The following is a 60,948-nucleotide window of genomic DNA, read 5'->3' as shown; positions in this document are numbered from 1 at the left end:
ATTTGGAGAAAGACATACCTTCCCGTCTCAATTCAGTTACTTATGGATGAGACACAGGTACTAAAACACTGTGATGTCTTAATATTACGAAAGTATTACAGGCCAAGGGAAGAGGTGCTTGTGAGAAGCAACCACTGCATAGTAACAGCAACATCTGGGGGAGGCAGAAAGACAGCTGCAGTCTCATTTCAATCATAAGAAACCTCTGAATTACTGGGAGACATAGATGATCCTTCCAAGGGTCTGAACATTCCACAGGCCCTTTAAGACGGAATCCAAAGAACCTTTGGAAAAAAGGCTCGTAGAGTTGGATTTCAAGCCTCTGGCCACCAGTCCCAGGAAAACCCTCCAGGAGACCAAGTTCCAACGCCTTAACTTTGGGCAGAGGGTTTCCAGCCTCAGGAATGCTCCCACTCTTTTAATGAAACACCCGTCGGCATCAAGTCCTCTCCTCCAAGCCCGCGGCCGAGGAGCAGCTGCAGTCATCAGTCCCTCACGCACTTGGCCGGAACAGCACCCATCCTCCCCGCCTTGTTTCTCCAGATTAAGCTGCAGTCAGGCTCTGACCGCAAGGTAAGCAACTTCTGCACCCTCCCCACCAGCCTGGCCTCTCCCACACGTAGCTCAAAGCCCTGCCCCTTGCCCACTGGGTCATAAAATCACTCAACTACACAGCAGTGCCTCCTCAAACACACAATCTGCTTGCCATGAAGTAGCACCCATCATGCACACGAGGAGCACCTAGGATTTCTTCTCAAACAAGCAGTTATTTTTAAAAGTTCCTTTACCCAACCAAAAACTATGACCGCACCATGTAACATTTGTTAGAAAAATTAGTTTGAGGACTTCCCTGGTGGCACAGTGGCTAAGAATCCGCCTGCCAATGCAGGGGACGTAGGTTCAAGCCCTGGTCTGGGAAGATCCCACATACTGCGGAGCAGCTAAGCCCGTGTGCCACAACTACTGAGCCTGTGCTCTAGAGCCTGCGAGCCACAACTACCGAGCCCACATGCCACAACTGCTGAAGCCCGCACGCCTAGAGCCCATGCTCCACAAGAGAAGCCACTGCAATGAAAAGCCCACACACTGCAACAAAGAGTAGCCCCCGCTCGCCCCAACTAGAGAAAGCCCGTGCGCAGCAATGAAGACCCAACGCAGCCAAAAATAAATTTAACCCCCCCCCCTCAAAAAAAGAGAAATTAGTTTTTGGGGAAAAAAAAAAAACAGGAAGAAAGTTGGCATCCCATCTCTGATCATCACCAGCTTCTAAAATAATTTCACAAATCTTGTAACTTCCGAAAGCAAGACGCTTTGCTCACTCCGCAGTACATTCCACTAAATTTGGACACTACTTTCCAAATTTAAAATTAACTTCACAAGCAGCTAAAAAACAACTCAAAAATAAAGACAAGCATTAAATATTACGTAAGGTTTTCTTTTATTTAAAAGATCATTCACAAAATACCATATCCATAGATTTACTTTCTGTCATATAGCTGAATGTGTTAAGTGTTTGGAATTCCATTCTTACATTTAAAAGTCAACTGGATTGCCCAGAAGTTTAGATGAATTTGTTTTGTTCTTAATCTTTTCCACACTGAAGATGTAAGTAGGTCATCTGAAAGCATCAGGTTTGATTACAACCACATAATGCATGTCTTTCTTAAGGTAAGTATTGGTGTTACACAAATGGTTCTTATTTCAGAAGCAAACATGACAGGTGGAAGGAAGGAAAGGAGGGAGAGTTCTGTAAATTGCTGAGACCTGGTGACAAAGACAAAGTAAGAGGGGCCGAGGATGGCAGCTAGTGAGGAGCTACTTTCTAAGCACACTGCGTGGGCCAGCCTGCCCCCGGCCCTCCAGTCATGCTGGTGAGGGTCTCTCTTTTCCGGGGCTCTAGCTGACCCTGAACTGCTCCCAATTGGATGAAGTGGGACTCGGGCGCTCAAGAATTTGTTCACACAGAGGTGTTCAAGCTCAAAAGCTGCTGCCTAGCCTGGGTGAGTGCTGAACACTGTACGTGGCAGTGAATGTCCTAAAGCTGAGAACTAGTGACCTCAAGCCACCTACCAGTTACCTGACAGCTCTGCATAGTCAAATTCTCAATTCATCAAGTGAAAGAGAGTAATTCTAGGCCCATTCTTTCACTCTAAAATTAAGAGATGGTGGGAAGCGCAGTATCTCACTATTACTTGTATCAGGGAACAGATAAACACAGGGAGTGATGCAGAACACACGACAACAGGGGTTTGAGAGGAAGCAGCGTCCGCACTAGGAAGTGAGCCCAGCACCGCGCTACCACCTGCAGTGCCCAATGCACCTCTGCAGCCAGCAGAAAGGAAACCAGACAGCAGTTCGCTACATCCAGCCACAGAGGAGCCTCTAAAACGGCCAGTGAAAGAAGGGAACCAGTTTGGACACGGTATTGAAAGAACAATAATAAAGCACGTGAACACAGCAGTGTATTCAATTTATCTCCTATGTGCACCCTGCCAGCAGTTCACATTATCTTTTTAGGTTTTGCTGTTTGAAATGTAAGCCTATTCTCCCATCTGGGGAGGGAGTAATGGAGTCAGGACTATCTATAAATAGTTACAGGAAGGAATTTGCAAAGATCAACAGATATTTTATCCTTGTTTTGAAAGCAATGTGTCCCAAATTCTGTATGTTGATAACAGCTGAATAAAAACAAGATGCTATCCAATTTGTGACTTGTTTTTTTTTCTTGGAAGCCACAGCAATACAGAACTCAACATGCAGGTTGCTGAGAAAAATCAAAGGAAACGCCCAGTGTGGCTAAAGGAAAAACAGAAAAGCAAAGGAGAGAAATGAAGCAGCATTTCAATATAAAGAACTCCCGCATGGCACCTGCCTCTGTCCCTCTAGAGAAACTCATGTGCTGGAAAGAAACAAGGAGCGAGAAGGAAAAAGGACAGAAGGAAAATAGGAAAGGAGTGGCAGGAAGGAAAAAAAGAAAAAAAAAAAAGCACAAAACAGGCACTAGGTAGATTCAGCAAAGCCAAGAATGTACTAAAAACCACTTGTTAACTGCTGACATGCACTCACAAGCTCTGTGTTTCCATTGTAAGAAAGGAGGACAAAGGTCAGGCGCAGGAATGGTAACTGCAGGACTGCCGGTCTGGGGGGCAGCCAGGCTGTGCTCTCGCTCGAACCCCCCCCCACATCCCATTCCCTCCCAACCGCAAGCTCATTCTTGCTCCTTGTGAACGACTTCCTCTCTGGGCCTGGCTCCCCCGAAGATAGCAGAGTTGGGGTTGGCTACTTGATTGAGGGGCGTTGCAACTGTTCGAGGTTTAAGCTGGAGCCGTGGTCTCTGTGCTCTTTCCTCTGGGGGAGGGAAACACAACATGGCTTACAAATGTGTCACGAAAAGACACCCTTCAGAGCTCCATTTACACGTTCACGTTATCGTCATACCTTCTGTTGGTTCTCTGAAATCCATATTGGGCCCTCGAAGGGGAGGGCCATCTCTGAAACGACTTCCCATTGGGGGGCCTGTTCGCCGGTCACCTGGGCGACTCCCTCCCCTGCCTCCTAAGAAGTCATCCCTGAAGCCTGAAGGAGGAAGATGACATTTAATTATCTTTTAAACTACTGTCTCAAAGCTGATAACATAGCTTGTGTGAATTAAGTTTAATTTTAAATTCTTTAGTTTGTCCAGCATCAAAAGTGCATACAAAATGAGTCCAAACGTGAATCTGTTGGGTAATTTCAATGCTAACAGACTTCTAAAATAAAAAAAGAATCTTAGGAGAGAAAAATAAAACGAGCTGTAAATTCTTAGCTTGCAGGAAAAGTCCGTAATATTCTAATATGGCTTAACACGAAAATGCTCAAAGCACGTTTTATTGTTTTCTAATCCAATCTATACAGTTATTAAAAAAGATAAACCTGAAATTTAGAAGTTATAATTTAGAACACAAAATCAAAAGGAAAAAGCTAGATATGAAGACAAAATAAAAATACAAAGTCACCTCTGGGTGACATTCCCCATTTTTCTGTTTCTGCTGCGATTCGGGTGTGGATCATTCTAAAAGCAAAGCACCTGTGTGTAAACAAAGCTGTGATCAGGCCCACTCCCTTCCCAGAGAGGGCGCTAGAGAGCAGGAACCGCAGACCCAACCCACACCTCCTCTGGCTGCAAAGGGTTCCCACACCCCATTCATTTGTGCACCGCTAAAATAATTACCAACAGAAGTAAACTGCATCTCATTTAGAATTAAAAAGTAAGTTGCAATTTGGACTTCCCTGGTGGCGCAGTAGTTAAGAATCCTCCTGCCAATACAGGAGACACAGGTTCGAGCCCTGGTCTGGGAAGATCCCACATGCCGCGGAGCACCTAAGCCCATGCGCCACAACTACTGAGCCTGAGCTCAAGAGCCCACGAGCCACAACTACTGAAGCCCACGCGCCTAGAGCCTGTGCTCCGCAACAAGAGAAGCCACCGCAACGAGAAGCCCACGCACCGCAACGAAGAGAAGCCCCTGCTCACCACAACTAGAGAAAACCCATGCACAGCAACAAAGACCCAATGCAGCCAAAAATAAATAAATAAGTAAATTTATATTAAAAAAGTTACAATTCTCATCAGTGTGAAGAATATCTTCTCAATGGACTTTAAGAACCTTAAGCCTTATTTAGTTGTGCATTTAACTGAAAGTCATAGGGGGAGGTTAAGATAATTAACCTTTTAACAGTATAACCAACTTAACTTTCAGTAAAAATTTAAGCAATAAGACTATAATTAAACAAATGAGCTTGCCCCCTCTGTTTAAGCTCCTGAAGGTGACTATTTTTACTCACTCCAAGGACAGTGCGATTGCTCAAAGCTTTGCAGGAACTTATCCTTGAAGAAGGATCCTGAGCTTGAGAAATATTCTTCTACTAAATAGTTGATTCCCATTATTCATAGATTTCACGTTTGCAAATTTGTCTACTCACTAAAATTTATTTGTAACCCTGAAATCAATACTTGGGGCCTTTTGCTGTCATTCAGACATGCACAGAGCAGTGAAACGTCTGTCACCTGACACATACATTCCCAGCTGAGGTTGAATGAGCCAACACTCTGCCTTGTCTCAGCTCAAACAGTAAACAAGTGTCCTTTTCACAATCTATTTAGTGCCAGGCTTTCTGCTCTTTTGTACTTTTTGTTAGTGATTTTGCTGTTAAAATAAAACAGCACCCAAACATCATGCTGAAGTGCTGTCTAGTACTCCTAAGTGCAAGGCTGGGATGTGCCTTGTTAGAGAAGCCTCACGCAGGCATGAGTTACAGTGCTGCTGGCCGTGAGTTCATTGTTAGTCAATCAACTATATATATATTAAACAAGGCATCTTTAAACACAAACACATAAAGCAAGGTTATGTATTGAATGGCTGACAAAAATATGACCAGAGGCTCACAGGAGCCTGTGTATTTCCTCTATGAGCGATGGCTCCGTATCCGTCAATTTGCTGTTTGCAGTGGTTTTAAAGAACCTAACTACTGTGAATATGGAGAATCAACTATCTGCAATGGTGGGGTTCTTTTGTTCTTTAAGGGTAGCAAGGAATTTTTAAATTGATCAAGTTATCTGAAACTCAGTTCAGAGACTAAATCGAACAATTTCAATTTTAACAAAACAAGTAATAAAAACAATTCTAAGAAGGTTCAGACCAACAGGAGCACTGCTTTGGGGGAAAACCCATTTTGGAAGCACATCATCAAGTATAAGTTTCTTTACAAAATCTTTTCTATCAACCAGAGAGGATACACCATTCATTAAATAAGCTTAATTAGTATTCAAACATTTAACCTGACATTTCCCCCAAACTAAACTGTGTGTACCTTTCCACGCTGATTATGAAAGTAAAGTTACTTCCCTCTTAATGAGATTAATTTTTGCTACCAGTGTTTAGCATAAAACAAATTAGCTCACACCCACACTGACAAGGCACATAAACACAACTGCTACTTTGTCCAGGTCCATGAGACAAAGTATAGTGGGGAAAAACCCCAAAACCTAGTGTACATTAACATCAAGTGACCACCTCATTTCAAAATTCTTATGATATGAGCGATGGGAAGATTATGGGGGGGGGGGGAAACCAAGGTTTGACACTAACAATTATCTTTTCATCAAGTTTGATGACAGATTTCTAGGAGGCACACTATTCATGAAAATCTTCTGAGCTTTCTTTACGAAGTTTAGTTTAACACACCGCCTAGGGACTTCCCTGGTTGTCCAGTGGTTAAGACTCCACACTTCCACTGCAGGGGGCGCGGGTTCGATCCCTAGTGGGAAACTAAGATCCTGCATGCTGCATGGCACGGCCAAAAAAAAAAAGATAAAAAATAAATAAAAGCACACTGCCTATTTCTGGTTGACAGGGACTTTCTTATTTGTTTTCTTCTTTATATATTTTTTTGTACTGCTTGAAAAAAAATTTTTTTTACAATGAGAGTATGTCATTTAAAAAAAGGCATTATTCTAAAGAGTAAAAATGGTCTACCTATACAAATAATGTATATAGGCCGTACCCCACCATGTGCGCACTGCTGGTTTTAGATTATTACCAGAACACTGTAGTTTACACTGGTTGGTGGCAAGGTAGCTTCTCTGGCTATGTTCACTATATGTCTTGCTTCAGAGTAAAAAAGCCCAAGCTAAGCCAGCAGTAGAAAGACATCAGTTCCTTTGGTAACCTCCAAAGCTGTGAGCTCACTGTACTATTTCTACAGGACTAGGAAAGGCAAAACTGGCAGATTGGAGACCACCACTCATCAAGTCACTAACTACTACACCTGAGGTGGCTTTGAGATGACATCTGTTGCATTTTTCAATCAGAGACTAGCTTATACATAAAATTACAGGTTTACTGGATTATACTGTACTTTTATGAATAAGCTCATTTCTGATTGGCTATACGACTTTTAGGAATTAAATTATTCAACAGATATAAGCAGTAATCTGTTTAGCTAACGCAGTACTGGAATGAACTTTTAAAAAATTTCGACTCACAAGACAAGTTCCTCCCATACTTACCAGTTACTTTCTACTGATTTTTGTTTTGATTGGGGGGGGGTGGTGATGGGGGGGGCGGGCACTAAAGATCTCATCTTATGTGGTGGCAAATGCAGAGACAACCTCAAGTTTGTAGGAAAGAAAACAGACTTGTTTTTCATTCTCTACCTTATGGTTACAATGGACATTTTTACCATATGATTTACCTTGATAATTAAAAAAAAAAACAAGTAAAGAGATGAAGAGATGTTTAGGAGATCAATCCTTCAAAGCCTGGCATGCAAACTGACCTCTTGAGTTGACACAAGGAGGCACCCACTGGTATGCTTTGATGAGTTAAGAAAAGCAATGATAAAGTGGATTATGTCCACTTAAGGGACAGGTGCTCCACGCCCTTTAAGAGACAAAGAGGTCATCAGGACTACCTATTACCATCTAAGAGGGAGCCACCAGGAACCATTAGTATGAGGCTTTCTGTAAGCTTCTAGAACCTTCAGACTTCTAGAAATAATAGTACTTCTATTCATGCCATACACACAAGCATCATCAAGGGGCTCCCCTGGGCTAAACCCTGAGAAAGACTCAGCATGAGACACAGGCACATATAAGAACAGTAGACTAAGAAAAGGTAACAAAATAAGGCGGATCAGTCCAACTTGCCCACGATGTGGAAGCTTTCAAGTCCTAGCCCAAACACTGAGGTTCTAACAGAGGCTTATTGCATGCCTGGGTACCTTTTCGGAAAGTTTCATTTGTGAAAGGAACTAAAGTAGTCCGGCCAGGCGGGCTACTCACAAGAAATGTACAATAGCAGCAAGGCCACTGAAAAGGGTAAGTGGTGATACTTTAAATACTGATACCGGAATTGCAGTCATCCCGGGAATCCCATCCACCTCTAGATTCTTGAGAGCCACCCATTCCTGAGGATACACAAAAAAGATAAAGTTGAGGTCGTATCATTACCTTGCTGCACAAACATGGAAAAATTCATTGGGAAGACGTACAACTCATGTGATGGGAAGTTCAATGAAATTATAAGAGTTTTTGCTGCCAACAGGAAGAAAAAAACCCAGGCTTGCAGAAGCATCATCCATTCTTTCTAAGATTTTACACATTTTTAAAAGCTCATGAACACCTATCAGACCTACAAGATAAGAGTTCTTCTGGTAACCTTCAAGAGCTGTAATCAGTGGGCATACAGCAAGTTTTATGTTCAGTTGTAGAAGAACCAATCACCTCTGTCATCTGGTCCACCTTTCCTGAATCCAAAGCCGCCTTTATCTTGTTTTCTGCCTTCTGCAATGTCCACACGAAGTGACCGGTCACCCAAGAGCTAATAAGTGGAAAACACTGTAAGTACTGGCAAGAAAAAAATCTCAACTACTACCACCACAGAGAAAACCTGAATATACTTACTGCACCATCGTATGTCAAGGCTTCCTTAAGGGAATCCACTTCATCAAATTCTACATAGCAGAATCCTGTAAGAGAAAACAAACCCCCGATTTCCTCAAGGAATTCCGGGTTAAAGATAAGGTGGGATCCCTGTCTGTACCATTTCCCTACATCATAACTACCACTTCTGTTGCATCGAGATGGTAGCAGACTTGCAGAACCTGAAAGAGCATATTTTACTTTCTAATAAATAGAACTTGACTGGTATTCCTCCCTCTTAATTATATTCTAACAGAAAGTGCTATTCAAATAGGTACTGAAATAGTAGCTGTGTTTTTATAAAGCTTTATGTTTTAACCATAATATTAAAACCTTCCTTGGGTCACTGAAGAGCTGTTAGTTCTGACTTCTGAACGACTTTCATATAACCTAACAGGGGCTTTAAGACACAGACTTCAAATTCGATACCAAACATGCTTTGATGGAACAGGCTGAGGGCGCCATTACTTACTACTCAGGTAGCTGGTATAAAACTTGTTTTACAAAGCTAAAAAACATACCCTCGGCCACAAGCACATCCTCCTCAGGATGCTAATTAATTAAAGACAGATGGCCTCGGTGCAGCATGCTTTATTGACAACTTGAGTCTCTAACGCTAGATTCTGACACAGGCCTGTAAGCAGAGGACACTCCAGGCAGAAGAAACCACACCCTCTCTCTCACCTCCAACCTCTGAATAAGCTTTTCCTTCTAGCTGCAACACTCTTGTCCATGCCCTCTCGGTTAAATCTGGGTTAAGCACTCCCCCTGCCCCGTATGCTCACACTGCACCCTGTATTACCACCCTCCCGACCCCCATCCTGTACGACGATTACACTTCACCTTCAAAGCCCACTAGACTGCAAGTGCTTCTAAAGCCTGGGTCCAAACTTTTCCTGTTCGCCATTTGCTTACACAAAGAATGTACTGCTTGGCTGTAGAGTTCCCCGTCCTCCACCCCCAACCATACTCCACCTCCCCATCCATGCCTTTTCCCCTAAGTGGATTCAATGCTTAGAAGAACTGAGAAAACTACTTGCAAGTTCAAAGAGGCAACAAGAGCCTAGTCACTCCAGAGCTCCCACTCATCTCACACTCCAGAGCTGCAGAAACTAAAGATGCCCTTCTACGAGACAATCTCTGCTGCTGCTGACTCAGCCCAAAGGCTGGCTTCACCCACACATTTTTACCTTAAATTTGCATTCCTAACGCTTCCTAGCAGCAGGACTTACTGCTCCAAGCTTAACTGATACATTCTTCTTCACTGTTTGATCACTCACTATAACAAGGCTCCAGGTTCTTAAGTCAGAAGGCTTTCAGAACAACAAAACTATGGAACCGCTCTGCTGAGCAGCACCCCTGCTTCTTCTACAGCCCCACAGCCTGTGTGCCTTTCATGGATGTACTTCTGGGTAAATAAAGCAAACCAAATGCCCTTGTATCTGGCATCACGCACTTAAATACAGGGCACATTTCCCTTTAGGAAGCCTTGGAAGTTGGATAATGCCCATCTGGTTCCTCATTCTTACTCCTCTGCTCAAGAACGTGAAAGACTAACCTACAGACACTAACTTTATCTGAAATTTGAGCCAATCATTTCCCTAAACACATGCTCTGAAGTCACAAATGTACAGTGACAACAAGTACTAGGTTACCTTTTGGATTTCATAATAAACTAGATTACAGAAAAACTACCCCCTAAAAATGCAGGAGTCGGCCAAGGTGATATGCACCTGAAAAGTCCTGAGTTTTATCTGTTCATTTCTTTCCTGGTAACTCCTTTTCTGGCAGAGACAGGATTGCTATATAGGTCAGGAAAACGCCAGATTTACTTGGGCATATGCCACATATTTCTACAAACTAGATTATGTATAACACTTTCCCCCCCAAATAGAACTGAAGGCCTATGCGTTAAAGCGCTAATAAATGTTTATTTCAACTGCGTGGAGTAGGCAAACGTTCGGAACACTTTCATTGAAACACTTTAATAATTAGAGCCCTCTGGTTTAGACCCTCCTCCCCTTACAATAATGCACAGTAAAAATCCCCCAAACTCACCTTTAAATTTGTCTGTGTCTTTGTCTCTGACTAGCCGTACACTCCTTATGCTGAGATCCTTAAAGATAGCGTCTATGTCGCCCTGCACCGTATTAAAAGGTAGATTTCCTACATATGCTGTGTAGGGGGGCTCTGTGGGCAGCTCCTTCTGGCTACGGGAACCATGGCCACCAGCACTGCCACGGGACCTAGGAGGGGAAACAGACAGGATTCAACTCTGCCCCTGTGTACTTGCCCCAGAGGGCCAAGGAAAATGTCTCCCACTCAGCCACACCACCCAGGCAAAATAATCCTATATAATGTATACAGTAACATCTCCTTGAAATAATAGAGCATTCCAAAATATTTATGAAAAACATGCTTATTTCTGGATGACAGAAATGTCCACAGAAACATAGAATCTCTGTGAATGTACCTTTCCCTGGAGAATCGAATCCAAACATAACATCCTCCTACAGACAAGTGGTTCTCTCCTATTCACTAAGAATAGGAGAAAAGAACCTAAGCCAATGCCCTCCTTCACACCCGATAATACTAACACACACAGAAATGGAGTGTCCACTTATTACCCTGAAGCTGAAGTTTAACTCATTCACAATACAACTGTTTCTTGCTGATTACAGATAATATGCTCTAATAAAAATTTTAGATTTTGTGCAGTAAGTACTATGTATTGTACATATTACTCTCCACTCCCCCATGCACTACCTCACTGGGTCCTCAAACACAAGGTGCATATTACTAATTCATTTAAACGTCAATGTCATTTCCTCAGCTAAGTCAAGAGGTGTTTACCTTGTCCATGGTTACAGAGCTTAAAAGTGGCAGGACCCTGACTCCACCATATCATGGCTAATCTGCGTACGCACTGGTTTAAATCCGAGCTCTACGACATGCTTACTCCACCATATAATCTTGAGGAGTTACTCAATTTCTCTAAGCCTTATTTGGAAAACTGGGTTAATACTAAGAGAGACCTTGAATTATTGAGAAATAACATATGGTGCGTCATACACTGCCTGTCACATAGTTCACATGTGTAGCGTAACAATGTCTAAGACCTGAGGTTTACAATGTTTTATAGATAATTTAAAAATAAATGAAAAAAAAAAAATAAAATAAATGGGACCAGCTTCCCTGGTGGCACAGTGCTTGGGAATCTGCCTGCCAATTCAGGGGACATGGGTTCGAGCCCTGGTCTGGGAAGATCCCACATGCCGTGGAACAACTAAGCCCGTGTGCCACAACTGCTGAGCCTGCACTCTAGAGCCTGCGAGTCACAACTACTGAGCCCACGTGCCGCAACTACTGAGCCCACACGCCTAGAGCCTGTGCTCCGCAACAAGAGAAGCCACTGCAATGACAAGCTTGCGTACCGCAGCAAAGAGTAGCCCCCGCTCGCCGCAACTAGAGGAGGCCCATGCGCAGCAATGAAGACCCAACTCAGCCAAAAAAAAAAAAAACACACAAAAAGCAAACAAACAAATAAATAAATAGGGCCACGGGACTTCCCCCTGGTGGTCCAGTGGTTAAGACTCCACGCTCCCAACGCAGGGGGCCCAGGTTTGATCCCTGGTCAGGGAACTAGATCCCACATAATGCAACTAAGAGCCTGCATGACGCAACTGAGGATCCTGCGTGCCTCAACTAAGACCAACTGCAGCCAAATAAATATTTTAAAAACAAACAAAAAAATAAATGGGGCCATTATACATTTGTCAAAACCCATAGCACAGAATGGACAACACCAAGAGTGAACCCTAATGTTAACTATGGACATTGGGTGATAATGACATTGTCAATGCAGATTCATTGATTGGAACAAATGTACTACTCTGGTGCAGATGTTGGCAGCAGGGGAAGCTGTGCCCCTGTGCATTTGTGAGAACAGAGGGCATGGGAACTCTATACTTTCTGATCAATTCTGCTCTGAACCTACATTGCTCTAATAGATAGTCTACTAAATTAATGAATGGGAAGGGAGCTCTTCTTTACATCAATAAGGCTGTCAGCTAAAAAATGTAGGAGGAATCATGTAATTAGAAAACCACTACTCTGCAACCACCAATGTAGTAGTGACTGATTCAGGCAAGGCTCAAAGGATGCCAAAACACTGATAAAATGAATCTACCAGTCACTACTGCAACCAGGTAACTGAACTTAGTATCACTAATAATGGGAGAAATTTAAATGTGCCTTCTATTTTGGCACAGATTCTTCAAATATGTAAAAGTCATGAAAGACAAAAAAGGCAGGGGAACTAACGAAATGATAACCAATGCTACATGTGATCTTTGGATCCTGGAACACACAGCCATAAAAGAAAAAGCAGATGGAGAAATCTGAATCTGATGAGTATAAATATTATTGTGAGCATTAAATTTCTTAGGAGTGATTAATTGGTACTGAAGTTAGTAGGATGCCTCTGTTCTCAGGAGAGACAAAGTACTTAGGAGTGAAGTGTCAGGACAGCCATTTATTTTCAAAGGGTTCAGCATAAAGCCATGTGTGCATGCACGCATATATAAAGATAAAGCAAGTGTGAAACTTGTGACATCTACCAGTGTCCATCGTATTGCATTCTTTCAACTTTACTGAAGACTTGAAAAATTTCAAAATAAAATGTTTGCAGAACACAGGAGAAAACAAATTTAAAAGGGGGAGGTGGTGTTTTTCTTTAAGAGACATTTAAAGCAAAAGAGTCTCCTCACATCAGTCAAAAATCTGCTTAAAGTCAACCTTCCTTTCTTTTGGCAGAATATATATTAATACCAGGTCTTCGAAAGTAACTTGATTTTTAAAATTCATATATTGCTAGAAATATCATGAAAGAGATTCCACATCTTGCCTGACACAAATTCCAGATATCTCAAATATTTGATAATAAATACCAGTCTTTAAGACAACGCTTTCTTTTTTTTTTTTTAAGCAGAAGAACCAGGCTATGAAGTAATTATTAGATGGCTAAAAATTTTAAGTTTAATTACCTCAGAACTGCTGCTTCCCAACAGAAAAATCCTGCATTCTGTCCTAATACCAGAAAAATAGGCTTACAAGTGAATGTGACTTATTTTGCATTTCAATAACCATAAAACTGGGACTTCCCTGGTGGCGCAGTGGTTAAGAATCCTCCTGCCAGTGCAGGGAACTAGGGCTCAAGCCCTAGCCGGGGAAGATCCCACATGCCGCGGAGCAACTAAGCCGTGCGCCACAACTACTGAGTCCGCGTGCCACAACTACTGAAGCCCACACGCCTAGAGCCTGTGCTCTGCAACAAGAGAAACCACTGCAATGAAGAGTAGCCCCCGCTCGCCGCAACTAGAGAAAGCCCACGCACAGCAACAAAGACCCAATGCAGCCAAACAAACAAAAAAACCCACCACCAACAAAAAAACCCCATAAAACCTAAAATATTTTCAGTAAGATACTCTTTGGGGCTGGGTACTGAACATATAAAATACAGTATAAACACTTGGAAAACTGTCAAAACAGGGGACCAACTATAATTAAAAACACTTTAAATTCATCTACTCAACATTTATTAAACATCTGGTGGAAAACAGCCCCTTGTCCTGGAATAGCTTACACCTGAGTAGCACATATAAAACATAAATAACTGTAAATGCACACATGCATGTTTGTGTATACATTTACATAGATATGTAAAAAAGCAAAGGGCTACAATGATTTTTTAAAAATTCAACATGAAGGTGAGGAAGAAGAAATGATAAATTTGGCAGGTGTCTGTTTGATGAAGCAAGAAAATGGAGGTAGGAAGGCTTGCTAAAAGGGCACATGAGAACTTCTGTGGGGTGCTGGACAGAGGACTGAAAAGATAGGGTCAACCGACCTCTGACTGAGTACAGAAAGCCATGTAAGCAAGCCTTGATAAGGACCGCTGCCCAGGTGAATGCTACTGAGGGGGGGCACTAGCAAGAATGCAGCAGGATCAGAAGCCAGCTCTGTCTTTGCAAAGATAGAAAAATCCTGCTTCAGGCAAGCAGTACTTTAAGAGCTGGAGATGTGGAAAGAGCTAACCCAAGCCCATCAACTTGCTCATTTCACCCTAGCCTCACAAAACTGCCAGTGGCTTAACACTCTAGATTTTTTCAAGACTAACCGATGCAGTCCTCAATACTGCCCTACCTGATCTGGTCAGTTCTACAGGACTTGAGTGGTTTTTAGCTTTTCGTTGAGTAGTTCACTGAAGACATTACAATGCAGTGGGACTGGGGCCAGCCTGGTAGATTTCAATTTATTCACTCTATGAAGAGTCTACAGTGTGCCAGCAACTTGAGAGACAAGGGTGAAGAAGACAAACCCCAGAGAATGCATATGGACGTAATAAAAGGATACATTCTGTCATCAATCAAATAAAAATGTCAAATGTCAGAAATTCTTTGAGCTAAAATTCTTATGAGATACTTCTGACACTAATTTAAGTTTAGAGGGGACTATTATCTAAATAAGCTATGTTACATGAAAGCACTTTCTAAAACAGGTTAAAAACACAGAAGACACACCTGGCACCTTACTTAGGTTGGTGTAGGACCTCTTCCAAATCACCTCTGTACCTCGGTTTTCTCATCTGTTACTTTATAAATATTTCAAATTTCTATGTTATAAAGGAGTTTGAAATTGACCATAAAAACACTTCACAGAGACTGATTGCTTTACAAAAGTTTAATAATTCTAAAGTGTTATGGGTAAATTAAACACCCTACAGGATACACTGCTTATACAGAAGGAGGCTGACTAACAAGCCATGGATGTAAAGCAGGCAACAGATGAAGCAAAGCTGCAGGCCTGGGCACACACCCCCACCTCCCCACCACCCTGCAATTCAGAATAGAGACCTGAAGGGCTGTGCTGCAAACTCCCAGGCCATATCGCTCCCACTGAGCAATGGGCTTGCTCGCTCATTACTGCTGCACAAAGGGACAGTCTATTGATTTAAAAAAAAATACGAAAGTTTTAAAGTAATAATCACATCCTCAGTCATTTAGGAAATCCAACTTTCAACTCCAGGTGTGACCAAAATCACACCTGGAGCTACAGACAAATCACGTTTCTTCACTCAAATCAACAAAGTATCTGAATGTCTATTAAATACAGAGCACCATATTGAGGGCACAAACCTAAGACTTGTTCCTACCCTCAAGGAGCTTATAATTCAGCTAAGGGGGTCCAGGCATCTAGAAAGGAGAAGTCACATCCCAAGTAAAAGACTGCAGAAAATTCAGGAGACAGCAACAAGCACTGTCTCTGCAGGGTGGAGCAAAAGGCACTTGGACTCTATTTTCCAGGCAGCAGACAAAACACTGAACTTTTAAGATGATAATGTGTGAATAAGCAGAGATATATAGGAGTGAGAGGAAACTGGAGGAATGGCAACTATAAGAAAAAAGAAGAGAAGAGATTATTAGGGCTGGGATTAGAGTCAGTAAGTGGATGGAACAAAATTAAGTGCTCAAGACTTGCTTCCAAACTGTAAAAGATAATAAAAAATGAAGGCCACATGCTATTATTTCTGGACAAGAATTTTACGAAGATTTCTCGGTGCATTAGAAACTATACAGAATTTAAGTACTGTTGCTGTCATTCTTAAAACTTTCAGACCAGTGCCAAGATACCATGACTATACAGTATTAACCTCTCTTTGGTATTTGGAACATTAGGTGCTCTCCCTCTATTACTTCTAGGTGATAACTGAGTTCGTTTCATTGGGGCTGATCAACAACTTTGGTCTTTCATGCGCCACCTAGAGCTTATTAGCATATATCACATGGCCTGAGGCACTATCCTAGATCCTACATAAAATCACAGTAAGACTACCTTTATGAGAATAAAATCCAAGTAAGCAACAAAGACAAAATCCTCTGAGCATGCAGAAAGAAAGAAAGATCAAAATGTGTAACCTACTTGGTTTCTAGACAATAATCAAAAAAGGTTAGGCTCTCAAAAGCCAAGCCCTTATTTCATAAACACCCTTTTACACTACCTATTAACATCTTACATTAGGAAGATACACTGGTTAAAATCACAGAACCAACATCAATACATTACCAACTAATTCATTACTAACTAGTTCAGTTTATTCAGATTTTCTTAGCTTTCACCTAATGTCCTTTTCCTGTCCCAGGATCCCATCCAAGATGCCACATTACATTTTAGTTGTAACTTAGGTTTTAAAAAACTAGCCCAATGAACTTGGATTAAAGACCCTTCAGTTCCAAGCAGATCTTCCTCTAAGTGTATGTATTTTCCAAGGCCTTCAATTAGCACTCAAAATTAAAACCCTTTATCTTGACAACTGTCATTCCTACAGGATGTGCATGAAAGCCTCTGAAAGTTTCTGGTAAACACTGGGGGTGGGGAGGGAGCAGTGTCTATGGTGAATTCTTCAATGAGCCCTATTTCAAGGAGCTCTTTTCTGCTGTGAATGGGAACTTAATAATTCAATCACATCTGTAAGGTATAAAAAGAAATGCAGAAAAATGCAAAGTTGTTCTGAGGCAGGAACTCCTGTCTTGTTCACTGCTTTATCTCCAGAACTATTACAATATCTGAGACTTAGGGTGGAAGGAATGAAGCCACAGGCCTACCAACTACTTTAGGGTTGCCAATAACTTCTTCACCAATGTGGGTCCGCTTATTTGGAAAAAAATTTAGATTATAAGAGAGGGTTACATGTATTCAGAAGACATTCCCAATTATGTACTTAAGTTTTTTGTTTTTTGTTTTTTTTGCGGTACACGGGCCTCTCACCGCTGTGGCCTCTCCCATTGTGGAGCACAGGCTCCGGACGCACAGGCTCAGCGGCCATGGCTCACGGGCCCAGCCACTCCGCGGTATGTGGGATCCTCCCGGACCGGGGCACAAACCCGCGTCCCCTGCATCGGCAGGCAGACTCTCAACCACTGCGCCACCAGGGAAGCCCTGTATTTAAGTATTTTTCAAAAAATTTTCAGGCTGTGTACAACAACAAGAAATACATTTTACATCACAACTTAATACATGCATACATTCCTGCATGTTAACTACACAAATTAATTTTAAAAAGCTTGCCAACAGTACTAACTCATAGTATAATGCACACTATTGTCTATTCTATTTCACCTTAAAAGATGCTTACCAGGACCTACACTAAGTTGATTTCATCATCTCCCAACAGGACACAACAGGCAGTTTGAAAGCCTTGTTTTAGATGAATAGTGAACACGAAAGGGACTTCTGGTTTACACAGTCTTTTAGGGAACTTTTCTTACTGGGAAAAGGTACTTATCATAATGAACTAAAATTTTGGACTCCTAACATGAAAGGAAAGAAATGCGCTTAGTAATTTAATAACTTCATATGGGTGAAAAAGGTTACTCAATCCAAAAGTTCCAGATTTGGGACTTCCCTGGTGGCGCATTGGTTGAGAATCTGCCTGCCAATGCAGGGGACATGGGTTCGAGCCCTGGTCCGGGAAGATCCCACATGCCACAGAGCAACTAAGCCCGTGTGCCACAACTACTGAGCGGGCGCTCTAGAGCCCGCATGCCACAACTACTGAGCCCACGCTCCGCATCAAGAGAAGCCACTGCAATGAGAAGCCCGCGCACCGCAAGAAAGAGTTGCCTCCGCTCACCGCAACTAGAGAAAACCTGTGCGCAGCAACGAAGACCCAATGCAACCAAAAATAAAAATATAAAAAATAATAAATACATTTATTTTAAAAATCTTTAACTATTAGGTAAAATGAGCAACTGGTAAATTCCAATCTAGACCATACTGAGGTTCCTCCATTAACAGAAAATCAGTTAAAGTAACAATTCTTTGCATTTTCAGACGGCCTCTAAAAGCACCAAAATGTACTTCCTTTGGTTCTGGCTCTGCCCCCACAGAGCCAAACCTTTCTGGCTGTAGTATCCCTGTTAAGTCAAAGAGAGCAAACACATACACCGATCCTGCCATTGGCCTTCGCATGAATCAGGCCAGGGCACCAAACTGCACTATTACTCATGCATTTGCAGTATTAAAAAAAAGGGGGGGGTGTGGATTCCCTAATGGTCCAGTGGTTAGCAGTCCACGCTTTCACCCAGGTTCAATCACTGGTGGAGGAACAAAGATCCGACAAGCCTCATGGCGCAGCCAAAAAAAAAAAGCCACCTTCTGCAAAGAATGTTTTTGACAAAGTGGTAAAAATGATTAATTTTATTAAATACTGACCCACTTTTAAAATATTCCCTGTTACAAAATGGGAATGAAGCACTTCTGCTGCTTACAGAAGTACGTGGTTATCTCCAGGAAAGGCACTCCTGCAAGTGAGTTACAAGCTGAACTAGCTATTCTTTTCATGGAACACCATTTTTACCTGAAAGAACTGACAAACTATGGTTCAGACTCGGATGCTACATAGACATTTTCTTGTAAATGAAGTGAGCCTGTCACTTCAAGGAAAACAACAGTATTATCTGCTGCGAATGACAAAACGCAGGCTTTCAAGCAAAAACCAGAATTTTAGAAAACTTTTATCTATCAATATAAGCTTGACAGTCTCCCAATACCTGAAAATTTTCTGATGAAACTGATGGTGACATTAATGAACATGATTTTTGATACTGTATAGTGAAATGCTTCAACATTTGGAAGAGCTACATAACTCAGTGAACTGGTATTTTCCAAATGACCAAAGTATCATGTTACAAAAAAAAAAAATGTACAGCTGGGCTTCCCTGGTGGTGCAGTGGTTAAGAATCTGCCTGCCAATGCAAGGGACACAGGTTTGAGCCCTGGCCGGGGAAGATCCCACATGCCGCGGAGCAACTAAGCCCGTGTGCCACAACTACTGAAGCCCACACGCCTAGAGCCCATGCTCCACAACAAGAGAAGCCACGACAATGAGAAGCTCACGCACCACAACGAAGAGTAGCCCCTGCTCACCACAACTAGAGAAAGCTTGCGCACAGCAACAAAGACCCAATACAGCCAAAAAAAAAAAAAAAAAGGCACAGTAAACAATCCACTCAAAATATAAGATAGATCTATGGATTTTAATGTAAGAGTATTAAAAGTTTATTGTTACAACTAACTTTTATGGAAATTACCACCTGTCAAGTTTTGGTACAGTCACAAGAGTATCTATAATTATCTGAAAAGGCTATTAAAAAGTCCTCCCACTTCCAACTACTTACCTATGTAAGGCTGGATTTTCTTCATATATGTCAACCAAACAACCTACCTCAAGAGTGAATACAGAAGCAGCTATGAGAAATGAGCTGTCTTCTACTCAGCCAGATATTCAAAAGGCTCCAGGGAATTCCCTGGCGGTCCAGTTTTAGGACTCCTTGCTTTCACTGCCAAGGGCCCAGGTTCAATGCATAGTCAGGGGAACTAAGATACCAGAAGCCCCACAGTGCGGCCAAAAAAAAAAAAAGGGGGTGGGTGGGTGGCTCCAAAAATGCAACTGATTATTTCAATTAGAGAACAGTGTGCAGAGCGAGGGAGATCACCAGCTACATCTATCCTATACTGGAGTGCAATGAAGGTACTATGTTTTCAGTAGAGTATCAACATACTGAAGCACATCCAGAGGGTCCTATCAAGAAGAACATTTTAAAAACCATCATATGGCTGGCAAACTTAAAAAAAATAGGATGTTCAATTATTTAAAAAGACAACTTAGACATTACAGCTGCTAAGTGCAATCAAAATCAAGTGGTCACTTACTTCGTGCCGAGTGTGCAGGTCTAACCAGCTGCACAAATGATGAAAAGGCAAAGATACATGGCATGGTCTTTTGCCCAACACTCTTCCATTTCTAGCAGAAGCTGGAAACTGGAAGGTGGATCTGATCTAGGACTGACCATGCCCCCCCACCTCCCCAGCCAAACATTCTGCTTTGTATGTTCCAAGTTTCTGGGAAGACTTCTTGAATTTGTGTAAACTCTTTCCAGAACACTAAGGTTAATTTCAAACAGAAATATAAATTTTGAAAGTATGCGAAAAAAATTTTTTTTTTTAGAAATCTCAGAAGCATTTAAATATTCCAAGCATGAGTTCTGTTACAAACCAATAATGTACAAGAATGAATTACTTGGGCTTCCCTGGTGGCGCAGTGGTTGAGAGTCCTCCTGCCAATGCAGGGGACACAGGTTCGTGCCCCAGTCCGGGAAGATCCCACATGCCGGGGAGCGGCTGGGCCCGTGAGCCATGGCCGCTGAGCCCGCGCATCCGGAGCCTGTGCTCTGCAACGGGAGAGGCCACAACAGTGAGAGGCCCGCGTACCGCAAAAAAAAAAAAAAGAAAAAAAAAGAATGAATTACTTGGTGGGACTTCCCTGGTGGCACAGTGGTTAAGAATCTGCTTGCCAATGCAGAAGACACGCGTTTGAGCCCTGGTCCGGGAAGATCCCACAAGCCATGGAGCAACTAAGCCCGTGCACCTGCAGTCTAGAGCCCTCGAGCCATAACTATTGAGCCGGAGTGCCACAACTACTGAAGCCCATGCGCCTAGAGCCCATGCTCCGCAACAAGCTACCTTAATGAGAAGCCCGCGCACTGCAATGAAAGAGAAAGCCTGTGCTCAGCAACTAAGAGCCAAAGCAGCCAATAAATAAATGAATAAAAAGAATGAATTACTTGGTACTAATTTACCATACTTATGGTATTACATTATAAATGCTTTATGCCTATAAACTGAACAGCTTTCCCTTTATTGGCTTTAGAAATATAGACAGGAAAATAAAAACGCACTCCATCTAACCCTCAACAGAAATTTTCCCACTCTAACTCCAAAGGAATTATTTTAAGAATTAAAAACTTATAAATTGGACTTCCCTCGTGGCGCAGTGGTTAAGAATCTGCCTGCCAATGCAGGGGACACAGGTTTGAGCCCTGGTCTGGGAAGATCCCACATGCCGCAGAGCAACTAAGCCCGTGGGCCACAACTATTGAGTCTGTGCTCTAGAGCCTGCAATCCACAACTACTGAGCCCATGTGCCACAACTACTGAACCCACACACCTAGAGCCTGTGCTCCACAACAAGAGAAGCCCACGCACTGCAAAAAAAGAGTAGCCCCCTCTCGCCGCAACTAGAGAAAGCCCGTGCGCAGCAATGAAGACCCAACGCAGCCAAAAATAAATAAATAAATTTTAAAAAATTATAAATCAACAGCTATCAAATATTAAGCATTTTTAATGTACCAGATACTGTGCTGCACAGTTTAACATCTCATTTAATACTCCCCAACAGCCCTATAGAGGACTTTCTATCTTATATGCAGGGAAAGTGAGGCTCAGAGAGGTAAAGAAACTTGTCCAGATCATACTGCTCATACACAGCCAAGAGGACACTTAAGCTCTGGTCTGCCTGATTCTAAAGCCAGGGCTTCTACCTGAACATCTGACATCTCAAAGATCTCTTGGTAAAACCAAGTATTTGTGGTAACAACACTTCGCAAAGAGGACAATGACTTGGAATCAAGCACTGGGAGACTGAGTGGAGAGAAGGATGACAATAAACCCAAACAACTTGCCAGCTGATAGGTAAACAGGATTTTAGAATATGCCTGTCAACACCTTTACAGATCCTGTTATAAGTGAAACTAGCTAGCTTTCATACACTTTCTTCCCCATTTTAAGGCTTAAAATATCCTTAGAAATTTAGACAGAGATGCCAAGCTTAAATCCTATAAGACTCAAAGATTAGAATTCTAAATCCCCTAACTGGAACCTAATAAAGAATATTTAATTTTGTAGCTTAATCAATTTTTAGCAGGTACCATTTCAGTAATATCAATTCTTGCTAATTCCAAGTTCCAATCTAATTCTCAGGATTGATGCTACTTTTAGGTTAAGCACTCAAAAGGCCTTTTGCAGTTAAAAATGTAAAATCAGTGTTACTCTCCACTTTACTGTCAATAGCAAATGAAAAACTGGAACCCCACAAAGGTAATTTAGCAAAGTGAAAAACCAAATACATTCAAGATATGGTACAATCAACTCCTGATAATTTGGAATTTTGTTTTGACTTGCTTTCTGAGCAACAATGCAGTCCCTGGTTCTCCCCTCTGCTGCAGGGGACATGCCTCTATAGGCTGGGGAAATAAAGCAGTTGTTCAGTATTGCTTCCTGACAACCGTACTGGTTATTACACACAACTACAAACTAAACTTACGGGGAATGTATAATTATTAAAACCAAGTTCTTGGTTTTGTGGTGTTTTTTTTTTAATGAGAAGACCCTTCTTTTTTTCAATTAATTAATTAATTAATTTTTATTTATTTTATTTTTGGCTGCGTTGGGTCTTTGTTTCTGCACACGGGCTTTCTCTAGTTGCAGTGAGCAGGGGCTACCTTCCTTGCAGTGTGCAGGCTTCTCATGGCGGTGGCTTCTCTTGTTGTGGAGCACAGGCTCTAGGCGCGTGGGCTTCAGTAGTTATGGCTCGCAGGCTCAGTAGTTGTGGCCCAAGGACTTAGTTGCTCCGCGGCATGTGGGATCTTCCCGGGCCAGGGCTCGAACCCATGTCCCCTGCATTGGCAGGTGGATTCTTAACCACTGCAGGGAAGCCCCTTGACTCTATATTTCAAACCTGCCATTCCTTTCACCTGTGACCCAAGTTGCTTAGAGTTGAGACATCTTATCTAGCTAAGGTGTTTTAGACTAGAGAAGTTGCCTTACAAAAGTACCAAACAGGGACTTCCCTGGTGGCGCAGTGGTTAAGAATCTGCCTGCCAATGCAGGGGACACAGGTTTGAGCCCTGGTCTGGGAAGATCCCACATGCCACAGAGCAACTAAGCCCGTGCGCCACAACTACGGAGCCTGCACTCTAGAGCCCTAGAGCCACAACTACTGAGCCTGTGTGCCACAACTACTGAAGCCCACGTGCCTAGAGCCCGTGCTCTGCAACAAGAGAAGCCACCGCAGTGAGTAGCCCACGCACTGCAATGAAGAGCAGCCCTCACTCGCCGCAACCACAGAAAGCCCGCGCGCAGCAACGAAGACCCAACGCAGCCAAAAATAAATAAATAAAATAAAATAAATTAAAAAACAAAAAGCACCAAACAAAGCAATACAAGACCAGCTTTCCATAGGTGGTAATAGTCTGTAATGCTTAAGCTTCTATCTAAACATAAACAAACAGCACTGAGACATGTACTGATGTGAACATAATTCAAAACTCAAAATTATCATTGAAGAATATCTGGTCAACTATCCTATCACCTTGCTAAATTTCAAAGATTCCAATAACTGATAACTTTCGACCTGATGAAGTAAAATAACATTAACTATCTGGAATAGGAAAGCTTTGGCACAGGTCGCACCACTACATGTCTAGTCCTCTGTGAAGTTTCCTGACTCACCTGTGACACCGCCTCAAAGAACACACAAATTCACCGACAAGTTCTAAAAACTACTTTTTGGCAATCTGAGCAGTATTTCCTATGTACTTTTACATGAAGATGAAGTGGAAAATTCTGAGAAGGTAAGATGTAGAAGGTGCTTAATAGTAAAAGGACTTTTCATGAGGAAGCTTAGGAGATGTATCATGCCAGCTACTATTCTCTTATACAAGTTTTTGGAGTACATCTGGGTAAATGGCTAACAGTGTCCTCGTCTTTTGATATTCTGATAAATAAATGGCATCTTAAAAGAGAATTTTACTTTTGATCAACTTCTATTGTTCAAGGTACTCCAACTGTCAAAATTTGATATCCACCGAAAGTCTAACTCGAACACCTCTAGTCACCAGAACAGCTGGTAAATTTGTCAAAAGGCAGAATTAAAAAATAATAATAAAAAAAATCCCCAGGCTCTGTATAATATGACTAACACTGTAGTTCCAAACCAACTAAAATTCCTTGGAACTGCCTTAAACTGAACTACTCTGTTTAAGAGTTTTCCTGGGTACTTCCAAATGCTTTTTGAAACCAGGAAGGAAAAAAAAATCCTAGTTATTAAATTGCAAGATGACTGAAGTACAAATTTGATGTCTAGAAACCTACCCCCAAAGCATTAACTTTACATGTAATCCAACATCTATTTCTTTTTTATTAGTAAATAAAGTATTCTTTGAAGTAACAGGTGGCTCCACCTCCCCCAACTTCCATGTCCCCAACTTTCATGAATGATACTGGGTACACTCCCGCACCCAAACAAGCTTTTATTTGAGCCATTCCCAAACCAAGGTATTAAAAGATCATTCTTCACCAAACAAAGATACTTTTACGATTGAAATCCAGGAGACTGGACACCTCAGTAGGTACTATTGTGGTGTTATCCTGGGAAAGTAATCCTTTCTGTGAATCACACAAAGGCCAAGTGTGCCCTTGACAAACAACAAGATGTTTATAGCCTATCTTCTAAATTCTGTACGAGGTAACTTGTGGCTAAAAAGAAATAATCTAGGGCGGGTTCCTGGAATTGAACACCATAAGCTTTTCCTTCACTAGTCAGGGATCTTTCTTTTAAACAAGGTGCCTCAATTACATATAGCCTGTGTATGACCAGAATCAGAACGAAGCTAAATGCGATTCCTTCTCCAGGTCTGGAGAAACCAGGGAGAATAACATCTTCTGCCAGTAGGCACGTAGCACTTGTCAACAAGGCACTCTGATCTAAGAAAGGATAAATACAATGCTATGATGTGTATGTTCTGGTTGGTCTCCCCCGACCGCGGGGTGAATCGAACTATTCCAGGGCTCCAGCTGCCAAATCCCAGCCTCACACCCGTAAAGGGATGGGAATCGCCCCTCTCTCGGCCTTCCGATCATACCAAGCCCGCTGGTCTCCTGGCGAAAGGGGCCAGGGGGCCTGCAGCGCAGGCTGACAACAGGAAGCCGCGGCCGGGACCGGGACTGGAGCGGGGCAGGCCGCGGCCCCCACCCCCGCGCTGCAGCACAGCCCCGCGCCGGCCCCGCCGTACTGGGGGATGGGGCTGGAAGCGGGAGCTCGTCCTACCGGGCACTCAGCGCCGCTGCGGCCTGGCCCTGCGACCGAGGCAGAGGAAAGACACATCGTAGGCGGCGGGGGAGGGGTGGCACAGAGAGGGATCTGTCCCGCGAGCAAAACCCGGGGAGCCTAACCGCCGCCGCACCCTCCCCGAGCGCGCCATTTCCAGACCCCACTCCTCCCGGCGCCTCTACGAGGCCTCAGTCGGCCCAGCCGGGCCCCTACCGCTCGCCGCCCCTTGCTGTGCGCGCGAGAAGGCCGCGGGCCAGGGGCCCCTGACTCCGCCCGCCTCTCGCGCCCGGCCGGGGCCCGCGCACGCCCGCCTTACCCTCTGCCGCCGCCGAAGCTGCTGTAGGCCCGATCGTCGTAGGTATCGAAGTCCGCCATTTGCCGTCTCCGCTCCGAGAGGAACCAGGGTGAGCGAGGAAGGACCCCGCAATATAACTCCCCCCGCCCCGCCGCCGGGGCTGTCCGCCGCACCGCCTGATCGCAAATCGCACGCACGCACGCTCGCGTGCGCGCACGTACGCCGCGCCGGGTCTGGGCTGGCTGGCCTTTGGCAGCCCGGCGCGTTTTGCGGCCCACGTGGTGCGGCGGCGCGTTGGCTCGGCTCCTGCCCTGGCGCTCCGGCCCATTGTGTGCTAGCTCTGAGGCTTCACCCGCGGCCGCCTCCTGCCCCTGCCCCGCCCCGCCCCACCCTTGGACGTGAGCCTTGCCCTACCAGCCGAACCTCCTGTGGCTCCCTCCGCGCGCTGCGAAGGCCCCGCCCCGGGCTGGCCTTGGAATCTGCGCCGGGCTCGCGGTGTTTTCTGTCGCCTAGCTTCCGAACTCCAGACCTGGCAGGGACGCCAGAGGTCTCCTCCGCTTGGTGGGGGGGTGGGGGGTGGGGGGGTGGCGGGGAGGTCCCACTCCGACACTTACACGGTGGGGGCGGGGAGGTCCCACTCCGACACCTACACGGCCAGGGCGTCGCTTGCTAACACCAAAGAAAGGTCTACCTCCCCCAGGACGGAGACCCCGCAGAGCTGAGCATTTGTTGAGAATGCACAGGGGGCGAAAGGCCTGGAAGGGTGAGATTGGGGTCAGCATCTGAGCGTGTGAGGCAATGGGGATGCCCTTATTGAATCCTGCCTTCAAGGATCTACTTGCCGCCTGGGTATTGGTGCTGGGGAAGGGGTGTTGAGATTGGAGTATAGCTTGTCGTTGAACCTGCGAGCGAGTTGGTGCATCTTACTTTTGGAAGAAAATTCTATCCTGACGTGAAGTCCATCTAGCAATGGCAAAGAATGGATGTGCGATGAGAATTCATTACACTGGTAATTTCTCCAGTTTGTGATTGAGATTGTGGTAATATTGGATCCTCCAAACCCTTCCGTGTCTAGGAAGAGTTTAGAAGAACCTCAGAATTTTTGCAACGTATGCCCAGTACTGTTATATTTAAGCACTTCTGCTACTTTATCCCAGTGCTGGCATTCACAGGGCAGCTGTTAACTCGGTGTTTGCTTTTCTGTCTCTATCTTTGTTAAGTATTGATAATAAAACCACTTCACTATCCAATAGACCCAAAGTAATCTGGGCCCTGCCTCTTACTAGTTGTGTGACCTCAAGCAAGTTACTTAACCTCTTTAATGTCTCAATTTTATCATTTTATCATAAGAGGAGGATATCACCCACCTCCTCAGATTGTAAAGATTAAATGAGAAGCAAAGTCTCCCAGTCCAAAGTCACCCCAAGGTGAGATTCTGGAGGATAGGAACCCGTGTTGAGAGAGGTCTGTCATCCTACAGGGCCCTGCGTGAGGGAGAAGAGAGTGATTTATCATGAATGAAGTAAAAGGAGGGAAGACTAATAGGAAGGTGTATGTCTGGGGCTTTCCCAGCACCAGGCCCATCCATGGGCCATCCCCTCCCACCAGGCTTAATGGCCTTTTCTCTACTTGGGCAACACCCAGGGCCAGTCTCAGGCCACACTCTTAAGCTTTACTATCTATAGGCCCTTTCCCCTTCTGTTGGTCTCTAGCACACAACCTGTGTCCCACACAGGATCCAGAGGATTGAGACCAACCCCAGAAAGTTCCATAAATGTGCTGACTGCCTCCATGGCAAAGCTAGATGCCCAAACTCTCCTGAGATTGTCCTCATGAGCTTTGATCCCAATTTGTTCCCTAACTCCTTCCCAAGAGTGGATATCCCAGCCTTTACCAGTTCTCTTTAATCCTGGGAGTTGGGGGTGTAACCTGCTAGAGGACCCATCTCAGATGCCACTTTCTTTGAGATACCTATAGTGTAGTGAAGCTTGTGGGTTGCATTTCAAACTGCCTGTGTTTAAATCCTGGCCAACCCACTTAACTACTAGCTGTGTGACCTCAAATTGTTTAATCTGTCAATTCTTTGCCTATAAAAGAACGATAGTCCTTGTGATAACAGTTTTCAGTATTCAGCTGTTTTTAAGTTTCTAAACGATGTTTTGTTGGTGAAATGCTGTTAACCTATCTAAAATAACCTCAAATATGAATCACTTTTATGTTGAGATTAAGATCAATGACTTAGTCAATTTATGTGAAAAGACATACTGATACTCTACAAATCTACGCAGATCTGGCCCTGCGTGAATCTCAGTAAGCATCTGTATTGAGCTACTGCAAAGCTTCTGTTACAAGCACGTGTTACTCTAGGTCAAAGGCTTTCCAAACAAGTGAATGTGAATATGAGAAAAATTAAAAATGAAATCTCTAACTATACATGATGAAAATAAAGAAGAAAAAGAGTACTGAATATGCTTTCTTTGTAACCAAAACTATAGCTTACTAGCACTAAAACTGTGCAGACTTTGTGAAGTAACTCAAAAAACTGTTGAAAAAGATCTCAAATATATCAAATAAGCGGTGAAACTATTTGGAGAAGAAGGATGCTTCAACTCTGCCCCCTTGGTCCATTTTTCACAAAGCAGTCATAGTGTTTTTTCTAAACCCTAAATCAGGGCATGTCATTTTCTCTGCTCCAACCCTCCCATCTTCCTGGGTAGGAGCCAGTGCCCTTACTATGGCCTAAAGGCCCTATTCTGTCCCCTCCCAGCCCCTCCTCCCTGTCTTTCCCATCACTTGTCTGCCCAGCCACCCTGTTTTCTTTCCTCTTCCTCTAGCACCCTGATCACTTCAGCACTTCAAGCCTTTGCTTTGCCTGTCCCCCTGACACCCACATGGCATGCACCTTTGCTTCCTTTGGGCTTCTGCTTAAAGGAGCCTTCCTAACTGCTCTGTTCGAAATAGCAACAGCCTCCAGTTTTCTCTTTCCTGTCCTGGTGGTTCTTTCTCCCAGCACTTGTCGCACCTGACTTCTTATCTATTTATTGTTTTCTTATTTAAAGTCCATCTTCCCCGAGAGCAGGGAATTTGTTTTGCTGGCTGATGAAGTCTTGGCACCTAAAGCAGGGACTGTCTCATAGAGGAAGTTCAATAAATACTGGTTGCTTCTATGAAAACTGGGAATCAGATGAAAATATTTGGAGTTTGATTAAAACCCTTTCTTCATCATCCCATTTCCTCCCATGCCTCAACTTGGGTAGCATTGCAAAGAGCTTCCGCAGCCACTGGTGCTCTGTGGACAAAAAGACCCTGTGATTCAACAATGGCACCATTCATGTGCTTCATTAGTACTATTTTTAATAGTTTTATTGAGATATAATTCACATACCATGCCATTCACCCATTTAAAGTGTATAATTCAGTGGTTTGTAGGATAGTCACAGAATTGTGCAGCCATCAACACTATCAATTCAGAACATTTTCAATACCCAGAAGAAACTCTGCTCCCCTTAGCCTAACTCCCCAACCCCCATATGCTCTCCCAGAGTCAGAGACCAACTAATCTACTGTCTATAGAGTTGTCCATTCTGGACATTCCATGTAAATGGAATCATTCAATATGTGATCCTTTGTGACTGGCTTCTTGCATTTAGCATAATATTTTCAAGGTTCATCCATGCTGTATCATGTAGTGCATCCATGCAGTACTTCATTCTTTGTTATTGTGAAATAAAATTCCATTGTGTGGGTATGCCGTATTTTATTTATCCATTCATCAGCTAATGGACATTTGCATTGTTTCCATTTGGGGTCAGTATGAATAATGCTGCTATGAATATTGTGTACAAGATTTTGTGTGTCTTCCCTTCTCTTGGGTATATGCCTGGAAGTGAAAACGGTGTATCATATGGTTAACTCTACGTTTAACTATTTGAGGAACTTGTGGACTGTTTTCCAAAGTGGCTGCACCATTTCACATTCTTACCAGCAGTATATAAGGGTTCCGATGTCTCCCCTTCCTCCCCAACACTTATCTTTTTGATTATGACCATCTTGTGGTTATGAAGTGGGATCTCGTTCTTGTTTTGATTTGCGTTTTCCTGATGGCTATGAACATCTTTTCATGTGCTTATTGGTCATTTATATATCTTATTTGGAGAAATGTGTAATCAGAGCCATTGTTTTTAAATTGAATTATTGGTCTTGTTATTATTGAGCTGTAAGAGTTCTTTATTCTAGATACAAGACCCTTATCAGATATGATTTGCAAAAATGTTCTCCAGTTTTGTGGGGTGTTTCTTTTTCCACTTCCATTATGGTGGTGTTTGAAACATTAAAATTTTAATGATGTCCAGTTTATTTTTTTTCTTTAGTTGTTTATGCTTTCAGTGTCATATCTAAGAACCTGTTGCCTAAGCCAGGGAGCTTTCATTGGGCAGAATCTAGGCTGCTTCCAGGGTGGCTGATCTAGCCTGTTCTCCCCAGAGCTCCTGTTCAAACCCAGACCCAACTTCTTGTGGCCTGGGCCAAAAGCCAGAAACTGGGGGGGCCATAGACCAAATGTGATCCTCCTATGGAAGATCCCCCCTCCCCAAGTTCAGCCTTTCAAAGAATTGGAACATAATTCACATAAATGCCTTGATTTCTTGTTCACTTTCAAAAACTGGGAAGATCTGGTGACCCTGGGCCTTCATTTCTCCATGGTACCAGGCACTGGAGCTGAGTATGGACCCCCACCAGGCCAGCTGGGCCCCCAAGTCCTCCTGGCCTGCAGACTCTCACCACTTGCCATTGACTTAACTGTCAATCCCTTCATCTCTAGGGAATAGATATGATTATTGTTTGTATTTTACCATTTTATGAAATGTTATCAGACTTTACAATTCCTTTTGCACATGATTCCATTCCAAATTGTTTCTTACTTGTATTCGTGTGGACGTTTGTGAAACTAGTTCATTCTTTTTAGCACCTCTATGGTATTCCATTATGTGCCTAAACCTCAATTTATTTATTTTCCTATTAGGACCAATTGGTGGTTGGGTATCAAACGACCCATTTAAAAAATGGTTATAGGGGGCTTCCCTGGTGGCGCAGTGGTTGAGAGTCCGCCTGCCGATGCAGGGGACACGGGTTCGTGCCCCAGTCCGGGAAGATCCCACATGCCACGGAGCGGCTGGGCCCGTGAGCCATGGCCGCTGAGCCTGTGCTCCGCAACGGGAGAGGCCACAACAGTGAGAGGCCTGCGTACCGCAAAAAAAAAAAAAAAAAAAAAAAAAAGGTTATAGGTTTATTAGGGGTTTCTATTTCTTCTTCAATACATTTTTGAATACATTTTGGTAAGTTATATTTTTAAGATAAATTATCTATTCCATCTAAAATTTCAAATTTAATGTTATAAAGTGGTTCACAGTACAGTCTCTGCTGTATCTATAATATGGCCCTTTTTCTTTCCAGTAGTTTTTCTCCTCCTCTCTCTCTCTTTCATCAGGGGATTTATTAGACTTTTAAAAGAACCAGTTTTGGGTTTATGGGCTTTCTGTCTTGTTTCTTTGTTCTCAATTTTATTGTTTCCTTTTTTTTTCCTTTGGGGTTTTTCTATTTTGTTTTTTTCCCTCTAACTTCTTGAGTTGGATGCCCAGCTCACTAACTTTTGGTCTTTATTTCTAACATATACATTTAAGGTTAAAAAATTTCCCCTAAGTATTAGTATATATTTTTATAGCCACATCCTACCAGTTTTGTTACATGTTATTTTCATTTCTTTGATCGGTAAAATACTCAGAAGTGTATTTTAAAATTTCAAATGTGCGTGGACTTGGCGTATGTTTTCTCTTATTGATTCCTCATTTTATTATCACCAGAGAAGATGGTATGTATGGTATTAAATTTTTGGCATTTATTAAGGCTTCTTTCTTTTTTAAAAAATTTATTTATTTATTAATTTTTTGGCTGCGTTGGGTCTTCGTTGCTGTGTGTGGGCTTTCTCTAGTTGCAGCAAGCGGGCGCTACTCTTCATTGCGGTGTGTGGGCTTCTCATTGTGGTGGCTTCTCTTGTTGTGGAGCATGGGCTCTAGGCGCACGGGCTTCAGTAGTTGTGGCATGTGGGCTCAGTAGTTGTGGCTCGCGGGCTGTAGGGCACAGGCTCAGTAGTTGTGGCACATGGGCTTAGTTGCTCCGCGGCATATGGGATCTTGCCGGATCAGGGCTCGAACCCATGTCTCCTGCATTGGCAGGCGGATTCTTAACCACTGTGCCACCAGGAAAGTCCCTAAGGCTTATTTCTGACTTATCATGTGGTCAGTTTTTGAAAATGTTCCATGTGTAGTCTCTAATTGTTGAATACGGAGTTTTGTGAAGGTAGGTTAACTCTTCTGTGTCCTCACTAATTTTTGTCCGCTTGAGCTAGCTCTCAACTAATGGGAGACGTATATTAAAATCTCCACACTGTGGTTGTGGACTTCTCAATTTATTCTCTGTAATTTTGGCACTGTATATTTGGAGACTCTTTGTTGCTATTGCATACGAGTTTAAATAATCTTATCTTCTTGGTCTGCTAATCCTTTTAACATTATGTAGTGAGCCTTCTCTCTATTCCTAATTTTTTTTGGGGGGTGGGGAGGGCTCAAAGTCTATTTAAATGTCTTTACTAATGTGTAGGCCACACAGAAGCACACCAGCTTTCTTTGCCTAGCACATTTTCTTTCATCCCTTTATATTTAGCCTTTCTGAATCTTTATATTTTGAGGTGGGCCTCATAAATAGTATATGGTTAAACAGTATGAACAGCATGTAACCAGGTAATGTCTACCTTTTAATTGGTGAGTTAGTGCATTTTCATTTATTGTGAGTCCTGCTATATTTGGATTATTTATGTCATCCTATTTCGTGCTTTCTATATACTGTGCTTTTTCTTTGCCTTTCTTTGGTTCTATCTTCTATTAAATTGGTCAAAATTTTTTATTCCTTCCCAACTTATAATAATTTTATTTCAGATATTTAGGAAATTGTCATTTAGTTTCCAGCACACATATTTGATTTCACAAAGTCTAAAATCAATCCAAAACAAAACAAGGACCCTACAACTCTTTAATAACTCTCTAGCCATCTGTAGTAAGTTGAATAGTAGTCCCCCAAAACAAGTCTTAATCCTCTGAACCAAGTGAATGTGATCTTGTTAGGAAAAAGGGTGTTTGTAGATGTAGTTAAGGATCTAGAGATGAGATCATCCTGGGTTTAGGGCGAGCCCTAAATCCAATGACAGGGATTCTTAGAAGAGAAAGGCAGAGGGAGATGTGAGATAGAAACACAGAGGAGGGACTTCCCTGGTGGTCCAGTGGTAAAGGATCTGCCTTCCAGGGATTCCCTGGTGGCACAGTGGTTAAGAATCTGCCTGCCAATGCAGGGGACATTCGAGCCGTGGTCTGGGAAGATCCCACATGCTGCGGAGCAACTAAGACCGTGCACCACAACTACTGAGGCCATGCGCCACAGCTACTGAAGCCTGTGCACCTAGAGCCTGTGCTCTGCAACAAGAGAAGCCACTGCAATGAGAGGCCCGTACACCGCAACAACGAGTAGCCTCCGCTCGCTGCAACTAGAGAAAGCCCGCACAGCAATGAAGACCCAGTGCAGCCAAAAATTTAAAAAATAAAAATAAAAAAATAATAATAGTAATAAATAATTGATTAAAAAAAAAAAGAATCCGCCTTCCAACACAGGTTCTATCCCTGGTTGGGGAACTGAGATCCCACATGCCGCAGGTCAACTAAGCCCATGTGCCACAACTACTGAGCCCACGTGCTCTGGAGCCCACAAGCCCTGGAGCCCCTGTACCACAACTAGAGAGAGAAAATCCGCACACCACAACTAGAGAGAACCCTGGTGCGCCACAATGAAGAGCCCGTGCCGCAATGAAAGATCCCACATGCTGCAACTAAGACCCAATGCAGCCAAAAAAATAAAGAAAATAAATAAACAAAATAAATAAATATTTAAAAAAAAAAAAAAGAAGAACAGAAGGGAAGGCCATGTAAGGATGGAGGCAGAGACTGGAGTCATGCAGCTACAAGCCAAGGAACACCAAGGAATGCCAACAGCTACCAGAAGCCAGGAGAGAGGCGTGAAGTGGATTCTCCCTCAGAACCTCCAGAAGGAATCAACCCTGCTGACACCTTGATTTCTGGCCTCCAGAACTGCAAGATAATAAATTTCTGTTGTTTTAGGCCACCCAGTTTGTGGCACCTACGTTAGGGCACACCTAAAAAAACAAATACAGGGGCTTCCCTGGTGGCGCAGTGGCTGAGAATCCACCTGCCAATGCAGGGGAGAGGGGTTCGATCCCTGGTCCGGGAAGATCCCATATGCCGCGGAGCAACTAAGCCCGTGTGCCACAACTACGGAGCCTGCGCTCTAGAGCCCATGAGCCACAACTGCTGAGCCTGTGTGCCACAACTACTGATGCCCATGCGCCTACAGCCCATTCTCTGCAACAAGAGAAGCCACTGCAATGAAGAGTAGCCCCCGCTCACTGCAACAAGAGAAAGCCCCCGTGCACAGCAACAAAGACACAACTCAGCCAAAAATAAATAAATTAAATAAATTTATAAAAAAACAAATACAACATCTCAAAAGTTATCAATTTCCAGTATTTTATTTTCAACACCAAAATTAGTCTTCTTAAAAGTCCATGCTTGTTTAGATTTGTCCACATGTGTACTAATCATGTCTTTGTTCTCATCACTTCTTGCAACTGACCACTTCGTTCTGAATTCTAGTTCTTTCTTCCTGGAGTACATCCTTTATAATACTCTCAGAAAGGATTTATGAGAGAGAAATTCTCTGAGTCGTTTCTGAAAAAAATTTTATTTTACTTTCAATACTGAATGATGACTAAGCTGGGTATCAATTCCACGGTTGGGAATTATTTTCCTGTAGAATCTAATGATGATGTTCCATTTGCCCTTTTTGTCTTCTGATGTTGCTGTTGTTTTGCTGTCAATCTCACTGTCAGATTATCAGCATTTTCCCTTCTGGTAGCTTTAAACAGTTTTTCTTTTGGCCTTTGTTCTGCCTTTTCACTATGATGGTTCTAAATGTGGACTTATTGGGAATTCCCTGGTGGTCCAGGTGGTTAGGACTTGGTGCTTTCACTGCTGTGGCCTGGGTTCAATCCCTGGTTGGGGAATTAAGTTCCCGAAAGCTGCAAGGTGCGGCTAAATAAATAAAATACTTATTAAAATTAATGTGGACTTATTGTTTCTGAGCAGGGGTAGAGTTTCTGCTTCTTGAATCTTTAAAATTGTGTCTTTGATCAACTCTGGAAAATTAGTAATCATTCTCTCTTTAAATATTGTCTTCCCCACATTCTTTCTTTCTCCTTATAGAACCTATTAGACCTGTGTCGAATTTGTTATTCTCTTTTCTATGTCCCCTAACTTTTCTTTTATATTTTCCACCATTTTGGCTTTCTGTGCATTCTGGGCACATTTAATCTGTTCCTCAGATAGGTCTCCCAGGTCAGTAATTTTCATTTCAGGTACATTTAACCTGTTACATAACTCATTTCCCTTATAAAAATTTGTTTCATTGAGTGCATTTTTCATCTTTATTTTTAAAATTTATTTATTTTAATATTTATTTATTTTTGGCAGTGTTGGGTTTTCATTGCTGTGCGTGGGCTTTCTCTAGTTGCGGCGAGTGGGGGCTACTCTTCGTTGCGATGCACAGGCTTCTCATTGCAGTGGCTTCTCTCATTGCAGAGCAGGGCTCTAGCTGCGTGGGGTTCAGTAGTTGTAGCGCATGGGCTCAGTAGTTGTGGCTTGCGGGCTCTAGAGAGCAGGCTCAGTAGTTGTGGCGCACAGGCTTAGTTGCTCCGCGGCATGTGGGATCTTCCCGGACCAGGGCTCGAACCCGTGTCCCCTGCATTGGCAGGCGGATTCTTAACCACTGCGCCACCAGGGAAGTCCCCATTTTTCATCTTTAAAAGTTCTGTTTGATTCTTCTTAAAACCTGCCTCCTCTGTTTCCACCCCCATAATGTCTTATTCTTTAGAATTCTGATTCCTAATATTTTTCCTTTAATTATTTATTATGTCATTTTATTGAATTATAACATACATCCGAAAAAGTACACAAATCATAGGTATGTACCTCAGTAAATTTTCAAAACTGAACAAACGCATGTAACCAGCACTTGGGTCGGGACACAGAACATTCAGTACCCCCAGAAGCCTCTCTCATGCCCATTCCTTTCCCCCAAAGGCAACCACTCATCTTTAACAGACTTACTTTGTGTTCTCTGTCAGACCGTTGTTGTGTGTTCTGGAGACCCCGGGCCTGTTATCTTGTATTTGTTGTGTCTTCTGACTTTCAATCCTCATGGATTGTCCCCCCAGGGATTGTGACATTTCTTACTATGAGCTCACCCTTAGGGTGGTAGGTTCTTTTATTTTTTCCTCCAATAGAGCCTGTTGCAGCCTGGGTCTTGGGAGCATGGCTTCAAAGCTTTTCCCTTTTTGCTTATCTCCCAGAAGTATCACCAGACTATGTTCAGTATTTATGTCATTGCTTAGAGTTGGGAGTTTCTGGACCATTCCTGTCCAGTAAATTGACATCCCAAACCATGCAATGCTGAGTTGGGAGCTTTGGATTCTCAGGCTGAAACAGACAGGCTTGCTTGTCAGGCAAGCAAGATGGGCGTTTTTTCTCAAGTTCGCCCTTTTGCCGAGAGTGCAGCTTTTCAAGGGTCCAGCTTTATACAGAGATCTCAGGACCTGCCCTGACCTTAAGTGTGCTCCCAAGGCTGTCTTCTGTCCCCACATGCGCTTAAGCACAAGCCCCTGCTTCTCACCCCATCCTCACCCCAGAAGCAGGGTGAGCTCATTAGCTGTCGTCTGTCGGGGTCAGTCCCCTCTTGTTTCTGGCATTTGGGATTTCTCTTTCTTTCCTGGGACCTCAGCTGAGCATTTGATATAATTTCTGTTCTGTACACCTTGAGGAGGTATTGAGCATTTGAAAGGCAGCTCGTGCGGCTGTGGAACTGATTTTTAAATTTTATTTAATTTTAACCAGTTGACGTTGAGATTTAAATAGCCAAATGTGGCTGGTGGCTCCCATATTGGACAGTGCAGCCTTGGAAAGGAAGCAGGAGCTCACCACCTCCCCAGGCTCAGGTCAGACTAATCCTAGGGCGTGGACAACCTGCATTCCAGCCTTGGTCCAGGTCTCTGAGGACCTTGATGGAGGTCACATGGGAAGCATGTGGGTTGGCCTGGATTCCATTCTGTGAATTTGGACCCATACGTGCTTGAGGAAAGAGCCAGTCAGCCTGGAGCACAGGCCCTAGGGGGTGCCTCAGGGGTCTGTATTAGGCCCCATCTATTTATCTATTTGGGGGGTGACACAAAGTTGAGAAGGATCAGGGACACCTTAGGTGACAGGAACCTGGATGACCTCTTTTGCCCCTTAAAAACTTCAGCTTTCCTTCTCCATCCCCTCCCCACTCCTCCATTCTGTCCTCAGCCCTTTCCTGACCCCAGACTCTCCCTGGAGAGCTCTTCCTCCAGGGGCTCCAGCTCCCCTGGGTGCCTCCGTTACAGCCTCACGCATCTTGGGATTCCCCAAACTCTTCCCGCTTTCCCAAGCCTGAAGGCCTTTGCCCACGCTAGCCATTCCCTCTTCCTCGCAGGCCCTCTCTATCACCCCCAACCCGCTTTCCTCATGGGCTCATTTTCTTTAAAAGCCAAAATCTCAAATGTCACCTCCCCTAGAAAGCCCGACGTCAATGTTCCCCAAACACTCTAATATACGTATTCTATGTGTATATGTACACACATGTATAACATTTGTTTTTAAGAGTAAGCTTTATAGGACTTCCCTGGTGGCGCAGTGGTTGGGAGTCCGCCTGCCGATGCAGGGGACGCGGGTTCGTGCCCCGGTCCGGGAAGATCCCACATGCCGCGGAGCTGCTGGGCCCGTGAGCCATGGCCGCTGAGCCTGCGCGTCCGGAGCCTGTGCTCCGCAATGGGAGAGGCCACAGCGGTGAGAGGCCCGTGTACCGCAAAAAAAAAAAAAAAAAAAAAGAGTAAGTTTTATATGCATGACACACAATATTCAAAATTCATCCAGGGGTTTAAGGTGAGAGGTCTGTCCTCCCCGACCCGGCTCTCTGGGCTTCAGGCCGCCCAATTCCCCTTCCCAAAGACAACTGCTGTTCCTCAAGGCTGTGAACGCCCTTCCTCAAGGGCTATGTGGGTTTCACAGGGAGTGCCTGGAGGGCAGGATAATCTTGTTCTCTGCAAGCTCTCTGGGAACTACAGAAAGATTTTATGCTTGGGTAAACCACGGCCGCCTGAGGACAGGGATAGTAAGAGGGAATATAAAGGAGCTGTAATGAGGGGTCTGGGCCGAAACTCAAACTCATGGACCCCTGCCACAGGAATGAATGACAGTGCAACTGCAAAATGCACCCACCAGCTTCCCCAGGGCACCAAGGGTGGGAGATGGATTTGTTCCTGGGCAGTGCCTGATCCACAAACAGCACTATTAGGTACAACAAAACCTTGGAACACACCCAGAAGCCCAGCAACAGTAGAATAGATGAATAAATAGTCACGTCATTCAACAGAGTAGCTCACAAATGTGAGAATGAATCAGCTACAACTACACACGGTGTGGATGAATTTCACAGACGTAATGTTGAATGAAAGAAGCCAGACACAAAAGAGAACATACTGAGTCTATTTCTACAATAAAAGTCCAAAAGCAGGCAAAACGAAACTCCAGTGTTAGAAGTCAGGATAGCGGTTACTTTTGGGGTAGCACATGCTGGCATTGGGAGGCTGGAATCTGCCTCTTCATCTGGGCGCTGGTCTCGGGTGTGTGAAAATTCATTGAGCTTTTCCCTTACGTTCACTTTTATATATGTATATTATACTTAAAAAAAGAAGTTACAGAAAAGGAATGAGAAACCTTTCCATGTAACTGGAATGAAATGATCTCTGAGATTCTGAGATAGAAAGAAAAACACAGAGGAGTACACGCCCATTAAAAAGAAGTGTGTGCTGGGAAGAGCATTAACCTCCGTCCGCTGGGGAAGCCACAGTATAATTGTGTGTGCCTTCTGAATTTCCTACCATGTGAATGTATTTCTTATTCAAGAAAACAAATGAGTTTCAGATTAAGCTTTAACAAACATTATGGAGCCCCCGCCACAAGCCAGGCATTGGCTGGGCCACGCTTCCTGCAGTCCTTGTAAGGGCAAGTGGGCACTGCTGTCCCCTCACCTGAGCCTGAGAGGACCAGCACTTGCCTGCAGGTACCCACAGCGTGAGTGATGGTGGCCGTGGGGCCTGGAATGGACCACCCCGCTCCTGTGATAGAGAATTTCAGAAGCATCTGGATCTCAGGTTACCCAGCTCTGTGGTTGTCACATGTGTTCTTTGGTGTCTTAGGGTTCTGGAGAAGGGCCACGGCGCAGCCACCCCAGCTTTAAGCACCGTGATTCTATTCTGTATACTCAGTTCTGTGAAGCTATTGTTTGAAAAATAGCTCCATTGCTAAAAGTGGTTCGAAAGCCCCTTTTCTAACCAAGCCCTTGCCCAGGGTTCTCAACAGAATCTTGGGTACACAGCTCTTTTTATGGGACTGTCCCACAAGTTGCAAGGCTCTCAGCATCCACTGTCTATCAACAACATTTGCAGTCATTGTGACGAGCAAAAGCACCCCTTAAAGTATCCAGCGGGTGAGGGGGTCTGGCACTCTAACCAAAGCAGCAGACTCCTCACCAATGTACTTGATGGTCCACCAGTGCCTGCTGGGATGCCCCTGGTGATGAGGGCTCACCACCTCACAAGGCAGCCCATGCCACATTCAGCAGCTCTGATGTCTGTACACAGCTCCCTTTTTCCCTGTAATGTCCACCAGTTCCAGACATCAGTCTAAACATGGAGACTTGGGACTTCCCTGGCAGTCCAGTGGTTAAGACTCTGTGCTTCCATGGAAGGGGGCATGGGTTTGGTCCCTGGTTGGGGAACTGAGGTCCCACATGCTGTGCGCCACTGCCACAAAAACAACAACAACAGCAGAAAACCATGGAGACTAAATCAAACTCCTTTCCCCTATTTACACCGCATCACCCATGAGACGTTCCTGTCAAAATGTTTAACTGAGCCCAGTCAAGCCTTTATATTTAACCTCCCTCCCCATTTACAGGAAGTAAAGGGGATAGAGGAACAAGTTAAATGACACCTCAAGGAAACATGACAAATCCAGAAGGTGGGATTTATACAAGATGATTGGCCTGGGACAAATAAATGTCAGGGACAAAAGGATTGGTGGGGGCACAAGAACAAAGAGACACAACATGCAAAGTTGCCCTAAAGCCTCAACTGAATCCTGATGTGACCAACAAAACAACAATGACAACACAGCTGAGAAATGCTTAGCTGAGAAAACTGGGGAAACTGACTATGGACTAGATGTTAGATAATACTGGGAATTATTGTTAATTTTCTTGAGTCTAATAATGGTTTTGTGGTTTTGAAGAAAATGTGCTTTTAGGAGATGCATGCTTAGGTATCTGATATATTCAGGAAGTGAAACGTAATGATATTTGCAAACTGATTTCAAATAGTTCAGCAAAACCAACCAACCAACTAGCTAACCCTATACATACATCAACAAATGTTAACAATTGTTGAATACAGGTAGTGGGCAGAAGGGACTCATTAACTTATTATTTCTTAGTATTTGAAATTTATCCTAATGAAAAGTTTGCAAAAAAAAAAAAAAAAAGAGCCTTTCCTCCAAGACAGCTCTCATTCATCGAGACAGTGTTTTATACTCAGTGTACTCACTTTTGTGTATATGGTCCAGTACAATCATTCTTAAGTAAACTAAGTAGGAACAAAAGCCCAATTACAGGCAGAAAGGTTTGGGAAAGCGGGATGTGTATGGGAATTGTGAGATGGGTAAGCTGTGCTTCTCCAGGGGAGAAGGACTGGGGTGAGGCTGGAGGGTTGGCCTGGGTGGACTGGGGAAGACACTCGAATGCCAGGTTAAAGAGGCTGATTTCCTCTGCAGGACGTTGGACAAACTGCTGAATGACAGCGTCAACTTTGAGTTTTAGCTGGGAGCAGTGAGGATGATGACAGACCGGAGAAAAGCCTTAATCTCAAGTGCCCTGAGGGGCAAGGCAGACTGGTTAGGGGTCTGTGATCATCAGGGAACAGCTGCCACTTGGGGACAGCTAATAGCCCCTCCAAGGGGACAGCATGCATTTGGGCCCCGCAAGTTACTCAAGAGCAGCCAGAATTCTTTCCTTGTGTGTGAAATCTTCTAGTTGATAGTGTTAGCTCATTTAAAAGCAGAAGCAAAGCAAACCACAGTTGGAGGCAGACAAAACAAGTCTGAGGCCCTGATCAGGCTCAGGGGCCACCAACCCCGGACTAGACGCTGCAGGTGAGTTAGGAGGTATGATGATCCCGAGGGCCATGCTGGTGGCTGACCTCAGGTGATGGTGCGGAGGGAAGGTGGAAGGCAGAGGCCTGATTGCAGACATACCCAGAAGTGGATTCCATCCAGGAGACTTGGTCTAAACAGATTTGGAAAGAGGAGGGCGGAGTCCAGGTGACTCACGGGTGCCTGCGTGGGTTGGATGACACCCTGGAGTTGGGATCACAGAAGGAGGGCAGGATGCTGGGGGAAAGGGGAGTCTGTGTCTGTGCACTTGGCCTTTGAAGAGCCTTTGGGTCTTCCTGCAATGGGTTGGTGACCTGGAGAGATGAGCTGGAGGCGCTGGTGTGGGCAGCCCTGCTGAAGGAGGAGTCGTCTGCAGAGAGACAGAGTCAGGAAAGGGCTGGGGACAGATTGGAAGAGTAGGGAGGGGATGGAGAAGGAAAGCTGAGGCTTTAAGGGGCAAAAGAGGGGATCCAGGGTCCTGACTGTCACCTAAGGTGTCCTGATCCTTCTCAACTCTGTGTCACCCCCCAAACAGATAAATAGGTAGGGCCTAATACAGACCTGTGAGGCACCCCTAGGGCCTGTCCTCCAGGCTGATTGGCCCATTCATCAGGCGCATGAGGGTGAAAATCCACAGAATGGAATCCAGGCCAACTCACGTGCTTCCCTCGTGCCCTCCATCAAGGTCCTCAGAGACCTGGACCAAGGCTGGAATGCAGGTTGTCCACCTTGAGAGTAGTCTAACCTGAGCCTGCCACGCCCATGGGGTGCTGGTAAGCTCCTCTTTCCTGTTTTAGGGGAAGGGAAAATGATCTTTATCGAGCAGTTACTATCTAGTTTAATCACATGTGGGACCTGCACAGTGGGCGTTATGCTGAACACAAGCATCAGTCAGTAATCAGTCATGTATTCAGCATATCTTTACCCGGTATCTCCTGTGGGCCGTGAAACTGCATTAGGCACAAAAGTCTAAGACACCAGGAACGGAATCAGAACACTAAGGAAGTGAGTTGTGTTGTTTTTCAAATTATACAGGAATGATCCCCACCGCCACCCCATTTCTGGTCCCAGCTCCACCCAGATTTTGGCAGACTCTCTAGGAGGTGGTATCAGAATTTTGGCAGGGGAAGAAGGACTGTGAAACATGTTCTGAAAAATCTCCCCATATGTTTCTGATTTGTCAGCTAGGATAACCAGAAAACTCTACTAGCAAAATTGTTTGAAATGTTTGATTAAATTAAAAATGATTTTAGATGCACAGCTGAGTTCCCATGGAAGAAAGAGAAAACTCAGGAGTCCAGAAACAAAGAGGGGATTAAACAGCATAGATGACAGTCGATGAGTTGATAATGTGTCTTCCCTTAAGTGTCAGTGAGGGTCAATAACCAGGAGTGACAGGAGATGAGGCCCTGCACTAGGGTTACAAGAAAAAAAATACAGAACAATACAGGATGCCTATATATACGTACATATATATATACATGTATATAGGCATCCTGTATCATGTGTGTGTGTGTGTGTGTGTATATATATATATATATATATATATATATAAAATATAAAATATATATGTATAAACAAGCATATATATATATTTTTTGGGGGGCTAAGTATGGCAGTTGGACCCATTATTGTACCCATTATTACAATTAAAAAATGTCAAAGCCCTGACACAATTTTTCACATATGAGACTAAAAATTACAATTAGGACAATCAGAGCCCCTAGATCTTGAGATTATACAACAACAGCATGGAAGAGAACATAAAATTCAATGTTAGAAATCCAAACTCTAAGAAAACAAACAATAAAACCCCCAGAATTTGACAAAGAAACAGTTTCTAAAAACAGAAAATGTAGTCACTGGAACAAACAGCACAATAAAGCCCTCAAGGGGTGGATTTAACAGCAGATTGAACACAGTAGAAGAGAGGATTAATGAACTGGAAAAGAGAGTTGAAGAAGCACAGAGAACTGAAATGGTGAAAAAGAAGTTAGGAGACACAGATAATAGAATCAGAATATTCAACATATGTCTAATAGAGATTCCAGAAAGAGTATGAAAAGAATGAAGTAGAGATATCTGAAGATATAATGACTAAGAATTTTCCAGAATTGTTGAGACACGATTCTCAAGAATGAAGAAACACTATGAACACTAAATATAATTTAAACTAGGTCCAAATAGATTCCCATGGTAATAAAAAGCAGATAAAGGTTAAAAAGAAAAAAGATTTTATTTCTCACAGATCCTTTCTGAAAGAATTCCTAATGGATGTACTTCAGGAAGAAGAAATTTCTACTTAGAGCATTATAAGAAGCAGTGAAGAATGAGGAGGGGAAGTGACAGAGGGAAGTGACCTTGGCAAATCCTCTCCTCAGAAAAAGCAATGATAAAACTGGCAAAATTATCCAATACGACTATTTCAGTGCTCTGGAAGGTAACTAAAGGCATACAGCAAATTGAAAGGCATTTATTCAAGAAAAATTGAACCTCAGTAATAACAGTGGGTCTGTGGCATTTTATCTCCAGGCTGCTTCCATTTCCCCTCCCCCACCCACAATGCCAAGACATGGTAGCCATGAAAACTGGCAGCCTCACTTCTGCTGCTGGAGGAGCTGACCTGATTTGGAGCTCTGCAAAAAAGCTCATGGTGAGGGGTGATGTTGAAAATAATATCGATTGGTGGCAAACAATTGGGAAAGGCCACTGTCACATTTGCCTAAGGCTACAGTGCTGCCTGGGGCAAGCAAGAGAGCAGTCAACAGTTTGAAAAGGAGATGTAGGGCACCAGATAGCCACAGGGGGCTTTGAGAAGCTCTGACATATTCCTGGGGATCTAGAGGTGTGCACACACATGTGCGTGCAGTTGAGGACCCCCACTCCAGATCCCTGGCTGAACATCAGGCCTTGTGCAAAAGCAGAAAGTAAAAACCAAGGCAGACTTGTAACCTGCCTGAACTTTGTGTGCCCCAGTCCACACACAGACCCACTTGGCAAAGGGCGGAAGGCACGGGCTCAAGGTGTTTAAGAAAAACTTCTGACCAACCACTGGCTGGCCACTAAGCTATGCTGACCCAGGGGTGATACCTAGGAAGTCAAGCTTCAAAGTAAAAACAAGATAAAAAAAAAAAAACAACAACAACAAAACACCACACCAGAATAAAACTGAACAGAGACTTCGGTGGCTGCACACTGTGGGGAAGACAAACTATAAAGAATTAGTCCAGACAAGTCACTAAGTCAACCAACTGGCCAAGCAGCAAACAACAACAACGATAGAATCACAACAACAGTCCCTGGGAGATCAGGATCCAGAGTTACAATATATTCTCTAAAATGTTCAGTTTTCAGTAAAAAATTATGAGGCAGATCTCATTTAATCCTCCCAACAGAGCTATTTCTAACTTACGTTTGTGGAAAATGAGGCTCAGACTGATGAAGTAGCTTGCTCCAAATCACACAGCTAGGACACGGCTGCACTGACACACAAATTTCACACAGCTAGGACACGGCTGCACTGACACACATATTTCACACAGCTAGGACACGGCTGCACTGACACACAAATTTCACACAGCTAGGACACGGCTGCACTGACACACAAATTTTGGTCTGACTGACATGCAAAGGAACAGGAAAGTATAGCCCAAACACAGGGGGAAAAGAAGTAATAAGCAACTGTCTGAAGGGGCCCAGACACTGGACTTAGTAGACAAAGACTTTAAATCAGCTATTATAAATATGTTCAAAGAACTAAAGAATACATGTTTATTGAATTAAAGGAAAGTATGACAATTATCAAATAAAGAACATCAATAAAGAAATGGAAATGGCTTAAAAAGAACCAGATAGGAAAAAAAAAAAAAAAAAAGAACCAGATAGGAATTCTGGAGTTGAAAAGTACAGTAACTGAAATAAAAAACTCACTAGAGACTCAACAACAGATTTGAGTGGACAGAAGAAGGCATTAGCAAATTTGAAGATACATAGGTCCATACGGATGATCCAGTCTGAAGACTAGACAGAAAATAAAGAAAAATTGTTGAGTGGAACGCTATCGAGTATATCAACATACATGTAACGGGAGTCCCAGAAGCAGGGCCAGCTATGTAATTTGTGGATCCCAGTGCAAAATGAAAATGTGAGGACTTTTTCTTTATTCCATGAAAATGTGTTGACTTTTCATGGTGTTTTCTAATTTGCTATTTAATGTTGTGCACTTACAGGCTTGGAGATACTTGTGGGACTTGTAAGTGTTATACGGAAACCTGCTGACACCCTGATTTTGGCCCAGTGACACTGATTTTCAGATTTCCAAAACAGTGAGAGAAAATACTTCTGTTGTTTTAAGCCACCAAGTTTGTGGCAATTTGTTATAGCAGCCATAGGAAACTAATACAAACACTAAATATCTGTAGGGACTTCCCTGGTGGTCCAGTGGTTAAGACGCTGCACTCCCAATGCAGGGGGCCCAGGTTCGATCCCTGGTCAGAGAACTAGATCCCACATGCTGCAACTAAAAGATCCCGCATGCCACAACTAAGACCCAGCGCAGCCAAATAAATAAATTAATTAATATTAAAAAAAATAAAAACTGTAGGATGTGGCTATAGGAGTTCAATGTACAACCATAAACACCTGTATTTAAAAATAAATTATATATAAAATAAGAAAGAGCAAATAATCTCAGAAATGTAGAAAAAGAAAAATGGAGCAAATGAAAAGAAATCAGAAGGAAGGAAGGAACCTAAATAAGAGCAAAAATTAATGAACCATCAAACAAATAAATAATAAAGAAGATCTATAAAAAGAAACCTGTGGGAAAATTATCAAGAAGAAAAAGAGGCACAAATTAACATTTTCAGAAATGATAAAGAGGACAGAGAGATTTAAACTATCTATCATTTTCTAACAATAATTTAAAATCTTAAGTCGAATGGTGAGTTTTCTAGAAAAATGCAAATTATCAAAACTGACTCAAGATGACGTAGAAAATCATCAAAGTGTAAAACAAAAATGTTGCATACCATACAGTTTTCCAAGAATCAAGTCGTTAGCCACTGCAGTCGCTGACCTACAGCGCAGCCTGAAAGGAATTCAAGACCAAGAACAGGACGAGGCACTTTGTAGTTTGGGAAAACAGGAAAAAGAGGCCCTTAGATACTTAGCTATACTTCGGGAAACACTTTTATGAACCCAGATTCTTGCATCTTCCCATACTTAGAAAAGCACTAGAATCATTAACTGGGATATCTGTTCCTTGTGACTAGCAGTAACTTCCTACTGAGATGTATGCCTGATTGCATGTGCTCCTTAGCCAAAATTATATATATACTGGCTTCTCCCCCCACATCTTCAGAGCAGTTTTTCAGAGCTGTCTGAGAGGCTGTCTCCTGGGCTATAGTCCTCAGCAAAACACTGAATAAAACTCAACTCACAGCTCTTAACGTTGTGTGCTTTTCTTTCAGTCAATGAAAGAAATTGAACGGTATGTTAAGTCTTTAAAAAATGACAACATTCACAGCAGCCTTATAGGTGACTTCTGCCAAACATTCAAGGAATTCCACAAGAGCGTAATACATAGTCTTCTAGAGAATAGAAAAAGAAAAAACAAAAAGAATAGTACCCAAATATTATATGAGGCTAGTATAAGCTCAATGCCAAAACAAAAAAAGGATAACAGGGGAATGGAAAGCTAGAGGACCATCTTCCTCTGAATTATGGGTGTAGGTATCATAAAAAAATCTTAGCCAATAAAATCCAACAGTATGTACAAAACTGAACACATTATAGCAAAATTGGGTTTGTTCCAAGAATGCAAGGTTTTTAACATTTAAAAAAATTAATGTAGGGACTTCTCTGGCCGTCCAGTGGTTAAGCCTCTGTGCTTCCACTGCAGGGGGCGTGGGTTCGATCTCTGGTCGGGGAACTAAGATCCTGCATGCCGCGTGGTGTGGCCAAAATAAAATAAAATAAAATAATCTTAAAAAATTAATGTAAGTTATCACATTGTCAGTTTTACAAAGAAAAACCATAAGCACCCCAATAGATGAATAGGAAATATTCCATACTTTTCAAAATCTATTCATGTTACAACCTCTTAGCAAACAATGAAAGCAGGGAACTTCTTTAACTGGATACAGAGTATTTACCAAAATCCTATAATAAAAATAATTTTCAAAAGAGAAATATTGAAAGTATCCTTTTAAAATTAGGAACAAGAAAAGCTTGTCCAATATCCACTTCTGTTCAACACTATATAGGTGGTACTAGCCAGTACATCGAAACCAGAAAAATAATCTAAGGATATTGGGCTTGAAATAGGTCATGTTGGTTCACAATTAAAAACAAAAAACTATATATGTGATCATCTATCATTGAGGGTTTTCCTATTTATGGAAGAATTAACAATATTTGCAAAATTAGTTATTGGCAGGTTTGAGCTTCTTAAAGTAGAATTTTAAACCTTTTCATGAATGGTTTTGGGCCAACCTCAGAAGGAAACAGAGCCCATTTTACATACATGTGATTGCTTTGTTGTATTAACTCAGCAGCTTACAAGAAGGAATGCACTCTAAAAGAAGGAAAGTATATAATTTTAAAAGCCATATTAATCTATATAAAACAGCTGGTTCTGCTATAAACTCTGATAAAAAGACTTAGTAATTTGATTTCATACTTAAATAGTATTTTTGTGGTGGGAATTACCGTTAAAGTGATATATGATTCCAACAAATACAACACAGTTTTACTGTATTACAAAGTACTGTATTGATTTGCCAAAATTTTGTAACTTGGAAAAGTAATTCCCTTGTTTATATTTGTATTTCCAAAAGTCTTTATGATTTAGAAGGCTGTATTATAGGCTGATTATGTTAACTGAAATCTATTGCCTACATTTCGAAGCACTCTAAGCTTAAACAGAACAGCTGTTCACATCTTTTAGCATTTTACATTTGCCTAATTTATAAAATTGCCGTGTGTCAAAAATCACACTTCTGTAATTGCTAGAGCATGATATATTAATTATTAATTATTAATTAATTAATTAATTAATCAATTATTGCTAGAGCATGATATATCAATGTAATCACATTTTGAAGTAATTGTGAACACAGAACACTCTTTTTAAAAGGAGACAGGCATTATTTGACTTATCAACTAACTGCAGCGTAATTCCTAGGTGCATAACGCTTTTAATAATGTGGTGCCACAGCTGCGAAAACAACAACTGACTTAACCACTAGATGCACTGCAGTGGTTCTTATTTATGGGAAATCCTTATTTCTGATTCTGTATGTATGTGTGTGTGTGTATACATATATATATACGTATATATATATGTATATATATACACATATATATGTATATGTATGTATATATACATGTATGTGTGTGTGTGTATATATATATATATATATATATATATATATATTTTTTTTTTTTTTTTTTGCTGCACCATGTGGCATGTGGGATCTTAGTTCCCCAATCAGGGATCGAACCTGCCCCCCTGCAGTGGAAGTGCAGAGTCTTAACCCCTGGACTGACAGGCAAGTCCCTATTTCTGATTCTGAAGGCCAGGGGCTATCTGAAAAACAATACAGTAAGTGAATTTTGTTTCCTATTTCAGGGCATGTAATTGACAACCACTAAATAGTATTTCTGATATTGGCAATTGTTGCATACAGAGTAGTTTGCTAATAGGCAATTAGCTTTGCCTTTATTTATTTACATTTTTAATAGTTTTTTTAATTACAAGTTTTTAAAATTTTTTTTAAAATTTATAAATTTATTTATTTTTGGCTGCGTTGGGTCTTAGCTGCTGCGCGCGGGCTTTCTCTAGTTGTGGTGAGCGGGGGCTTATTTTCATGGCGGTGCACGGGCTCTAAGCATACGGACTTCAGTAGTTATGGCTCACAGGCTCTTAGAGCGCAGGCTCAGTAGTTGTGGTGCACGGGCTTAGTTGCTCTGCAGCATGTGGGATCTTCCTGGACCAGGGATCGAATCTGTGTCTCCTGCATTGGCAGGCAGATTCTTATCCACTGTGCCGCCAGGGAAGCCCACTTTGCCTTTATTTTATAATGCTTAATGTAAGTGATCAACTTAAAGTTTCTTATAAAAGAGAAAGTTAATGTATGCATGTAAACCACAGAAACAGATACTAACTTATTTGAAAAATAGAGTTCTTTCTACTTAGAATATTGGTTACAAAACCCGCGTGATCATCTCAATAGATGCAGAAGAAGCATTTGACAAAATTCAACACCCTGTCATGATAACACTCAACAAACTAAGAACAGCAGGAAACTTTCTCAGCCTGATAAACGGCATAAACCCACAGCTTAACATCATATGTAATGGTGAAAGACTGAAAGCTTTCTAAGATTAGGAACAAGACAAGGGTGTCTTCCCTTGCCACGTCTGTTCAACATTGTACTGGAGGTTCTAGTCAGGGCAATTAGGGAAGAAAGGCAGATAAAGGCATTCAGACTGGAAGGGAAAAAAAAAAACTATCTTTATTTGCAGATGACATGATCTTGTATATAGAAAATCCTGAGAAATCCACAAAAAATTAGTAGAGCTAATAAAAGAGTTCAGCAAGGAAACAAGATTAATATACAAAAATCAATTGTATTTGCATTCACTAGCAATGAACAACACCCCCCCCCAAAATGAACAATCTCATTAAAAGAACAAAGTGCTAAGGAATAAATGTAACAAAAGAAGTGCACAACTTATACAATGAAAACTTCAAAATGTCATTGAAAGAAATTTAACACTCAAATAAATGGAAAGACATGTTCATGGATTAGAAGAGTCAATATTGTTAAGATATCAATACTCCAATACTCCTCAATTGATCTACAGATTCAAAGCAATCTCTATCAAAAACCCTAGCTAGGGGACTTCTCCGGTGGCACAGGTGGTTAAGAATCCACCTGCCAATGCAGGGGACACATGTTCAAGCCCTGGTCCGGGAAGATCCCACATGCCACGGAGCAACTAAGCCCTTGAGCCACAACTACTGAGCCTGTGCTCTACAGCCGAGGAGCCACAACTAACTGAACCCAAGTGCCACAACTACTGAAGCCCGCGTGCCTAGAGCCTGTGCTCCACAACAAGATAAGCCACTGCAATGAGAAGCCCACGCACTGCGACCAAGAGTAGCCCCCGCTCGCCGCAACTAAAGAAAGCCTGCGCACAGCAATGAAGACCCAAAGCAGCCAAAAAAACACAAACAGAAAACCCCCAAAACACAACAACAAAAACCCCAAAACAAAAAACAACCGCCCCCGCCGCAAAACAAACCAAAAAACCAAAACAAAAAAACCCTAGCTGGGTTTTTTTTTTGCCCCAGAAACAGACAAGCTGTTCCTAAAATTCATACGGAAATTTAATGGACCCCAAATAGCCAAAACAATCTTGAAAAAGAAGAACAAAGTTGGAGGGTTCACCTTTCCTGATGCCAAAGGTTACTACAAAGTAGCAGAGATCAAGACTGTTGATACTGGCATAAAGATAAACATATTAACCAATAGAATAGAATGGAAAGTTCAGAAATAAACCCATACGAATATGGTCAATCGATTTTTGACAAGAGTGCCAAGATCATTCAATGGGGGAAGAATAGTCTCTTCAACAAATGGTAGTGGGACAACTCACTATCCACATGCAAAAGAATGAAGCTGGACCCCTACCTCATGTCATATACAAAAATTAACTCAAATCACAGGTCTAAATGTAAGATCTGAAACTAGAAAACTCTTGGCACTTTGAAAAACAGTTTGGCAGTTCTTCAAAAAGTTAAACATAGAGTTGCCATATCTGCCAGCAATCCACTCTTAGGTATATGCTGAAGAGAACTGAAAATGCATGTTCATACAAAAACTGGTAACAGATGTCCACAGCAGTATTATAATAGTCAAAAGGTGGAAACAATCCAAATGTCCATCAGCTCATGAATGGATAAACAAAATGCAGTACATGAATACAATGGAACATTATTCAGCCCTAAAGAGGAATGGATGAATCATGCTACAAGATGGATGAAACTTGAAAACATTATTCTAAATGGAAAAAGCCAGACACAAAAGTCCACAAACTGTATGATTCTGGAATGTCCAGAATAGGAAAGTCCATAGAAACGGAAAGTAGATTCGTGGTTTTCAGAGGCTGTGGAGCAGGGGAATGGGGAGTGTCTACTAGTGTGGATGGGATTTCTTTTAGTGGTGATGAAATGTTCTGTGATTTGATCATGCTGATGGTTGTAAATATAACTTTGTAAATACATTAAAAACTGCTTGAGGGACTTCTCTGGTAGCACAGTGGTTAAGAATTCGCCTGACAATGCAGGGCACACGGGTTCAAGCCCTGGTCTGGGAAGATCCCACATGCTGCGGAGCAACTAAGCCCGCGAGCCACAACTACTGAGTCCACATGCCACAACTACTGAAGCCTGTGCACCTAGAGCCCATGCTCTGCAACAAGAGAAGCCATCGCAATGAGAAGCCTGCACACCACAAGGAAGAGTAGCCCCCGCTCGCCGCAACTAGAGAAAACCTGCGCGCAGCAAAGACCCAACACAGCCAAAAATAAATAAATAAACAACCAAACAAATAAAAATACCAATGGAATTTTAAAAAAACATGATTCACTTAAAAAAATGCTTGATTATCTGTAGAAGGATGAATTTTATGTGAATTATATCTTAATGAAAATACATGTATAAAATCTTGTTTAGCTTAAGGTTTATTAGTCCATTTGTAAAAGCAGTTCAGATACATGAAGTATTTGATTCTTTTTGGAAACAGAAGATTGGTTTTACAACCAAAACAACTTTTTTTTTTTTTTTAATTTTTGGCCACACCTCGCGGCATGTGTGATCTTAGTTCCCCGACCGGGGATGGAACCTGTTCCCCCTGCAATGGAAGCACGGAGTCCTAACCACTGGACCGCCAGGGAAGTCCCCAAAACAACATTTTAACTAAACAAAATGTGGGTAACTATATTTGGAAACAAGTTGGTGTGTAGAATATGTGTAAGGTAGATTTGTTCCTGAAAAAGTGTTATGTTCTAATGATTATACATTTCTTAAAAACAGATAAATAGGTTGAACACCTGACAAGCCTACAGCCCCTACTTTCTCGGGGAATTTGCTGGGTATGGGGTGATGGGATTGAGGCTACAAAGCAGAGAGAGGTGGCAGAGTCTCGTGGTGCTTAGATTCTAGGACACTACTAGAGTTAAACATAAAAGTGAAGTCAGGGCTTCCCTGGTGGCGCAGTGGTTGAGAGTCCGCCTGCCGATGCAGGGGTCACGGGTTCGTGCCTCGGTCTGGGAAGATCCCACATGCAGCGGAGCGGCTGGGCCCGTGAGCCATGGCCGCTGAGCCTGCGCATCCGGAGCCTGTGCTCCGCAACGAGAGAGGCCACAACAGTGAGAGGCCCGCGTACCGAAAAAAAAAAAGTGAAGCCAAAGTAACCAAGGCTACAATGCAACTCCTTCTGAATTCAATTCCTTTTTTTCCCTTTTTTTGGCCTCACTGCATGGCTTGCAGGATCTTTGTTCCCCGACCAGGGACTGAACCCAGCCTCCCTGCAGTGGAAGCCCGGAGTCCTAACTGCTGGACCACCCGGGAATTCCCAAATTTTTTATGTTAGATATTTTAAGTTCTAGAATTTCAATTTGCTTCTTTTTCATAGTTTCCATTTCTCCACTAAGATTTCCTAATTCATCATGAAAAAATTTTCCTTTACTTCATTGGCATAATTATAATAGCTACTTTAAAATAAAATTCCATAGTGCTAATGTCGACATTTGGATTATTTGGGGATTGGCCTTGGATGATTGACTTTCTTTTCTGTCGAGATTGGTCACATTTTCCTATCGGTTTTATATTGAAGGTTTTGGATTTTATCCTGAACCTTGTGAATATTATGTTGAAGAGATTCTAGATTCTTATTTATTTACTTTTGGCTGTGTTGGGTCTTTGTTACTGGGTGCGGGCTTTCTCTAATTGAGGCGAGCGGGGGCTACTCTTCGTTGCAGTGCATGGGCTTCTAATTGTGGTGGCTTCTCTTGTTGCGGAGCACGGGCTCTAGGCGTGTGGGCTTCCGTAGTTGTGGCTTGCAGGCTCTAGAGCACAGGCTCAGTAATTGTGGCTCACGGGCTTAGTTGCTCCATGGCATGTGGGATCTTCCCGGACCAGGGCTCGAACCTGTGTCCCCTGCATTGGCAGGCGGATTCTTAACCCCTGCGCCACCAGGGAAGCCCCTCTAGATTCTTTTATATAACCCTGTGTTGATTTTTTTTTTTTTTTTTTTTTTGCGGTACGAGGGCCTCTCACTGTTGTGGCCTCTCCCGTTGCGGAGCACAGGCTCCGGATGCGCAGGCTCAGCGGCCATGGCTCACGGGCCCAGCTGCTCCGTGGCATGTGGGATCTTCCCGGACCGGGGCACGAACCCGTGTCCCCTGCATCGGCAGGTGGACTCTCAACCACTGCGCCACCAGGGAAGCCCTATCCAGCAAATATTTCAACCCCACTCCAGTACCAAGTACTATATCAATCAGGGACTAGTCAGGATAATGGGAACCAAACCTTATAATTTACCAAGACCTAGGAGCTCTACATTGTATCTCCATGTAGCTGGTGTTCAGAACCCTGAGGAAAGGGAGCCCTTGGGTGGTACCCAGACTACTGCGGAGGCTGTGTCATGTGGCTGGTACTCAGACCTGTGAAGAGAGAGCTATGGGCAGCCTGGGCTATGCCTGCTGCAAGTAGTTGGGGGCAGAAGTCAAGTGTTTGCTGTTGCTTGAGAAATACAGACAATCCCTGGAAAGCTGGAAGGAGTCCTTTTTCCTCTTTGTCCATCTTCCAAGGTCCCTTTAGTGATTCCCGTTGTCAGAAGTTAGAAGGAAGCCAGCTGGCAAGAGAAGTAGACTTTAAAAGGTGGGACCATGAAATTGATTTGGTTACGCCCCTGACCTTGAACTCAGTGCTGAGCACCTTGCCAATGTAAATGGGATTCTCATGTCCCCTGGCATAAAGAGACATCTCAGATAAACTGATTACCACTCATGGCTGCTTGAGAAGTGCCCAGTGCCATGTGAAAACAAACAGCTACAGAAAACTATAAGAATGGTGAGGTGGGCTGGCTATTTCTGACTGCACTGCAGAGTTACAGGAAGAAAGGGACTAGCTTAGGGCTTTAATTCTCAGCTTAAGTCATGGTCAAAGAACCAGAGAGGCTTTATGGTGGCTTTTTTAGGTATCTATTGCTGTGTAACAAATTCATCTAGAAGTTAGTGTCTTAAAATATTAATAAACACTTATCAGTTTCTGATGGTCTGGAATTCAGGAGTGACTTATCTGGACGGTTCTGGCTCAGGGTCTCTGATAAGGTTGCAGTCAAGATATTGACTGGGACCACAGTCACCAGTCTAGGGCTGGTGAATCCACTTCAAAGGTACTACTTCACATGGCCGTAAAGGTGGTACTTCTATAATATCTATTTTTCCTTTCAGTTCTAGGAATTTTTGCTTTATGTATTTCAAAACAATGTTTTTAGATGCATACACATTTCATGTCTTCTTGGCTAGTTGATTCTTTTATTGTCATGTAATTCTCTTTATCCCTAATCATCTTCCCAGTTCTGAAGTCTACTTTGATTGATATTAATCTAAATCTATCTCATCTAATCTAAATATAGCCAGTCCAGCTTTAAAAAAAAAACTAGTGTTTGTGTGGTGTATCGTTTCATCCTTTTACTTTATCTATATAATTACATTTCAGGTTGGTTTCTTGTAAGCAGCATATAAATTATTTTTTGAATCCCATCTGACAATCTTTTTTTTTTGTAGGAACACTTTATATTCAATATATTATAGAATTCTTTGACTATTACATGGTTTGCAAATATTTTCTGTATGTTGCAAATATTTCTTCTGCCTTGCCATCTGCTTTGGTATGATTTTTTAAAAATTATTTAAAAAATGTACACAGAGTAAAATTACCTTCTTTTTCCACTGACAGTTCTAGGTGTTTTAACACATTTATAGATTCATATAACCACCACCACAATCATTGTATTTTACAGAGGAAGTGTTTTAATTTTGATGAAGTCTAATTTATCAACTTTTTTTTTTTGATTGTGCTTTTGGTGTCACATCTAAGAAATCTTTGTTTAACCCAAGTCATGCAGATTTTCTTTTGTTTTCGTATAAACATTTTACACTTCCACATTTTACATTTAGATCTATGATCCATTTTTAAAATATATTTATTTATTTATTTGGCCCTGCTGGGTCTCAGTGGGATCTTCATTGCTGCATGCGGGATCTTCATTGTGGCAATGCGGGATCTTTAGTTGTGGCATGTGAACTCTTAGCTGTGGCATGTGGGATCTAGTTCCCTGACCAGGGATCGAACCCTGGGCCTCCGGCATTGGGAGTGCAGAGTCTTAGCCACTAGACCACCAGGGAAGTCCCTCTATGATCCATTTTGAGTTAATTTTTCTATAGAGTTTGAGGTTTAGGTTGGGATCTTTATTTATTTAGGATATTATGGATGTCTAACTTTTCCAACACCATTTGTTAGAAAGACTATCCTTCCTTCACTGAATTGCCTTTGCATCTTTGTCAAAAGCAACTGGACTTCCCTGGTGGTGTAGTGGTTGAGAATCCGCCTGCCAGTGCAGGGGACACGGGTTCGATCCCTGGTCCGGGAAGATCCCACATGCCGCGGAGCAACTAAGCCCGTGTGCCACAACTACTGAAGCCCGCGTGCCTAGAGCCTGTGGTCTGCAACAAGAGAAGCCACTGCAATGAGAAGCCTGCCTACCACAATGAAGAGTAGCCCCCGCTCGCCACAACTAGAGAAAGCCCGCGCGCAGCAACGAAGACCCAACACAGCCAAAAATAAAGAAATTAATTAATTAAAAAAAAAAGCAATTGGCTATATACACGTGGGTCTATTTCTGGACTCTCTTCTGTTCCATTGGTGCACACGTCTATCTCTTCACCAAACCTGTCATGATTACTATAGTTCCTACAGGTCATGAAATTGGGTAGTGTGTGTCTTTCAACTTTTTCTTTTTTCAAAAGTACTTTAACTTTTCTAGTCCTTTTGGTATTGCATATAAATTTTAGACTCAGCTTGTCTATTTCTACAAAAAATGTTCTTGGGATTTTTATTGGAATTGTGTGAAATCAACGGATCAATTTGGGGAGAATTAACATCTTAACTGTATTGAGTAATCCAGTTCATAAGCACTATGTCTATTTATTTAGGTCTTCTTTGAGTTCTTTCTTAAGCATTTTACAGTTTTCAGCATACAGATCTTACACATATTTTGTTAGATCTGTAACTTTTAGATTTAGTTATTTCCTTTTGGGAGGGACTATTGTGAACAGTGCTTTAAAAATATTTTGGAATTCCCTGGCGGTCCAGTGGTTAGGACTCCACGCTTCCATTGCAGAGGGCACAGGTTCGATCCCTGGTTGGGGAACTAAGATTCCGCAAGCCACATGGCATGGCCCAAAATAAATGAAAAAAAAAAAAATTTTGGTTTCCAATTGTGCATTGGTAGTATGTAGACTGAGTTTTCACACTTTGACCTTTTTATTTTCTGACTTTGCTGAAGTTAGTTCTTAGGAGGGTGTTTGTTTGTTTGTTTTGGTAGATTTGTTAGTATTGTCTACCTAGACAATCATGTCTTCTGAAATAGGAACAGTTTTATTTCTTCCTTCCCAATCTGCACACATCTTACTTCTTGTCTGTTTCCTTCTCTTCCTGCAGTGACCAGGACTTCAGTTCAATGGTGAATAGGAGTGGTGAGGCTACACCTCCTTGCCTTTTTTTCCTGATCTTAGGAAGAAAGCGTGCATTATTTTACCATTAAGTATAGTGTGAGCTGTGGGGTTTTTTTGGTTTTTTTTTTTTTTTTTGTAGCTGCCTTCACTCAGCTTAAGGAAGTTACCTTCTATTTTTAGTTTGCTGAGATTTTTTTTTTAAACCAGGAATGGATGTTGAATTTTTGTCAGACACTATCAACATCATGTGATATGATCTGGTCATATGATGGATTTCATTGACTGATGGATTAAAAATTGAGGTAATTCACATACCTTAAAATTCACCATTTTAAAATGTACAATTCAGTGGTTTTTAACATGCTCACAGAGTTGTGCAACCATCACCACTGCCTAATTCCAGAACATTTTCTTCATCTCCCAAATAAACTCCATACCCATTAGCAATCACTCCCTATGCACCCTTCTTCCCCGCAACGAATCTCCTTTCTGTCTCTATGAATTTGCTTATTCTGGACATTTCATGTACACAGAATCATCAACATGTGACCTTTTCTGTCTGGCTTCTTTCTCTTAGCATAATGTTTTCAAGGTTCATCCGTGTTGTGGCACGTATCAGTATTCCATTCCTTTTCATGGCTGAGTAATATTCCATTGTGCGTACAGACCAGATTTTGTTTATCCATTCAGCAGGTGGTGGACATTTGGGTCATTCCCACTTTTGGGCTGTTATGAATGATGTTGCTATGCACCTTCATGTACAAGTTTCTGAGTGTACGTTTCCATTCCTCCTGTTTATATACCTGAGAGTGGAATGGCTGGGTCAGAAGTCTGTTTAACATTGTGAGGAACTGCCAGACTGTTTTGCACAGCAGCTGCACCATTTTATATTCCCGTTAGCAGAGAATGAAGTTTCCAATTTCTCCACATCCTCACCAACACATTTTTTCTTTCTTTTTACAAATTATGGGGACTTCCCTGGTGGCACAGTGGTTGAGAATCCGCCTGCCAATGCAGGAGACACGGGTTCAATCCCTGGTCCGGGAAGAGCCCACATGCTGCGGAGCAACTAAGCCTGTGCGCCACAACTACTGAGCCTGTGCTCTAGAGCCTGCACGCCCATAGCCTGTGCTCCACAACGAGAAGCCACCGTAATGAGAAGCCCTGCACACTGCAACAAAGAGTAGCCCCCGCTCTCTGCAACTAGAGAAAGCCCACGCACAGCAACAAAGACCCAATGCAGCCAAAAATAAATAAATAAATAAAATTTAAAAAAAATTACTGCCATCCTTGTGGGTGTTAAGTGGTATCTCACTGTGGTTTTCCATGGATTTACTTTTGAAATACTGAAACACTATTACGTTCCTGGGATAAACCCTACTTGGTCATAGTATATTATTCTTTTTAGATATTTCTAGAATGATAATGGTGTGTGATTTTCCTCTTCTTGTACTATTTCTGATTTCAGTATTAGGAAGAGAATGACACATCTGTGTACAAAGGACACTTGCGTCTTGTTAGGTGGAGGCATGAAGCTGTTAGAGTTGTAGGGATATCAAATATGGTAGAAAGATGTGCATGGGTGATGAATAGCCAAAGGGGTGGGTTGTGCTGCTTGCTTGTGGTATCTCAGCCTCAAGCCCACTCCACTTTCTGTTCTGTGATACAGTTGCTGGACCACTGAAAACTACATTTCCCAGGCTCCCTTGCAACTGGATTCCTGTTGAGGTGGGCCTGCTAATAGGGACCAGCTGAGGGAGACTGGAATGTGAATGAGGAGGGACTTTCTACTGCCCTCCAGTCCAGCAGGAGCAAATGTTTAGCTCTAGCACTATTTCTGCATCTACCTTCTTAGAAGTTCCAGCACCAACTGGAATCCAACCTTTCCCCCCCATAAAATCAAAAATCCAAGCACTGGTCTCCTGGGGCTCCACCCTCCACGTCTCTAGCCAGTGTCCAAGAAGACCCCAGTGGTATCTCCTGGACCGTTACTTGTGGCCTTGTGTAGACACTTCCCACGTTGAATCAGGGTTGGTCTGTGTGACCAGTGAAGTACAGTGGAAGTGACCCTGTGTGGCTTCTGAGAGCAGGTCCTAAAAGGCAGTGGAGCCTCTGCTTTCGTCTCTTGGGACGCTCACCCTAGGGGAGACTCACGCCCAGAGGATGCTGTAGGGACATTCAAGGAGCCCTACGGCGAGGCTCCTGACAGGGACTGAGGCTTCTCATCAATTTGGCTGGCTCTCAGCCAGCATCAATTTGCGGCCATGGGTGGGAGCCACGCACAGAGGGCCCCTGCAAGTGGACCCTCTGGTCCCACTCGAGCCCTCAAATGTCTGTAGCCCCAGGCAGTATCTGACCACAAACTTAGGAGAGACCCCAGACCCCAAACACCAACACAACCCTAGGAGAGAACCCAGACCAGAACCACCCACCCAAGCTGCTCCCATATCCTTGACAAGAGCGGTTGTGATCCGTGAGTGACCACTGTTATTTCAAGCCACCAAATTTAAGGGGTGAAGTGCTACCCGACACCAGATAACTAAACTAACCTCCTCTTTCCTTAAGTGCCCCAGCCAAGGGGTAGCAGCTGCTTCCTGCAGTTCCTCAGAAATGGTTATCTCAGTATCCACTTTTCGCCCTTCCACTGTGTTTTCGCCACCTGTATAAACAATTCCCTGGATTAAATGACCTATATTTGAAATAACTAGCGTGGTTTCTGTTTTCCTGATTGGACCCTTTACATTTTAGAAAAAAAGCAAGCATGATATAAGAGCAATCCATTCCGTAGTCTCTCCCACTCTTCCCCAATCCTCCCCCCACCACCAAACCCAGCTTTGGAAAGTCCTCACTTGTCCCAGCTGGGCCACCACCTCCATCCCCACCCTCTATGCCCTCCGTCCACACCTCCATTCCCACACCTCCATTCCTGTCTTCCCACAAGGCTTCTAATCCAAAAAGTTCCTCTCTCCTCCTGTTTCCTCAGGGCCCCCAGACACATGTCACAAAGCGGGATCTGGTGGGGAGTACAGAATTTATTTTATTATTCTGAGTCTGGGTTTTGTTCCTTAGACATCGTGATTCCTGGATGGAGGTGACTGTGTCCCACCTCCCTGAGTCATAGTCCCATGGGCCTGTTTCAATTGCTTTCCAGGTTCAAAGTGCACTGAGAAGGCTTCACAGTTTTAATACTTCCTAGATGCTCAACTGAGGCAAAGTGACAAAATGGCCCCCCCACCCCCACCCGCCAAAAAAATAAAACCCCAAGCCCCCAGCAGCTGCTGCTGCTGCAGCCGTATGAAAAAATAATACAAACTCTTCTTAAAAAATAGATTACACAGAAAGAACCCAGAGGACAGAGGGGCATGGGGAGGGGCAGGGGCTGCTCTGGCCACTGGCAGGGAGCCTCGGGGAGAGGCCCGGGATGGTGCTGAGATGAACTTCAGGGGGCTGGGGTGCTGGTGGACACTGCCTCGTCCACTCTGCCCAGCCTCCCTCTGCTGCTCCTCCCAGCAGCTCTGGCCCTGGGACCACGGCTCCCCTCTCCCTCCAGGGACCCACCCTTCACCCTGAGGCCTGGTACCTGCTTCTCACTAAAGTGGCTTCAATAAAGAAACAAAAAGACCCAAAGCGAGGGAGGGCTGTTGCCCAGCCACGGGGATTTCCACTCCACAGGAGACGACCTCTCTCTGCTTTGGGGGTTTGGATAATTATCAATACCTGACGCTACCTAGACACCCCCTGGGGGGGTGATGGGCCCCAGACTCCCTGTTTGGCTCCTGGGAATAGTGATGAGCCATGGTCTGAGGCTATCTGTCCTCTGGCCCGGCCTCGGAGGAGCTGCAGACGGGTAGAGTGTGCATAGGACAGCCGGGGCAGCGGGTGTGGGACAGGGTACCGGGTATGGGATGGGGTACAG

At 43.0% G+C, this 60,948-nt stretch overlaps 1 protein-coding gene across 2 annotated transcripts; it reads right to left on the bottom strand.

Moving 5' to 3' along the window:
- Positions 1-1,397: 1,397 nt before the first annotated feature.
- EIF4H (eukaryotic translation initiation factor 4H) lies at positions 1,398-25,900 on the bottom strand. Of its 2 annotated transcripts, XM_082857969.1 has the most exons (7): positions 25,786-25,900; positions 10,520-10,707; positions 8,444-8,508; positions 8,264-8,360; positions 7,888-7,947; positions 3,439-3,576; positions 1,398-3,348 (listed from the first exon to the last, which is right to left on the bottom strand). In XM_082857969.1, the coding sequence occupies exons 1-7, from the start codon at positions 25,842-25,844 to the stop codon at positions 3,209-3,211; spliced, it is 747 nt and encodes a 248-aa protein (XP_082714095.1). In that variant the 5' UTR covers positions 25,845-25,900; the 3' UTR covers positions 1,398-3,208. The 2 variants fall into 2 exon arrangements, with proteins under 2 accessions (XP_082714095.1, XP_082714096.1); XM_082857970.1 differs by lacking the exon at positions 7,888-7,947.
- Positions 25,901-60,948: the final 35,048 nt, after the last annotated feature.

Source organism: Leucopleurus acutus (genome assembly GCF_964270905.1).
Source record: "Leucopleurus acutus genome assembly, chromosome: 16".
In the NCBI taxonomy this organism is placed as follows: Eukaryota; Metazoa; Chordata; class Mammalia; order Artiodactyla; family Delphinidae; genus Leucopleurus; species Leucopleurus acutus.
The sequence above is the reverse complement of the archived record's forward strand: the minus strand, read 5'-3'. Positions and strand labels throughout refer to the sequence as shown.

Excerpts from the sequence above, each read along its gene's own strand:
- EIF4H (XM_082857969.1), bottom strand. The coding sequence starts at position 25,844 with ATGGCGGACTTCGATACCTACGACGATCGGGCCTACAGCAGCTTCGGC. Across the intron at positions 10,708-25,785 it reads AGCTTCGGCGGCGGCAGAGG|GTCCCGTGGCAGTGCTGGTG; the intron begins GTAAGGCGGGCG and ends TTCCCCTCCTAG. Across the intron at positions 8,509-10,519 it reads AGACACAGACAAATTTAAAG|GATTCTGCTATGTAGAATTT; the intron begins GTGAGTTTGGGG and ends TTTCTCTTACAG.